The sequence below is a fragment of the Camellia sinensis genome, chromosome 11 (assembly GCF_055761805.1).
Source record: "Camellia sinensis isolate YWXY chromosome 11, ASM5576180v1, whole genome shotgun sequence".
In the NCBI taxonomy this organism is placed as follows: domain Eukaryota; kingdom Viridiplantae; phylum Streptophyta; class Magnoliopsida; order Ericales; family Theaceae; genus Camellia; species Camellia sinensis.
This window is the reverse complement of record NC_138971.1, coordinates 105,480,777-105,552,865: the sequence shown is the minus strand read 5'-3', so window position 1 is coordinate 105,552,865 and position 72,089 is coordinate 105,480,777. Positions and strand designations below refer to the sequence as shown.

Here is a 72,089-nt window from a genome sequence, read left to right as displayed (position 1 = left end):
TCTAGATTTTTCGACATTGTTTTTGTATCTCTAACAGACTGATTCATTTTTATGTTAGTTTATGTGTATCTAGTCCTTCTATGTTTTAATGATTGGACTATAACAGACTCTTTATCTTTTCAAGTCAAATCTAACTCCACTAGAATCATCTTCATTGGAGGTCACACGCGCCTTCACGCGTCACCCAAAGTTTGGCCACGCGTTGTGCTGCTGCCGAACGCGCCCTACGTGCCTCTTACTCCCGTTTACGTCAGTAGTTGATACAAGCCCTCAGTCGCCTTATGTTATCTTGCGTCGCGTCCTCCTTTGCTATCATAAGCCATGTGTTTCTAACGTTATCACTGACGTCAGCCTTGGTCTCTAGTGTGCCACACCTTTTGCCTACTATCTTGCACCACATGCTCCTCTCCTAACGTGCACTGTACATTTTCTGACGTCATCTCTTGTTCCTGTGACGTCAGCCCTAGTCCCTAGTTGACTAGTTTAGTCCAACAACTTTAACCAGCCGATTCACTGCTTTTTCGATTAATTTTTGCCTAGTTTAGAATAATTCCTAATTATTTTCGGTCTCCTGAATTTGCTAGTGTGTTCTGTCTTGGCCAAATCAGATTCTGCAAAGCACTTCTTTTTGTTGCTTTCTTTGAGCATTATGGATCGTTCTGACAACATCCATTCAGTCTCCATTACACTTGATGGATCCAACTATGTTTTCTAGGCCCAAGCTCTCTCTGGATTCATCAAAGGGAAGCGACTTTGGCGTATTATCATTGGTGCTCTTTCTAAACCTGTTCAAGAAGAAAAAGAGATTGTCTCTACTTTCGATGAGCATCTTGATGAATGAGAAGGGAAGAACTACTAGATTATCACATGGTTCCGAGCTATTTCTGTTCCTTCCATTAGCTTTTAGTTTGGTCGTTTTCAGGATGATACCATTGCCTCTCCTGCCAAGGTAATTTGGGATTTTTTTTGAAGGAACGTTATCAGACTACTGGACATGCTCACAAATATCTACTCCTACAACTCTTTATCACATGCACTAAGAACATGGTTAGTCCATCAATACTTTCTTATTCCAGATGTCAACTATCTGGGACTAGTTGGCTCTCTTTGAACCTACTTGGGCACATTTTGAGAATGCATAGTTATTTATTGTTCATAGGAATCAACAACAGCTATTGTAGTTCATTATGGCTCTTCATAGCACCTTTGAGCTTGTGCGTGCTTCCTTGCTCCATCGTTTGCCCTTACTGACTTTAGAGCAAGCCATTACAGAACTATTGTCAGAAGAAACTCATTTTGAGATGCTCAAAACTCAAAACTTAGATTCTGTTCTTGCTACACGATTATCACGGGGTTCTTCATCTTTACAGCCTCTTAGCTTATTGTAACGCCACACTCCCGGGTTGTTAAATACACTAAAATAACCTCAAAAAAATATACAAGTTTTGCTCCCAAAAATAATAACTACAAAATCGTCTCCAAATTGTACCGTATTCTCCAAAATATTATACAGTACATTTTTCTCCGAAATAAACAATATTACAACTATCTCTATATTTAATAATTACAGCAGTGGGTCCTAAATCTCTGTATTAATAAATCTTTCTAACCTCAATTTCGACCTCTACTAAAATCTGCTCCGCACCTGAAAAATAAATTAATTCGGAAAGTATACAATACGACAGGAATACAAGGCTCGGATACAGAACAAATTAACAAGAATCCAATAATTTATGACATTAAATTAATGATACGATAATCAAGCAATTTACCAGTTTGCACAACAAATAAACCATAATTTATTTAGGACCAAATACCCGGTCCAACTCAGTACATGACCAATGAATAAATTCGTTTATTCACCCACCTCACCCAAGCTCTGCTTATCCGGGCATATTGGTGTAAACAATTAATAAGATTTACTCGATCCATGTACGGAGTATTTCCATGTCATTCAGTCAGACAAATCACCATTTTAACACATAAATATTTGTAGAGAATTTTACCAAATGATCAGAATATCAACGATTCGACAACAAATGATTTTACAAAATCTATTAATAACCACAATAATCAAATGGATTACAAATTGAGGATAATTAAAAATAGAGAACTTTTTGCAAAGAGATTTAAATAGAGCATATTGTATACCACCCGAATTTACCTCAAAATAATTAATTCCATCACCATAAATCTGAAATTGATCAATGGATCTCCAAAAATAGCTTTGATCAAAATTCTAAAACATAAAGTACGTATAATTTAATAAAATCTACAACTCTCAATTTATTTATTTATTTTATAAAATACTCATTTTCACTCTAAACACTCCCATATCAAAACTTAATATTTCTACCCTACACAATTTATGAGAGGAGAAAGCAGATGTAGAGAATGAATGAAGAAGAAAGGAATGTGAGGAGCTCCCTTACTCTACTCGTTTATATAGGAAATGAACAAGAGAAAGAAGACTAAAAAAATTTAAAAATAAATGAAAGGATGAAATGATGGGTTTGGTAGGTAAAGAAACCTGTGGGTTGTTGCCCACAGTTTTGTTATTTTGTTGTTATTGTTTTTTTTTTTTTTCATCATCCACGTGATGGGGTGGGAAATGGTAAGAAAATGATTTATTATTAAATGAGAATAAATAACAATATGATTGATATAAAAGAGATGAGATAAACGCAAATAAATAATTTAAAATTAGATTCTTATCTAAAAATCTCACCACTAAATTAAAACAATAAACCACCAATACCACTCACTAAATATTAATACCTCAAAATACGGGGTGTTACACTTATGCATTTACTGTCGCAACTGTGGCCTATCTGCCAATCATTCTTTGGTTCAGTGTTAGGTTTATGAATTCTTGACAGGTTATCTCCAAAGCAATTGTCCTCGAGCTACCCCTGGTCTTTCATCCAGGAAAGGGTCTTCACGTCTGGGTATCATTCCAAATTTGCCCATGGTTCTCGTTTTGTTGCTGTTGCATCTGAGGGTTCCTCCACTCACCACTCTATTGATTCTACTACTCCATCATTTTTTATGGATGATGTTGAGTCTATTATCTAGCAGATGCTTGCCAAATTCGATACTCTTCATTCTCCTGCTCTTTTAGTAACCTCAAGTAATTCTTCGTGGTATTTTGATTGCGCCTGTTGTAATCATATGATCTCTGATTCTACTATATTTTCTTCTATATCATCATCCTCTTCTGTTCCCACTATACATACTGCTAATGGTTCTCATATGTCTATTAGTCACACTGGTCAAATTTTTACTTCCACTGTGTCTCTTTCTAATGTTTATCACATTCCCGCTCTTAAATTAAACTTTATCTCTATTGGTCAATTGTGTGAACTTGGTCTCACCGTTACCTTTTCTACTAATGGTTGTTTGGTGCAAAGAAGAAACAAATCCATGGAATAGGCCGTAGGCATGGATGTCTGTTCGAGCTTCTTCATTTTCGCATTCCACACATCATCTACTGCTGCTTCTGTTGCTTCTTCCGCTACCTCTACTTCTGTCATGTATTCTTTTCACCTTTGGCGTTGTCTCTTAGGCCATGTCTCTTTTAGAAGTTTAAAAACTTTTGGTTTTCTAGTGGTAGGTTAGGTTGCGTTAGTCTTGAAGATATCGATTGTTTACATTATCAAATTACTAAACAGCCTGCATTACCTTTTAATAAAAGTAATTCTATTTCTATTGCCCCATTTGATCTTGTGCATTCAGATATTTGGGGACCTTTACCCACATTGACCATTAGGGAAGGGGTGTAGACACCCCATTTTTGACCGACCTTAAGGCTCAGACGTCACCGATTGAGCGCTTGGTGATGTTGCATATTGTGCTCGTTCGGAAGTCGCGGAGTCTTGGCTGCGAGCCTTGCCTTCAGACTTTCGGACTCTTTCACGCCTTACCTCGGTTTGCGAACCAGGCTCAGTTTTCTTCTGTTTCTCTTCCCGAAGGAAGGGAGAGGTCTCGTAGATCATCTCTCAGTGGCCGTAGGCTACGTTTCGTGGTCATGGGCCATTTTGCCCGTTTGGAGTCCGGTTTTCGATTTTTCGGAGCCGTTGGCCGTGTGCCTCGGTTCGGGACCGCTTAACCACCTCCGTTTGCTCCAGTTTTTGGTATGCATCTTATTTACTCCCTTTTAAGGGACACTGTGGTCCGAGAGACCGACTTCGTGGTCGAGCACCACTCTCGGTGCCTAACAATCAGTTTTCGGTGCCTCGAGCTGCGCGTTTCGGCCTCCGAATCTTCATTTTGCATCGGTTTTGGTTCGTTTTTGGCAGGGACCTCTGTTTCATTGGTAAGAAGGTCATAGAAGGGTGGGAGGCCAACAATTGTTCAGACAACCAGTTTTATTCCTCCATCGACCTCCGTCGCCCGTTTTTCCTCACTTCAAAGCCAATGTTGACTACCCTTGGGCCATTTTCTTGCACCCTAAACCCCATTTTTGTGATGTACACATCTGGGAGGCCACCAATATTTGGTGGCCGGCCAGTAATTGCTCTTGAACCTTTTGAACCCCTTTGAAAATTGGGTTGTTCTCTCTCCTGGTTCATTGTCTCCAGTTTTTAACTACATGGTTGTGTTGTGCACACATCAGAGGCTATCTTTTTGGGGTGGCCGGCCACTAATGCTTCTTGACCCTTTTGACCCCTAGCCGACCGGCCATGGGAGGTGGCCGGCCGGCCACCTAAACCCTAGATAACTGGCCGGCCAGAATCCTTGCATCAAGTACAGTGCAGATACACCCTCATTTTCCCCTCAAATTCTATACCCGGGGGGGCCAACTTTTGGCGGGAAACTTGGCTTCATTTCCCTCCATTTTTCCCCTCTTTTTCCCCATTCTCTTGCCTATATGACCAGCCTCCCAGCTCTGTAATAAGGGTTAGAAATTTTTCCCTTTGGGCTCCCTTGTTGTATCTCTCTCCCTCTATACTTCCAAGCTCTAAACCTCTCAAGTCCTACACTCATTTCTTCATCAACCCATAGCCCCACCCTTCCACCCTCCATTCCAGTAGCTTGAGGTTGTTCTCCAGAGCCTAGAAGTGCTGCATTTTGGTCCAAAAGGCTGCTAAAGTTTGGTCTTCAAGGGTGAGCACCATTTTCTCTCTTTTAAGCTTGTTTTTGTATCCTTTCTAAGCCATACTTGCTTGCTGTTTTGGGCTCCGACCTTAACTGGGAATAGCATTATTTTGAGGTGTTTTTCATGTTTTTTTAAGGGCCTCTCACTGTTTGAGGCCTCCTTGTTGCACTTGCTTCATTAGCTCCCTTGTATGCCATTTTCTTGTGTAGTATTTTTGGCCTATGTATAAACTATTTTGAGCTCTGTCATGAACTGAAAAGTGACTTATTTTGATCCCTTATTCAACATTGTTGAAGGGCTCATCACTTTTTGAGGCTTTCATTTGCCACTTGCCTTTGTATCTCTCTTTTGGCTCCATTTTTGCATGATTTGTTAGCCTCTTATGCTTCTGTTTTTAGGCTCTGGTCCGAACTAAAAATGACCTTATTTTTACCCCCTCTTCATGTTTCATTAAGGGTCTTTCACTGGTTGAGGCATCCTTTTTATACTTTGTGTTATAGCTCTCTTTTTGGCCTTATTTTGCATAGCATTTTGAGCATGCTTGTACACTGTTTTGGGTCTGTCCATCAACTGGAAAATATCATAATTTGGGCCCCTATTCAACTTTTTTGAAGGGCCCTCCCGTGTTTGAGGCCAGAAACCCTCACTTGCTTCTTTATCCCCTTTTTGGCCCATTTCTTGTACAATAGTTTAGCCATACTTGTGTTTGTTTTCGTGGCCTGTTGTAAACTGTAAAGTGCTTCATTTTGAGCCCCTATTCAACTTTGTTGAAGGGCTCTTGGACATTTAGGGCCTGCAGCTGTGACTTGCTTCTTTATCTCATATTTAGGGCCATTTTTGCATATTGGTTTAGCCCTATTTGTATTCATTGTTTGGTCTTGCTTGAAACTATAAACATGTTATTTTGGGACTGCATTGAATCTTTCTTCATGCTTCATGATCAAAAAATGCATGCTTTGTATAGCTATAGGTCATTGCGCATGCCTAGTTTTGCATTTTGGGTCCCATTCCATGCATCGGGTGCCATGTTTCCATGATTCGGGGCTGTTTTGGGTCATATTTTAGTGCTGAAATTTTCATGTTTTCATATCATATTTCATGCCTTGCCATGTCTTGTTAGAGTGGCATTTGATGCCTTAGGGTCGGTTCTCGGTTTGCGTGCATGCGTGCACGCATCTCGAGTGTCTCATTTTCATCTCATGGCCTCTTATGTGAGTGTGGCTGAGGTCCACTTGTGTTAGTGTAAGTCCATTATCGCATTGTGTATGCCATTTCATTCCATAGCGTTGTGTATGCTAGGTTGTATGTTAGCGCATTGCGTATGCCATGTTATCTCGTCCATCATGTATGCCATTTCATAGCATATTGCATGTTAGGTTGTATATTAGTTGCATTCATGCATATCATGCATATTGCATTGTGCTTGGGATAGGAGTTAGCCCGAACACGGGAAATGAGAGACGTTTCGTACTTCGAGTGACGGAACGTGTCTCAATTCCCAGTCATCGACACTCTGGATTATCCATGATGGAGTTAGGTTTTAGTTGAGTTTTCATGTGCATCCATTCTATATTGAGTAGTGCAATTCGACTCCTCGGCCATCATGCATCGAGATGCGTGATTGGTGGCATGAGGATCGAGGCATGCATACATTTGTGAAAATACATTGCCATGCCCTTTTCCTGCTCTCTATTGCAGCAAATCAAGAATCAGCAGTCTTCCGGGGCTTGGCGCGCTTTCCAAAAATTATTGCAAAACAGAGGCTAATTGGGGCATCGCCGTGGATTTTCGCGCAAGGCAGCCCAGACGTGCATCATCCATCATCTGAAGAAGAGTCAAGGCAATCCCTGGCTTGCATGCCAGTTTATTATCTTTCTTAGTTAATTTGTAAATTAATTAGGAATCTGTATTATTTGGACTGTATTATTTGGACTGTACTATTTATTCGGACCCTCCGAGTGAGGGCACAACTGTAATAAGTGTGCGTGTGTGTGATGTATGTCTTCCAACCCCACGTCTTTCTCCCTTTTATTTACCAGCTTATAATGGTTAGATTAGGGCATGTTTCAATTAGCATACAGTATGACAGCATGTTTGCATCATTCATCTGTTTTGCATGCACCGGGCTCGGCGCATCATACTAACTGCATTGTATTTTCAATTCCAAGTTGAATACATGTTAGTTGTAGCATTTCATATGCCATGTGTAGAATAGCCGAGCCTGCTATAGTTGCATTTTTGGCATGTGTTGCATTAGGCATCTTTGTATAGTTAGGACCATGCATAGATTTCTAACTTAGCTTCTGTTTTGGCTTGGAGTACTCGGTGAGTTTTATGCTTTAGCATCCTTGCATGCGTGTGAGTGACTGCCATGAATAGCATGCTTACCATGAGGCTATATGCTTATGTGATATAACTACCTGAATGCTTGTGGGTGAAGGTTGGGTTATTTGAATTGGAACAATTCATCAAATGTGTGTTTTAAGCCCACTAGATAGTGGCAAAATCATGTTTTCTAAGCCCACCCGAGGGTGGCAAATCCATGTCTTAGCCTACTTTCGGGTAGCACCATCAAACCATTTTCAAACAAACAAACAAACATGAAATGTTTTGTTCCAATTCAGGCGATCCAGTCTATACTTGTATGCTGTGCGCATCACATAGTAAATCTAGGCTAATAACCGGAATAAGAACACACAATGTTTTCAAAACTTGATATCATGGTTAGTAGAGGCCGATCTTTGATCGGCGAGCGGGGGTGCTCACGAAGTGACCTTCCCCAATCGTACCCAAGTTCCCGAGCCGAGGCAACTTTGGTGATGACGGACACGTGGCCTTAGGCAAACGAGTCAGGGTTTCCTAAATTTCCCAAAATAAAATATTTAGGTGGCGACTCTGTATCTGGTAAAGCAATCCATGTTTGGCACTTCTTTCAAAATCTGTTTTCTCAAAACAATTTGCCGGATTTGGACTCTTTGGTTCAGACTTAGAATCGTGACACAAATCGAGTCCAAGCTGTAGCGAGGTCCCCCGCGGACTTGTTACAGTTTCTGGCGACTCTGCTGGGGAGTTAGAGAATTTGACTCGAACTCATGATATCTTGTTTTGATTACACTTATGTGTTTTTTTGCATTGCATTTGCATTGGTGCGCCTAGGACACCGTGTTTGCCATCTGCTATTCCTGAACGGTTTGCCGGAGGCTTGTCTTGTCAAGGCATGACCATAAGGCTGATCGGTTGTGGGCTCTGCCAGTATGGGAACACAAACCCCGATTTTACCGGGGCACCCTTTTTGACCATTCGACCTAGTGCATATTCGGATCCATAGTGACCATTCCAAACTAGGACAGGTTGCTTACCCGATATAGGTTGTTTGGAACCGCTGTGTGCGTAGTGAAACCCTAGCTCCTGACAAAATAGGACAGGGAAACCCTACCCCAACATAGGGGTGTTTTGGTTCTCACTTACTTGCTATGTACTTTGGGGTGCGTCTCCATACGAATGCATGTATCAGTTTACAGGGTCTAGGCATCAGGCCTGTGGGTGTCAGTTTAGTATTGTGGGTATCAGGCCTGCGGGCATCAATCAGTATTTGAGAATCAGTTATCTGCGGGTATCAGATTCAGTCTTTGGGGACAGTGATTCAGGGATAATGATTAGTGTTGGAGGACAGTGTGTATTTAGCTATATCGACCATGTGTTGTTATGCCCGGCTGTGTGTCATGCATTTACTTTAAGCTGTTATGCTGTCCGTTTATCTGTTTATTTATTTCCTTATTGCTTTATTTATCTTTTCACTAGGGCAGTTCTAGCACAATTGCTTCTGACCCCGTAGATATTCCCCAAGCACTTTGGACAAGAGGTCGTCGGCTCAATCGATCCGAGGATCTGGTTGACGGACAGCCAGTGTTCCATTCTCTACCTCCAGTTGTCAGAAGAAGGCCAAGAAAGCACAGTGTGTTAGAACAGAGGTTGCCAGAATAGTGGGTTACTCCATCAGAGGACAATAGGACTGAGGTTTCGATTATTGCTATAGAAATAGACATACCAGTTAGTCGGATGGATCAGCAAAATACATCAGGGATGGAAGCCCTGATGCGCCAAATGCAGGAGAGCATGAGACAAATGCAGGAGGATGCCGCCCGTCAAGCGAAGTTCTCCAAACAGCAGGCCGCGATCATGGCCCAGCAGGCCGAGCTAATCACTAGACTGCAACAGCAGAATGCGGCATCTGCTTCACATCAAGTTCCTCCTCCGCCAGGGGCCCCATTACCCGAGCAGGCACCTACTGTCCAAAATGCTCTGCCAAACACCCAAAACACTGTGCCAAATCTCCAGAACATACAAGAGGACACGAACCTTCCAACGGGGCCAGCTCCGCCCCCGCTTCTGCCTCAACTGTCCAAGACCCATACACCCAACCACCCGGACTCCCCCTTCGAGTTCGAAATAGACCATACAGCTCTGAAACTGAGCAAGCTCGAGAAGCTTTTCAAGAAATCACAAGGGGTAAAGGCTATTCCGGATATCGAGGATGGATATACCGACGTAGCCGTGACATTGCCCGATAGGTTCAAGATGCCGCAAATTGACCGCTTCGACGGGTCCGGGGACCCCATGGTACATCTTCGGCTATTCTTAGACATCCTGCGGCCAATGGGCCTAACTCGACCACAAAAGCTTTCGTTGTTCGGCCGAACCCTATCGGGTGTGGCCGCCATCTGGTACGCGAAGTTAGAAGATGAGGTAAAAAGAAGTTGGGATGAAATGGCCGAGGCCTTTGTCGCGCAGTACTCGTACAACACCCAGATCGAGATTACAACTCGTGATCTCGAAACGACAAGGCAGGAGCCCAAAGAAACTTTCTTAGATTTCGTAACTCGATGGAGGGCGAAGGCATCGATGATGACTTTGAGGCCCACTGATAAGGACCAAATCAGGATGATTGTGCGCAATCTCCAACCAAAATTGATGCAGAAAATGATTGTACTCCCCTTTTCCACTTTCTCGGATCTACATGAGATGGGGGTACAAATTGAAGACGCGATGAAGCAAGGTCTGATTGACCAGGACAGGGAGCAACCCCAGAGAACATTTAACCGTAACAACAATGCAGGCTCGAGTGGCGCTGCAACCGTAAGAGCTTCGGAGGTCAGCATGGTCACCACCATTCCCCCTCCCCTTCCAAGGCCCATGACAGCCACACCCTTCTCCGGTGCATCTGGAAGTAATACTCAAACCTCTAAATACCAGCCTAGAGGCCAAAGAACCTTCACCCCACTATACATGCCTTTGTCTAAGGCTCTGGGGGTCTTAATCAGAAAGGGGCATCTAAAACCCCTAGAGCCAAGGCCATTGCCAAATCCACTCCCTCCCTCTCACAACCCAGCCAAGTACTGTGCATATCACCAGCAGCACGGTCATGATACTACCAATGTTTCAGGCTGCGTCACGAGATTCAAGACCTCGTCGACAAAAATGTGATTTTACTGCCAGAAAAACCCAACGTCACAACCAACCCCCTCCCTACACATAACCAAACTCTACCTCCCAAAAGAGTCAATCTTATCCAAACTGGGGTCGTGTCTTACGATCCTAGCATCTATATTACCCCCACCCATCTACCTAAGCCGGAGGTGCTCCTTCCCGACTCTACTGACTTCTTGTGCATGTTGGACATCTCCACAACCCAACCGGAGCCGACGGTGGTGACCATTGAAGATGGGGCAGGGCAGACTTCAGGAAAGAATGGGATTGATGAGTCTGGGACTGAACAGAGTTTTGCTGGGGAAGTCTATGATCCGAGTGAGTACATCTTGTCAACAGACCAGATTGGGCTGGGAATAGAATTGCCAGAGACAGGAGAGTTGTGTGTGATCCGGGGGGATGGATTTGAGCAAGGGGCAAATGATCTGACAGCTGTGGAGGAGGACTTTGCCAACCTACAGTTTTTCGATGACCAAGAATCAGGGGGCGCGGCAGTCAACTGGTTTGACTATGAGGAATCGGCAGAGGCCACTAGATGGCTGGATGATCAACCAGATGTGGTGGAAGAATCCCAACCAGGACAGGGCCCGGCAGGGGCGAGAGTATCAGCTGTGGCCGGAAGGGCCGGAAGTCAGGTTACATTGCCGGAGAGCGCCGGTACAAAGAATTTTGCTCAGGACAGAAGCATTGTAAATGTAGGGAAAGTTGAACAACAAACTGGACTGATGCAGGTAGAACAACAGGGTTCTGAGAGAACCTGGAAAGCCAAAATCCATGAGGGGATCGGAAGTGCTGAGGGCACAAGAATAGAGGATGCTGTGAGCATGCAAACTGAAAGTGCTGTGAGTACAAACATGTCCGGACCAGATAGGTGCCTTCTGAATGCCAGTGGAATGTGGTGGGAAGACAATGACTTATGTCTTGCCCACACAGACGAAGACTGGGGAGACAATCAGCCAGACGGCACCTGGTACCTCGATGAGGTTGATCACATGACAAGAAGTGGGCGGTACTTTAAGCCCCCGCACCTAGACTAACCCGAGGCATCTGGGAAGGATAAAGAAGCGGAGAAACAGAAGGAGAAGCAGATCGAAGAGGAAGCTGTACTGAAACAACTGAAGAAGATACAAGCAGACATCTCCATCTGGGGACTGCTTATGGCGTTGCGAGTACATAGACAAGCTGTCTTATCTGCTATGGACAAGTCCAAACTCTCTATAGATACTACACCAGAACAGCTGGTTGGGCTGGTTTTTCCGGGAGGAGGTTCCCCGGCATTAACCTTTTTAGACAAAGAACTACCGCCTGAGGGCACAAATCACAACAAACCCCTCTACATTTCCATGGAATGTAGAGACAAGTGGATACCGGTGGTACATGTTGATACCGGGTCCGCCATCAATGTCTGCCCAGCCAGAACAGCATATGCAATCGGGTTGAAGCCTGCGGACTTCGTGCCAACTACTCAGGTGATCAGAGCATATGATAATACTAGCAGGGAAGTGATGGGGACTGTCAAAGTTCAGACCCAGGTTGGTCTCGGACAAGACAACATTGAATTCCATGTCTTGGACGTTCCCGCGACCTTCAACCTACTTTTGGGGCGACCGTGGTTGCACCAAGTCAAGGCAGTCTCTTCCACTTTACACCAGATGTTGAAGTACCCTCACGGGAAGGGGGTGGCTATTGTCTTCGGGAATTCATCAATCCATCCGCCGCCGGAAGTGTCCACACCAGTCTTGGAAATCGAGCATGGCACTGAGGATGTGTTCTTATCAGGGTTCACTTTGGCTGAGGCTCGAGTGGTGCAGAATATTATGGCTGTGAATGAGGAGGTGTACGTCAGTGTTCAATCCGTCTACCTCATGAACAAGTTACAACACATCCCCGGAATGGGATTGGGAAGGAGCGGCCGGAAGGGCGTCGCAGCATTGGCCGAAGTGCCACACAACCCTCACACCTTTGGCTTAGGTTATCTGCCCACTAAAGAGGACTGGGTGAGGAAGGGTAAAGAGATAGCTGGAAGAGCCAGAGCAAAGAAGGCTGGGAAGCCTTTTGAATTAATGCATCGGCCCATTCGGGGTACCCTAAACGGATGCTTCGTTCAGGAGGGGGAAGACTTTCCATTTTGTGGCTTCCTAGAGCCATGGCTAAACGCGGAGAAGAAGCGCGTGCCAGGTTTCAAAATCTTCTTCGACTTGCAACTACCCGGGGATGACGTTGCCGAAGAGCAGATAGACCCATCAGCTGAGGTTGGGCAGTGTAAGGCAGTAGATTCCGAGAGCACCGAGCTTGAGATGGGGGTAGCACTGGCATGTCTACTTTCAGATCCTTCGATCGACCAAAGGTGCTTGGGGGATAACTCCTCGGTTTCCATGATTAGGGATGAAACGGCTGCGAGCCTTCCAGCGATGATTTTGGATGCATCTATCGCACCCTCTCTCACTTGACAGTACGATGAGAGATTTTTGTCCAGCAGCACCGGGTTAGGTAGTGAGCCGGAATCTGATTCCACCGAATCTTGTGAGTCGGAATCAGGTTCCAGCTTGACTGAGTCTGAGTCTGGTAATCTTGGGGATGATAACCCGGATGCCACAGTTATGTCCAGGTCGTCTTTTTCTTTCTCATTTGAGTCTATTGTAACCGAGAACTCGGACGATTTGGATGTGCTTAATGAGAATCAAGTAATTGTGGTTTCTGAGTACTTTTCTGTGCCCTTAATTTATTGCATAAACTCAGACTTTCAAAATTTTGATGAAAACGACAAGGACGAAATTCCTCCGGTTTTGCAACGTTTAATTGAGCAGGAGCATGAGAGATTTGTCAAACCCTTAACGGATGAAATCATTATCGTGAATATTGGTACTGAGGAGGACCCGCGGCTGGTCTAGATCGGGTCCATGTTGTCTTCGGAGGAACGCGAGCGCTTAGTCGCTTTACTAAAAGATTTCAAAGATGTTTTCGCGTGGTCCTACGAAGACATGCCTGGGATCGATCCTGAGATTGTACAGCACCGGATCCCCCTTGACCCCAAGGCCCGACCTGTCAAGCAGAAACTCAGAAGGATCTGCCCGGACTGGGCTCTCAAGATCAAAGAAGAGGTCACCAAGCAAATCGATGCAGGCTTCCTGCTGGTATCCGAATACCCGACTTGGTTGGCCAACATCGTTCTAGTACCGAAGAAAGATGGCAGGATCCGGGTGTGCGTGGATTTCAGGGATTTAAACAGAGCTAGTCCGAAGGACGACTTTCCCTTACCGCACATCGATGAGTTGGTGGATTTCACAGCAGGGCATGCTTTGCTCTCATTCATGGATGGCTTCTCAGGGTACAATTAGATAGTAATGGCACCAGAAGACCGAGAAAAGACTGCTTTCACCACCCCGTGGGGGACATACTGCTACAGGGTAATGCCGTTCGGGTTGAAGAATGCCGGAGCTACTTATCAACGGGCCGCGACCACAATATTACACGACATGATCCACAAAGAGGTTGAGGTGTACGTGGACGACATGATTGTCAAGTCCAAAGAAAGAGAAGGCCACTACACCGCCTTGCAAAAGTTCTTTCAAAGGATCAGAGAATTTCGGTTGCGACTAAATCCTCAGAAGTGTATGTTCGGTGTTACAGCGAGAAAAATGCTGGGATTTCTGATTACACAAAGGGGCATCGAGGTCGACCCTTCAAAAATCAAGGCCATCTTAGAAATGCCACCACCAAGGACTGAAAAGGAGGTGCGAGGCTTTCTAGGTAAAGTGCAATTCATAAGACGGTTTATCTCGAAATTAACCTTGACTTGTGAACCACTTTTTGGTCTCCTGAAGAAAGGCAAGAAATTCCAATGGGACGGCCGATGCCAAGCTGCTTTTGAACAGATCAAGAAATATTTACAGAACCCGCCCGTGTTGTTGCCTCCAGAGCCGGGGAAACCGTTGATATTGTACCTTTCAGTGACTGAGACTACAATGGGCTGCGTGCTCGCACAAGAATCGGAGGATAAGGTGGAGAGGGCCATCTACTATCTGAGCAAGAAGATGTTGGATTACGAGGCCCGCTACACTCCGCTCGAGAAGGCCTGCTTAGCTTTGGTATGGGCTACCAGGAAGCTGCGACACTACTTGTTAGCTCACTCCGTAATGTTGGTTTCATGACTGGATCCCATCAAATATCTTTTCGAGAAACCGGCACTTACGGGTAGGCTAGCTCGTTGGCTGCTGTTGCTCTCCGAATTCGATCTGAAATATGTGACACGCAAGTCAGTCAAAGGAAGAGCAGTGGCAGAATTCTTAGCCGATCATCCGGTCGAAGGAGGTGAAGCAGTTGAGTACTTATTCCCAGATGAAGCCATTTTGCACATCGACGACGAATATTGGACGATGTACTTTGACGGAGCGTCAAATCAGTACGGGTATGGGATAGGAGTGTTGCTGATAGCACCCGACAATTCCCGTATCCCTCTAGCCTTCAAACTCCGCTTCAAAGTCTCGAACAACAAAGCAAAATATGAGGCATGCATTGCCGATCTAGAAGTAGCCCTGGAACTAGGGGCAAACCTTGTTGTATCTCAGGCAAACGGAAACTGGAAAATCAAAGAAGAAAAGATGATGATGTACCACCAAACCTTGGACTTGTTAATTCCTCGGTTTGAAAAGCTAAACTTTGCTCATCTTCCAAGAGAGAACAACAGGTTCGCAGATTCTTTAGCAACTCTATCTTCCATGATAGACATCCCGTTTGGAATCCGAATGCGTCCAGTCGTCATTGACCAGAAATTTGCACTTGCCTATGAGTCGATCGCTGCTATAGATGAGGTTCAGGACGAAAACCCCTGGTATTATGACATTTGGAACTTCTTGGAGAAAGAAGCATACCCGCCAGGGGTAAATGCCAAGGATAAAAGGGCAATCAGAAGAATGGCCGTCTAGTTCATCATCTGTGGGGGTAAGCTGTATAAGAGAGGTCATCTGGGAATGCACAAACTGTGTGTTGAAGCCGAGGAATCGAAGCGCCTGATGGAGGCCATCCATGGAGGAGAATGCGGTGCACATATGAACGGAGTAATGCTAGCACGGAAGATCCTCAGACAGGGTTACTACTGGTCCACCATGGAGGAGTATTGTATTAGTTTTGTTTGGCGATGCCACAAGTGTCAGATTCATGCAAACTGCATGAACATCCCGCCGTCAAAGCTATACAACATGACTTCGCCATGGCCATTTTCAGTTTGGGGAATCGATGTGATCGGGGCTGTCACTCCAAAGGGGTCGAATGGGCATGAGTTCATCCTGGTTGTGATAGATTATTTCACGAAGTGGGTCGAGGCCCAATCGTATGCGGTGTTGAAGGCGTCACACGTTGCAAAATTTATCAGAAACAACATCATTTGCCGCTATGGGATCCCGAACGAGGTCGTTTCAGATAATGGTTCCCACTTTAAGAAGGAAATGATTGACTTGTTGGAGAAATACAACGCGGCTTTCCATAAGTCATCTACATACCGGCCGCAAACCAACGGAGTGGTCGAGGCCGCCAACAAGAATATCAAACACATACTGCAGAAGATGGTGGAAACCTACCGGGATTGGCCAGATAAGCTGCCATTTGCTCTGTGGGGCTACAGGACTTCAATCAGAACTTCTACCGGAGCGACTTCGTATTCATTGGTTTATGGGATGGAGGCCGTTCTACCTATCGAGATTGGGGTTCCGTCATTACGAGTATTGGCTGAGTGTCAAATAGCCAAAGCAGACTGGCAGCAGAGCAGATTTGAGGAACTCATGCTTTTTGATGAGAGAAGACTGAAAGCACTGTACCATGTTCAAGGCTATCAGCGCAGAATTGCCCGGGCTTTCAACAAGAAAGTTAAGTCCAGGAATCTAAAGGAAGGAGATTTGCTGCTTAAGGACAACCGAGCTCCCATCCACGACCCAAGGGGCAAGTTCAAACCCAATTGGACTGGTCCTTACATCATCAAAGCTATCTGGTCAGGTGGAGCTATGGTTCTGATGGATCTAGATGGCCTAGAGTTCTCCCAACCGATCAACATGGACAAGTTGAAGAAATATTACCCCTGAGAGGCTCGCTAAGCCGAAAACCCGAAAGGGCGACCTAGGCAAAAGTTAGAGCACAAAAAATTAGAAAATATAAAAACTAAGCTCGCAAGGTTGAAAACCCGCAAAGGGCGACCTTGGCAAAAGTTAGAGCGTAAAAGGAGAGTGAAAATACCCGAGTGAACCTGAGCCTGAACTACGTAAGGCTTGATTCCCATCTTTGGGATACGTAGGCAACTTCACCCTGAAGTTCAACTATAAAACTTTTCCCCGATCAACTTTGTCCATTTTGACCATCTTGGTCATCTTTATCCATCAGCATTTATCGCGATCTCCGGTGCAGTGCTATTCAGACTAGGGGCAACTTTCCGTTGCCATACAGTGTCGCGGTACTCTTCAAACTAGGGGCAACCTTCCAGTTGCAGGGATCTGGGGTTGTGCATCTCAGTGACAGATCTTAGGCGTGTCCAGTTCTGATCCATATCGAAAATGGTTTTGAAAAATTTTAATAAAAGTTGACCTTGTTCAAATTAATCTCTTTACAACTAAGACCATTTTTGGACCAAAGCGGAAAATTTTCAGTACCACAACCTTCAATTTCATTGATTTCAAAACAGAGTTCTCCCGCTCTTGCATACAATCGAAGTTGCCTTTTATTACATTCATAAAGAAAACTTGAAAGTACTAATAAAGCAATAAATCCGGGGCATAGTCAAGTCAAGTATTCCTGCGCCCCCTCCCAGAGCTAGTCGAAGCCTCTAACGCCAAGCTAGCCCCAACCTGTGCCTCCTCGTTGAGCCAGTCCAAGCACTCGTCAGACAAAGTGCAACTGAAAGTGGGAGCAGGGGCTAGGAGCTCTCTAGTCCTCCATGATGTGACATATCGGGTAAGCTGTGCACCTCGGACCGGAAAAGCAGCCGGGTACTCAATCCCCTCTGGCAGGCAAATCTGATCATGACCGAACTGGCGCAGGAATCGGAACGGAAAGTAGAACACACAGCGGGTCAGACCAATCAACTGGATCCCGATCAGCCGGGACATGCTATAGCTCATTGTCGGGAGATTGAGCCAAGGACAACGCCAAACAATGCGATCTGCGGACAAATTGCACATCCAGTCAAACCACCACCTTTCATCAGGGGCATCGACTAGGCGCTGTCGAAAGAAGTAGCCTCGAGCTGAGTAGGCTGGGTAGGAGTCCACAACCTGCAATTTGTCCATCAGCCATACCTGGGGGAGGGATGAAAAATGAGAGAATAAAGAATAGAGAGATGTACGATGAGGGAAAAGCGAGAAAAGGGTTTTTGTGAGAAAAAACCGAGCCTGAGGGCCGAGTGAGGTGAGCAAATACATATGTAAGATTGGGTGGGAAACATTACCTGCAGCAGCAGTGGACTCCCAGCAAATCTAGTCGTCTCCCGGCGATAGATAGAATCCAAGTCCATCAGCGTCTCGGCCAAGGTCATGGCGATGCAGCTCTTTCCTTCTTTCAAGCCTTGAGCAACTTCAATCAGACGAATGCTAAATCCGCCAAAGCCCGGGGAAAGCAGAAAGTGAGACAGCAAGCACAAGCAAAGGGCGTGTTGCCGGAAACCTTGCCAATAATGGTTGCTGCGGTCACCAGCGTCAGAAAAGCGGTGAATCAAACCAAGGATATCCAGCTCCCCATTACAGATCAGAGACCGAGCATCATGCGCGGTGAGTCCACACATCCGCCCTAAAGCTTGGGTATGGCCAAAACGGAACTGGGGCAAGATCTCTTCATGACATTCAGATTCCATCAAAACTTGAAAATCTTCAAAAGTTGGACATACCTCTTGCCCGTCGAAGCTAAAGACATGCGTCACCGGGTTCCAAAACCTCGCCGCGGCATGAAGGAAAGGAAAATGTAGCGGAGTGCGGCTCAGTGTGAATAGTGCATTCAAGCCGAAACCCCGGAAGTTCAACTTTTCCGAACCATCTAGAGAAGCAATCCAAGCTGTGAGATTTTGAACAAGAAACGCCTCCATTTTTGGTGCAAAACTGAGATGAATTGAATGAACCACGGAGCTAAGGCTTTTAAAGAGGAAAATACACTATTCGGGGGACAAGTGTCAAAAATTTGATGGTTGCTAAACAGAGTGGCCGGCCGGCCACCTTTTCTGGCAGGCTGGCCATTTCTTTTTTTCAAAAATTGGCCGGTGGCCTCCCCTCTGCAATAAATCTGGCCGGCCGGCTCCCAAAAGTGGCCGGTCATGCTCCAATGTGTGTTTTCAGCACTGTTTTGCATTCCGAGGGAAAGTTTCAAGCATTTCCATGCAACGGGTGTGTCGAAGACCTCTATTTCCCTCTGTTTCGGATGCGTTCTGTTGCCCAGATCGTCTGAGGTACACTTCGTTTTGATAAGTTTTGTTTATCGAGTTGTTGTTTTGATTATCGAGTTGTCGTTTTGCTTATCGAGTTGTTTGTCGAGCTGTCGTGTTTCGTGTTTTTGAGTTGTTACTCTTTGTTTAAGATTTTTGTTTGAGTCTTGTTTATTGAGTTGTCAACACTATTGTGTTTTGCTTATCGAGTTGTAAAATTGCTAAGGTTTTGTTATATCTTAGAAAGTTAAGTTGTTGCGTCGGTTTACTACCTGACTGGGCAAAATGCACAATGCACATTTCCATTCAATCTCATTATGATGCGATATGATGCTAAGATGTTTAAAATACAACACACTTTTTTTTTTTTTTCAAAAACTGTTTCATCCCATCATGCCTCGCTTGTTACAACATTTTACAGACTAAGGCACAAGTTTTACAGAAAATAAAACTGCCCGATAATGTACAATGTGCTACAACTACTAGCAAAAAGATAAATAAAACAGGAAGCAGCCGCATCTGTGCTCTCAAGAGCAGTAATAAGTGGCCCTCTTCGTCCTCTTTTGCGGAATAGACTCTCCGCCACCATCGCCATCGCCATCATCTGAATCGGAGTCGTCATCCTCGGGATCCCCCTCAACCTCGCCTCTACTCCCGGAACCAAGACCGGAGCCGTCCTCTCTATCAGCAGATGTCTCCGACTGACGATCTGCAACCTCCTCCTCCTCATCCTCACCAGGCTCCTCCTCCACAATATGTGCTCTGCGTCTACGAGACGACCCCTCCCCTAAAAAAGGCCTGGATGGCCCAGCTTCGTGAAAAGGCCTGGATGGCCCAACTCCGTGAAAAGGTCTGGATGGCCCAGCTCCGTGAAAAGGCCCAGATGGCCCAGCTCCCCGAGAAGGCCCAGGTGGCCCGGCCTGCGGCTGAGCATATACCAGAGGCATCTAAGAACAAAGAGTTCAATTTAAATACATCAGTCCAAATATGTACATCAGATGCAGATACAAGCAAAAACTACATGAAATGGGTGCATGTAAACACAGTGTACAAGTGGAGTGTGTGTCAGATGTGCTCTACACAAGTAGCCTATCAATGCAGTAGAAATCAGCATGTCATCAGAAGTATGATAAATGCCAAAAACTAAAGGGTACCTGGAAGCCCATGATAGACAACTGTGCCTCCTTCCGCAGGACTATCCCCTCAAGTGAGGCTACCATCTCGAGCACCTGATCCATATACTCAACAGGGGGCTGCAAATGCAAAGGCAAGGGTGTCAGTAAAGGGATGAACGTCCAAATATCTGAGTGATGAATCAAAGCTGTAAAACATACCGGTGGCGAGTCGGGGTCTCTGACATATCGATGATCGGGCATCGGAGGCTCTATCGGGATCGGAATCGGAGAGGTAGTCCCATACTGCCACCTCATCAGCTCAGTCGGCATGCCCGGCCACCCAGGATGAGGAAAAGTCGAAAGAATCGGGGGAACTGATCCACCCCCACCTCTGGATGTACCAGCCCTGCTGGTGGAAGGGGCGTCTGTAGCCCGAGCCCGGGCCTGGCTCGAAGATGGCATACCAGCAGACCTCATCGTCGGAATACGGACTCCCGTCAACGGAGGCCTCAGGTATGTGTGGCGGTAAGTAGCGTAATCCCCCTCCTCAAGATGTAGCAAAGCATCAGTACCCAGCATAGCATTAACAACATCCCGAGAAATGAGCACATCAGCAATCCGCATATCGACTGGGGGTGCTGAGGGAGGGTCTTGAGAAGTGTACCCCTAGACCTGACGCAAGAAATGCTCCCCCAAGAAAAAGGCCCTACCAACCGGCCCTTCGAACAGGAGCCTGTACCGGGAGGCACCCCACCCTCCGGCAAACTGGAATCGGAGACCCTCACCTAAGGGCGCCCAGGGCTGCCATGTAATCTGCAGATAACAGGTGCATAAACCAAGCAGAAATCGAAGATGTACAGGACAAATCAAAGATGAAAACAGAAAGAACTAAGAGTTCTGAAGTACCTCCGATGAGCGCACTGTGTCGAAATACTGTCGCAGGTAAAGCAGAGACTCCCGAGGTCTTGGCCAGTGCTGGCCTTCAAACACAAGTGAGTACGGGGGCACGAGAGGTCCCGCTACCATCAACTCCGGGGCCAATGTCGGGAAATATACATAGACCCACAACTGTAGAAAACAAAGCAGAATATGAAATGCTGAGGGCAAAATGCACGATACAGAGTATAAAGTGCGCCGTGTGTGCAATGTGCAGGTAATGAGGAGTAGAAATGTAAATCAAAAGGGCAGAAAGTACCTCCCAGGCTCTCCAATAGGCGCCAAGTAAGTCCTCCCGTCCGCGTGAGGTCGCGCTCATGTAGCAATAAAGGGTGGCCAAGCCGGCACCACCCCAGTCATACCGCCTAACCTGTGACAGGTCCACCAAGGCACTCAACAGATAAAGCCCAACAGTGTTCCCTCTATCAGCAAACAGAGTGGTCCCGAAGAGGAACATCAAAAAGCCACGGGCATACTGTGCTGCCTCCTCAGGAGTCCCGGGCTCCATCTCCACCCGCCGGAAATGGGAAGAGAACCAGGTGTATCGGACTCTCCCCGAAGCTTTGTCAACAGGTGGGCGAGCCCCCAGCAGATATATCCAAGTGGCCTCCCACTGGCCCATGTCCTCATTATATGGGATCGCCCAGCCTCCCACATCAAGGCCGGTCAATACAGCGAAGTCAAAAGGGGTCATAGTCATGTCCCCAGTGGCAGAGAAATGGAAAGAGTTGGTGGTGTCCCACCATCTCCACCAGGGCGGCCATCAGCGTCCTCCTGGCAGGACAACGAGATAGCCCAGTGCAGAAGGGCCCGAACCCCGCAAAGTCAACCAAATCCCGAACGGCCTTCGCGAGCTCAGCATACCAGTCTCTCGCCGCGGTAGAGCCATACCCCCGCACGGTGCGAGAAGTCACCTGCATTCAGAATGAACACATGTTTCAGCATGAAATGAATAAGCTGCGTGCAAATGAAAAGAATAGGCTGCATGCAAAGTAAAGTAAGTGGGCTGTGTGTTCAACTCTCAATCAATCTGGACTGTGTGTTCAGAAAATTAGTGTTTAGGCTGCGTGTTCAACTCTCAATCAATCTGGGCTGTGTGTTCAGAAAATTAGTGTTTGGGCTACGTGTTCAACTCTCAATCAATCTGGGCTGTGTGTTTATAAAATTAGTGTTTGGGCTGCGTGTTCAACTCTCAATCAATTTGGGCTGTGTGTTCAGAAAATTAGTGTTTGGGCTGCGTGCTCAACTCTCAATCAGTGTGTACTGCATGTTCACCATCAATTTGGGCTGTGTGTTCAAAAAATCAGTGTTTGGGCTGTGTGTTCAACTCTCAATCAGTTTGAGCTGCGTGTTCAGAATATCAGTGTTATGGGCTGTGTGTTCAGATAATCAATGTGTTGGGCTGTGTGTTCAACTCTCAATCAGTGTGTGCTGTGTGTTCACCTTCAATTTGGGCTGTGTGCTCAGAATATCAGTACTTTGGGCTGTGTGTTCAGATAATCAATGTTTTGAGCTGTGTGTTCAGAATATCAATGTTATAGGCTGTGTGTTCAGATAATCAATGTGTTGGGCTGTGTGTTCAACTCTCAATCAGTGTGTGCTGTGTGTTCACCTTCAATTTGGGCTGTGTGCTCAGAATATCAGTAATTTGGGCTGTGTGTTCAGATAATCAATGTTTTGAGCTGCGTGTTCAGAATATCAGTGTTATGGGCTGTGTGTTCAGATAATCAATGTGTTGGGCTGTGTGTTCAACTCTCAATCAGTGTGTGCTGTGTGTTCACCTTTAATTTGGGCTGTGTGCTCAGAATATCAGTAATTTGGGCTGTGTGCTCAGAAAATCAGTGTTTTGGGTTGTGTGTTTAGAAAATCAGTGTGTTGGGCTGTGTGTTCAACCCTCAACCGATGTGTGTCGTGTGTTCACAATCAATTTATGGGCTGAGTGTTCAGGAATTCAAGTGATTAAACCATGTGTTCAGAGTGCAAACAGAATGCATGAAAAATTCATAATATGTTACAGAAAAGGTAAGAACGAAGTAAATACCTCTCGTGCCTCGTAGGAGAGATGATACTCTGGTTCCCGCAGAAGGAGATCCCCGGGTGCTCGCTCGTCAAAGTCGGTGAAATGGTGGAAAACAGCCCGCGGGAGAACGTGTACTGGTGGGTCGTACCTCTCAGGGATAAAGGGGCGAACCCTCGGAGGCAGAGACATGATGTCAGGCTCGCCTCCGGCGCCTGGAGAACCTCCGCCGTGGGAAAATTGACCCGCCATTTCAAGAAATCTTCAAAAGGGGCAAAAATGAGCAAAAATGAGCCAAAATTGGAAAAAGTCAACAAAAGTCAACCCTCGGGAAATGAAAAAGTCAACAAAAGTCAACTCCCGAGAAAATCTTCCAAAAATTGAGACAAACTCACCTCAAGTGGCGAAAATGAGAAAAGAAGCCCCGAAACCAAAATTTAATCGGTTCAAAGTGCTTAAAACTGAAAGATTTCGCGAAAACAACTTGCGTGAGACGTTGAAAAACGCATATAGAGCACAGATCTGAGGGAGAAAATGGTTTGGGAAGCTAGAGAAGAGGATTTCGGAGCTACACTTATGAGCCCGAAGTGTTTGGATAGATGTATTTAAAGAAAAGAGGCCGAAAAGACAAAACTGCCCTCGGATTTGGCAAAGTGGCCGGCCAGCCACTTTTTCTAGCAGGCCGGCCATTTCCTTTTCAAAAAATGGTCGGTGGCCTCCCTCTCCCAATAAAACTGGCCGGTGGTGTTCCCCACATGCCCTCCAAGGTCCCTGCAAATTTTGGGGAGGATTTGAGTCCCCGAGACCTGAAAAAGTACAAGAGAAGTGCACTTTCTGTCGCGAAATCGCTCCGCCGGAACTTCAGCTTCAACTTCCGATGCATGCCTCATCGTTTGCTCATTGAAAGTGAGGTATATCCTTCTGAACATATTGTAACCTCTCCCGGAGGTGGACCGGAGGCCGCGATCGAGTCGCCCTCGCCGAAACGCGCGTTTCTTCCCGCATTGCGATGCACTTTTCTATCAACACCGTGATTGTCTGCATTCGATATCACATTGAACATATGCTGTTAGATATGTTGTGCTTGTTGAGTTTCTTTTGCAGGCACGATATTGTATGTACGGTTCATTTGAGGCTAGTGTGACCAGACGAATCGCGCAGGTATTGTATCTTCTCCGTGTGAGACGCGACGAGAATTGAATAATTCTCTGCATTCTTAACTGCATGAAATGTAGTGGTTGCTTTGCATTCTTGCCTAAAACTGTTGCATCTATTGTGAATATGTGCTTCATTACAGCTTGCTGCATCTGTACGATCATTGAGTTACCTTTGGCTTCTTGCATTATCAGTTGCATTTTGCCCCTGCCTGCGGGCATGCCTGCGGGCACATCTCTGTTTATCACGCCTGTGTGTCTAAGTCTTCGGTCTTGTCAAAAATGAGTCGTCTCTGGGCTTTGACATTCACTCCCGTCACTTGTGACTTCCGAGTTCTGTCAAAGAGGGGCAACTGTAGACACCCCATTTTTGACCGACCTTAAGACTCAGACGTCACCGATTGAGCGCTTGGTGATGTTGCATATTGTGCTCGTTCGGAAGTCGCGGAGTCTTGGCTGCGAGCCTTGCCTTTGGACTTTCAGACTCTTTCACGCCTTATCTCGGTTTGCGAACCAGGCTCGGTTTTCTTCTGTTTCTCTTCCCGAAGGGAGGGAGAGGTCTCGTAGATCATCTCTCATGGTCATGGGCCATTTTTCCCGTTTGGAGTCCGATTTCCGATTTTTCGGAGCCGTTGGCCATGTGCCTCGGTTCGGGACCGCTTAACCACCTCCGTTTGCTCCATTTTTTGGCATGCATCTTATTTACTCCCTTTTGAGGGACACTGTGGTCCGAGAGACCGACTTCGTGGTTGAGCACCACTCCCGGTGCCTAACAATAAGTTTTCGGGGCCTTGAGCTGCGCGTTTCGGCCCCCAAACCTTCATTTTGCATCGGTTTTGGTTCGTTTTTGGCAGGGACCTCTGTTTCATTGGTAAGAAGGTAATAGAAGGGTGGGAGGCCAACAATTGTTCAAACAACCAGTTTTATTCCTCCATCGACCTCCGTCGCCCATTTTTCCTCACTTCAAAGCCAATGTTGACTACCCTTGGGCCATTTTCTTGCACCCTAAACCCCATTTTTGTGATGTACATATCTGGGAGGCCACCAATATTTGGTGGCCGGCCAGTAATTTCTCTTGAACCTTTTGAACCCCTTTGAAAATTGGGTTGTTCTCCCTCCTGGTTCATTGTCTCCAGTTTTTAACCACATGATTGTGTTGTGCACACATCAGAGGCTCTTTTTTTGGGGTGGCCGGCCACTAATGCTTCTTGACCCTTTTGACCCCTAGCCGACCGGCCATGGGAGGTGGCCGGCCGGCCACCTAAACCCTAGATAACTGGCCGGCCAGAATCCTTGCATCAAGTACAGTGCAGATACACCCTCCTTTTCCCCCCAAATTCTGTATCCGGGGGGGCCAACTTTTGGCGGGAAACTTGGCTTCATTTCCCTCCATTTTCCCCCCCTTTTTCCCCCTTCTCTTGCCTATATAACCAGCCTCCCAGCTCTGTAATAAGGGTTAGAAATTTTTCCCTTTGAGCTCCCTTGTTGTATCTCTCTCCCTCTATACTTCCAAGCTCTAAACCTCTCAAGTCCTACACTCATTTCTTCATCAACCCATAGCCCCACCCTTCCACCCTCTATTCCAGCAACTTGAGGTTGTTCTCCAGAGCCTAGAAGTGTTTCGTTTTGGTCCAAAAGGCTGCTAAAGTTTGGTCTTCAAGGGTGAGCACCATTTTCTCTCTTTTAAGCTTGTTTTTGTATCATTTCTAAGCCATACTTGCTTGCTGTTTTGGGGTCCGACCCTAATTGGGAATAGCATTATTTTGAGGTTTTTTTCATGTTTGTTTAAGGGCCTCTCACTGTTTGAGGCCTCCTTGTTGCACTTGCTTCATTAGCTCCCTTGTATGCCATTTTCTTGTGTAGTATTTTTGGCCTATGTATAAACTATTTTGAGCTCTGTCATGAATTGAAAAGTGGCTTATTTTGAGCCCTTCTTCAACATTTTTGAAGGGCTCATCACTGTTTGAGGCTTCCATTTGCCACTTGCCTTTGTATCTCTCTTTTGGCTCCATTTTTGCATGATTTGTTAGCCTCTTATGCTTCTGTTTTTAGGCTCTGGTCCGAACTACAAATAACATTATTTTGATCCCCTCTTCATGTTTCATTGAGGGTCTTTCACTTTTTGAGGCATCCTTTTTATACCTTGTGTTATAGCTCTCTTTTTGGCCTTATTTTGCATAGCATTTTGAGCATGCTTGTACACTGTTTTGGGTCTGTCTATCAACTGGAAAATATCATGATTTGGGCCCCTCTTCAACTTTGTTGAAGGGCCCTCCCGTGTTTGAGGCCATCAACCCTCACTTGCTTCTTTATCCCCTTTTTGGCCCATTTCTTGTACAATAGTTTAGCCATACTTGTGTTTGTTTTTGTGGCCTATTATAAATTTTAAAGTGCTTCATTTTGAGCCCCTCTTCAACTTTGTTGAAGGGCTCTTGGCCATTTAGGGCCTGTAACTGTGACTTGCTTCTTTATCTCACATTTAGGGCCATTTTTGCATATTGGTTTATTTGTGTTCATTGTTTGGTCTTGCTTGAAACTATAAACATGCCTATTTTGGGACTGCCTTGAATCTTTCTTCATGCTTCATGATCAAAAAATGCATGCTTTGTATAGCTATAGGTCATTGCGCATGCCTAGTTTTGCATTTCGGGTCCCATTCCATGCATCGGGTGCCATGTTTCCTTGATTCGGGGCTGTTTTGGGTCATATTTTAGCGCTGAAATTTGCATGTTTGCATATCATATTTCATGCCTTGCCATGTCTTGTTAGAGTGGCATTTGGTGCCTTAGGGTCGGTCCTCGGTTTGCGTGCATGCGTGCACGCATCTCGAGTGTCTCATTTTCATCTCATGGCCTCTTATGTGAGTGTGGCTGAGGTCCACTTGTGTTAGTGTAAGTCCATTATCGCATTGTGTATGCCATTTCATTCCATAGCGTTGTGTATGCTAGGTTGTATGTTAGCGCATTGCGTATGCCATGTTATCTCGTGCATCATGTATGCCATTTCATAGCATATTGCATGTTAGGTTGTATATTAGTTGCATTCATGCATATCATGCATATTGCATTGTGCTTGGGATAGGAGTTAGCCCGAGCACGGGAAACGAGGGACGTTTCGTACTTCGAGTGACGGAACGTGTCTCAATTCCCAATCACCGACACTCCAGATTATCCATGATGGAGTTAGGTTTTAGTTGAGTTTTCATGTGCATCCATTCTATATTGAGTAGTGCAATTCGACTCCTCAGCCATCATGCATCGAGATGCATGATTGGTGGCACGAGGATCGAGGCATGCATACATTTGTGAAAATACATTGCCATGTCCTTTTCCTGCTCTCTGTTGCAGCAAATCAAGAATCAGCAGTCTTCCGGGACTTGGCGCGCTTTCCAAAAATTATTGCAAAACAGAGGCTAATTGGGGCATCGCCGTGGATTTCCGCGCAAGGCAGCCCAGACATGCATCATCCATCATCTGAAGAAGAGTCAAGGCAATCCCTGGCTTGCATGCCAGTTTATTATCTTTCTTGTTAATTTGTAAATTAATTAGGAATCTGTATTATTTGGACTGTACTATTTATTCGGACCCTCCGAGTGAGGGCACAACTGTAATAAGTGTGCGTGTGTGTGATGTATGTCTTCCAACCCCACGTCTTTCTCCCTTTTATTTACCAGCTTATAATGGTTAGATTAGGGCATGTTTCAATTAGCATACAGTATGACAGCATGTTTGCATCATTCATCTGTTTTGCATGCACCGGGCTCGGCGCATCATACTAACTGCATTGTATTTTCAAATCTAAGTTGAATACATGTTAGCTGTAGCATTTCATATGCCATGTGTAGAATAGCCGAGCCTGCTATAGTTGCATTTTTTGCATGTGTTGCATTAGGCATCTCTGTATAGTTAGGACCATGCATAGATTTTTAACTTAGCTTCTGTTTTGGCTTGGAGTACTCGGTGAGTTTTATGCTTTAGCATCCTTGCATGCGTGTGAGTGACTGTCATGAATAGCATGCTTACCATGAGGCTATATGCTTATGTGATATAACTACCTGAATGCCTGTAGGTGAAGGTTGGGTTATTTGAATTGGAACAATTCATCAAATGTGTGTTTTAAGCCCACTAGATAGTGACAAAATCATGTTTTCTAAGCCCACCTGAGGGTGGCAAATCCACGTCTTAGCCTACTTGCGGGTAGCACCATCAAACCATTTTCAAACAAACAAACAAACATGAAATGTTTTGTTCCAATTCAGGCGATCCAGTCTATACTTGTATGTTGTGCGCATCACATAGTAAATCTAGGCTAATAACCGGAATAAGAACACACAATGTTTTCAAAACTTGATATCATGGTTAGTAGAGGCCGATCTTTGATCGGGCGAGCGGGGGTGCTCACGAAGTGACCTTCCCCTTTCGTACCCAAGTTCCCGAGCCGAGGCAACTTTGGTGATGACGGACACGTGGCCTTAGGCAAACGAGTCAGGGTTTCCTAAATTTCCCAAAATAAAATATGTAGGTGGCGACTCTGTATCTAGCAAAGCAGTCCATGTTTGGCACTTCTTTCAAAATCTGTTTTCTCAAAACGATTTGCCGGATTTGGACTCTTTGGTTCAAACTTAGAACCGTGACACAAATCGAGTCCGAGCTGTAGCGAGGTCCCTCGCGGACTTGTTACAAGGGGGAGTCTAGATATTTTGTGATTTTTGTTGATAATTTTTCTAGTTATGCTTGGATATTTCTTCTCAAAAATCGGTCTGAACTTAAATAGATTTATTATGATTTCTCTGCCATGGTCCACACTCAGTTTTCTCATACTATTAAATAAACTCTTTCATTCTGATAATGCTATAGACTACTTGGATTCTGATTTTCTTTCCTTTCTTCGCACACATGGTGCCTAATCTCATCGTTCTTGTGCAGGCACGTCCTAACAAAATGGTCGTGTTAAAGGAAAGTATCATTATATTTTAGATACTATCTGGGCCCTTCTTATCTCCTCTTTCTGTCCAGAAAAGTTTTGGGGGGAAGCTGCTGTCATTGCTGTCTACACCATAAATCATGTGCCTGCTTATCTCATAACCAATCTCTCTCTTCTTATGAGCATTTGTATGGTTCTCCTCCTACATATATCACTCCTAAATTTTTTGGTTCTGCTTGTTATGTTCTTCTTGAACCTCATCAACACACTAAACTAGAGCCTCTTTCTCGTCTTTGTTGTTTTCTAGGGTATGGTATAGAACATAAAGGGTATCGCTGTTGGGATCTTATCTCCAAGCGTCTTGATATTTCTCGTCATGTGGTTTTTTAGGAACACAAAATGTTCTTTACTTTTTCTAAGTTTCACCTACCACAGGGTATTCCCTAATTTTTACTGATCTTTCTATAGACATTGGATGTGAAAAGTACCTTTCTGAATGGGTACTTGAAAGAAGAGGCGTATGTTGAGCAACCAAAAGGGTTTGAGGACCCAAAATGTCCACAGCATGTCTACAAGTTAGACAAGGCATTATATGGGTTGAAACAAGCCCCTTGAGCTTGATATGATAGACTTATTACCTTTCTGCTTGATAATGATTTTCAAAGGGGTAGTGTGGACAAGACCTTATTTGTGAAACGTACTAAGTCTCATATACTTGTTGCTCAAATTTATGTTGATAATATTGTGTTTGGATCCACTGCTGATTTTCTTGTGAAATATTTCTTGGATTGCATGACACATGAGTTTGAAATGAGCATGATGGGGGAGTTGTCTTACTTGTTGGGTCTTCAAATTAAACAGTCTCCTTCCGGTATGTTTGTTTCTCAGACTAAGTATACCAAAAACCTTGCGTTAAAGTTCGATATAGAGTCTTCCATACATGCTCGTACTCCCATGAGCACCAGTCTTCACCTTTCTAAAGATTCATCTGGTATTGATGTTGATCTTACCCTTTATAGGAGTATGATAGGGAGTCTTCTTTACTTCACAGTCAGTTGACTTGATATTGCATTTTGTGTAGGTGTCTATGCCTGTTACCAAGCCAGCCTTAAAGAGTCTCATCTTCTTGCGGTCAAACGCATCATTAAGTATGTTAATGGGACACTGGGGTTTGGGGTTTGGTTTTCTACTGACACTACAACCGAAATAACTGGTTTTTTTGATGCCGACTAGGCAGGGTGTGTTGATGATAGGAAGAGTACATCCAGGGGGTGTTTTTACCTTAGGAATAATCTGGTTGCATGGCATAGCAAAAAGAAAAATGCTATTTCTCTCTCGACCGCTGAGGCCGAGTACATTGTTGCAAAGAGTTGTTGTGCACAAATGTTGTGAATGAAGCAAATGCTTCGTGATTATGGTATAGACCAGGACACTCTCACCCTTTTTTGTGATAACATAAGTGCCATTAACATTCCTAAAAATCCTGTCCAACACTCTCGCACCAAACACATTGACATTAGTTATCATTTCATTTGAGAGATAGTGGAAGAGGGCCTTGTTGTTCTTGAACATGTACCCACTGAGCATCTAAAGTCAGATATTTTTACAAAACCCCTTGATCTTCTTAGGTTTCAGTTTCTTAGAAAGACCTTGGGTGTTGTGCTAAGTCACTAGGGTGCGACTTGTTACTTGAATGGGTAAGAGTGATTGGCTTTATGTGTACTTGGATGCTATAATCTCATTGTCATTGATTCTTGTCATCTCTGCATTTAGACTCATATGAACACCTCTTATGCTGCTTGCAAGATTTCATTCTTCTTTGTTCATAGCTCATTCTGAATGCTCATGCTCATTGACTTCATTATCTCATTCTATACACATCCTTGAGATAAACTGTTGTAGGGGTTTCCACACAAGTGATCAAAGTTCTCTATGGGCCACTAACAGTGTCTCTTTTACATTTTTAGAGGAATTGACCTATACTGGCATATCATGAGTGATGTTGAGTCTCTTAAGCATCTACCATCTTTTTTTTACTTCCAGGGTTCCTCCCCCAGTTCATTGAAGTCCAGGCATTAGGAAAAGGCTACCTCAGAGGCGCTAACTTGGCCATCCTTGTTGATTTCATGCTTATTTGGTTTGGTCTCCATACTCTTGAGCATGCATGCCACCAGTGAGTGCCCACAAGCAAGAATAGTCAAAAATTAAATAAAAAAAGGACTTATTAATTGAGGGGAAGCTTCTGCTTTTACTCAACAAATACCCATTGATTTCTAGTGGTTTGACTTTTCTCAGTAATGTTCAATAACTCTTACCGGAGGTCCAGCCATTCGATCACTACAAGGATTAACTCTAACTCTGTGGCCTCTCAAGGATTGCACACACATTCATTATGTGAGCTCTTATGGTTGTCTTTGAGTTGTGTATTCTCATTTCGCTTATGCTCATTGATTGATGTTTACCTGATTTGCTCATGAATATTGTGCTTCATATTGTCAAAATTGCGAGTTTGTGGGCTTCATGGTTTGTGGATTATCTTATCTTAGTATCACATTCTTGCTATTTTGCTAACCTCCTTTTGTTCCATGTTCCACTTGACAGTGTGAGTGTCTTTATTTTGCACAGAAGGGTGTTTTTTTTTTGGGAGCCTTATTTTTTCTTATTTGCTCGAGTTTTCGCTCGAGTGACAAATTCTTCAATCCAGTTCTTTTACAAGTTTCCCAGATTCTGAGAGTTTGCTTTTCTGGCTCGAGCGACAATGTTCTGGCTCGAGTGTGTTCATGTGCATAAGTGTCTTAGCTCGAGCGACTCACTTCCCGCTCGAACGACTCACTTCTCGCTCGAGCGACCTGTTGTGGTTTAAATACTCCCACTCCGTCCCTTCAATCCATTTTTCCCCATTTTGCTCATTTAATTTCTCTTTCCTAGGGCATTTTCTTCCCCAATGCTACTCGTCCCTCGGTGATCCTTGGATCTGAAGGTTCCTTTCATCCATCAAGTTTCTCCTTTTCCATTTTCTGGTGAGATTCTTCTTCTATTTTTGTTTTGTTTTGTTTTGTTTTTTTTTTTTGTGGTTTCCCCTGTTCTCTCTCTCTTCCTTGAATGCTAATTTTTGGGTTCTTCACTCCAACATTAGAGTTTTGTTTGTTTTATTTTGTCTTTATTATTTTACGTCTGTCTGTCCGTGTCTGTTTTTTTTTTCTTTTTTCGTTTGCATCCTCATATTTCTAGGGTCTTATAATATTGTCCTATATGTTTGCCTGGGTTCGTTTATGACCTTATGGTTTTGCTATATCTCTTTATTTAATTTTGTTTAGAGGTTTGATTCATTATTGCCAGGGTTCATGCATAATGTTAGGGTTTTGTTTTTAGGGCTTTAATTTTTGACTTACCCTTGTTTTTCCATGAGTTTCAATTGCTGCTTTATGATTTTTTTAGTGCATTGTGTTGTTGTTGGTTTCCTTATTCTAATGTCTTCATATCTCTCATCTTGCCGCAACACTTATTTTCTACTGCTGCGTTTATTTGGTTTTGGGACTTGACCTAGAACTATATCTATGTTTTCCCTGATCTTACAGTATTTGATACAATGCTTTGGTTTTGTCAATTTTGGTTTTTCTAACCCTATTGCACTAATGGTTTGTGCTTTGCTCTTATATTTGCTTCTGGGGTTGCTATTGGGCATTGGGTGTTCCTTGGTTCTGTCTTGGTGGGTAGGGGTGTTGTGGTGGTCTTTCCTTATTGTCGGTCAGTCATGGCTGAGTCCTCTAAACGTTGTAAAACTACTGTGTCTCACATCACTTTTAATACCGAAAAATTCCAATCCAAGGAAAAATCCAACCTTTATCGGGATTTTTATGTTTCTCGAAAAGTTCACTTAGAACGTAATGCCCATCCAAGTGCCTTTGAGTCTATTCTGATCCGGTCTCTGTTTGATTCTTTAGGGGGTAACCAGGTCCTTTTTTTCTCTGGTGCACAAAATCTTAGCTAGGTCCGAGAATTTTATTGCAATATACACGCCATTCTCAAGGAGATAGCCTCTTCTTTTCACACTTGGGTTCGTAACAAAGCCCTGGTCATTGATGACAAAGTCATTTGACGGTTTTTTAATCTTCCAGAAGTTCGAGATTGTCAATATCTGTTTCTTACCCATAGCTTTTTTGATTTTGATATAGTCACCACTGAACTTTGTGGCACTCTCCGGACTTGGGTCACTGGGCTCTCATTCAACAAAATGAGCTTCTTTCCCGTTTCCGTCTCCTAAATATCATAGTTTCTGCCAACATCCATGTTACTTCTCATTCTTCTCACATTACCTAAGATCAGGGTTATGTGTTGTATTGCATTGACCACCGCCTTTCCATCCACCTGTCTAAAATGATCGTATCCAAAATGATTAGTGTGTTTGAGGGTCGCAAGTCTTTGGGTCTCCCTTATGGGTATTTCCTCAATCGATTTCTTACATCCTTTGGTGTCCCTACCTTTGATGATGACAAGTTTGCCTCTCCTATTAAACCTGTCACCAAACTAACCATCTCATATAGTCAAGCCCATGTCAAGGGGGGTTTGTCGGGAGTCGGGGTATCTGATGCGGGTGATGATCCACTTGCTAAGGAGGTCAAGTTTGATGTAGCTACTGCTGGTGCACCCGAGATACGTCCTCGCTCCTTTCATGGTTAGCTGTAGTAGTTTGAGCAGTCCATCATACGTCACCTTGATCAGCTGGATGCTTGGCTCGATACACTTGATGGCCGCCTCGATCAGTAGGCCGCGATGCTTGCTCAGATCCTTTCTCTGTTATAGATGCAGCCGCAGCCTCCACTAGACTCGTAGCGATTTTTTTTTTCTTGTGTTTTTTGGAAAATTTTTATTATGTTTGGGCTGTATGTTCTTTTCTTTTATCTCTCTTGGACAAAAAAAGGGAGTATATCTGTTTGCATGATGGTTGGGGTACATCATTTATCGAGTTGGTTGGGGTATATAGCCTTGGGGGATACCGTTTTGATATTGGGATATTGGATTTTGATAATGGACTAATCAATTTTTGGGATTTTAATTTAGTTTGGATTCATTATGTCTTGATATAATTTGTTTTTGATTAATCACTCTATCTATGGTTTTTGATTTTGATTAATTACTTTATCTATTCCCATGGTTTTGTTTATATATTTTTGTAGGATATTTCGTCAAGGCTATTGTTTTAGATGAGTTGTTTTTTGGTTGATTGTTTAGTTAGTGCGTGTTTTTGCTAGGAAACTGTTTTAGTATGTTTTGTCCGGGAATTGACAAAGGGGGAGATTGTTAGGTCCCTTAATTTTGTCAATCCTACAAACAAACATTGTTTATCGAGTTGTAAGTTTCCTGGTTGTTTTGCCTTGTTCACTCGAGCGAAGTAGTCCTAGCTTAAGCGAAGATGTTGTGCTCCTAGAAGTTTTCTTTGTCTACAAATATACTGGGAATGAAGATTGCGCTCTCGAGTGAAGGAAGCTTGGCTTGAGCGACGCCATTTAAGGAATACACGCGTAATTGGTTCATTGCTCGAGCGAGAGAGTCTTCGCTCAAGCGACCTTCGCGGCCCCTATTTTTTATAAATATTTGTTTCAGCCTGTTTAGGGGATAAGGCTTCCAGATCTATTTTGAGGGCTCTAAGATTTTCTTCTGGGGAAACTTTACTAGTTTTGCTTTGATGTTTGCTTGAGTATTGAACTCACATGGTTTGACAATTCACATCAAAGGGTTGTTTGAGTGATCATCTTCAAGAGTGTTCTTCTTCGGTGGAAACTGAAGATTCAAGCGTGGAGTGTTCGAAGGTGTTTGAAGCTGTGTGTAGTCGTTGAGTCAGCATGGATGTTGTGGAATCAACATCAATCTAATCAATTCTGAGACGAAGGTTGTGGTGGAAGAAATACAAATCGTTGAAGACAAATTAACAGAATTTGGGTAATTTGTTTAGTTGTTTTTTATTCTTTCTTTCCTTCATAGTGGATTGATTTGTGGAATTTCACCCGTGGTTTTTTAATCACAATTGGAAGTGCTCAAATTGTAATTTTCCCACGTAAAAATTATTTGTGTCGATTTATTATTTTTGAAAGAATAATCTAAATCACTTTTTTATGTGCTTGTTGAGTTAGATTGTTAGTTTTAATTGTTTGGGAACTGGTACAATTAATCTTGAGTTGAATCACGAATCACTTAGGTTTTTCAGACAGTAATTAATGAAGGAGATGGAGTAGATGGAGGTTGCAGAAAGGAAAACGGAGTAGTGACAATAGTTAGAGAGGGGAGATGAATGAGGATGGCGGTTGTAGAAATGAGGGAAGTTAGCTGATTAGGGTTAGGATTTCTAAGGTTTTGAGGTGGAAAATGAAGCTAGAATGGCTAATGGGGTCATTAATGTCTTTTTGTCAAATCATTTTTAGATTGAAATGAGAAAATGGAACAGTTGTGCAGTTACCACATGTAATACACTTTTCATCTATTTATATAGAAAGTTGACAGTTGCAAATCAATTCATTTGCCTATATTTGAACCACAAAAAGTAAAGTGCTCTAACTTTAAATAATACTCCATTTATCTCAAAATAAGTCTTTTTTTGAGAAATTTAATTTTTTTTAGTAGTACAATTATTACACTTTTAAAAATTTTAGTTTTCCAAAATTACCCTTGGATAATACATTTATTTGGGAATATCAATTGTCATAATTGTACTTTTTATATCGTTAATAGATTTAAAAGAAGGGCAAAATAGAAAATTCATATTATTTTAATCATTAATTTTTGAAAAATGACTAATATTTTAGAACAATGAAAAATGAAATAAGGAACTAATATTTTAGGACCAAGAAAATAAAAAAATAAAGTGACTTTTACCAATTATGATATCTATCATATACATGATTATAATTTAAAGTGATCTTAATTATAAATTAAAATAGTATTGGTTATGATTTGAAATAATGCTAGGGTCAACTTATGGTCAAATCAAATCGTAGTCATCCTTAATTATGAGGGGTTACTTTGTCTCAAAAACTCTCTTATCTCAATCCATTTCATCATTTGATCATATTTTAAGATTTTTGTATATTGAGATTCTTGCATAATTTATCGATTGTGAATGAATTAAGATAAGGACAAGGTTTTTAGGATCAGCAGTGCTGGGGACCCCTAGTGGGGGGTGATCCCCAGCACCCCCACCTCCACGTGGGGGGCTCTCGCAGCAAGACTTAAAAAAAAAAGAAATTTTTTTTTTAAACCAATCAAAATACAGTGGGGGTGGTGGGGGTCACCCCCACTGGGGGTCCAAGGCATTTTTCTTTTAGGATAGACTATCCCTAGACATTATGAGGCCAGGTGGTTTTGAATTATGAGGCAAAGTTGTATTGATTATAAGAAAAGTTACGATCTTGGTTAAGATTTAAAATGGTGTTGGTTATAAACCAAAAATGGCTACGATCAACTGTTCAAATTAGTTTTTTAGATTCTAACGATTAGAAGTTTAGATGTGTAGATGTATATGGTACATGTGGGGATATATTTTCTGAATACCAACACGTGGCCAAGGTGACGCCGACGTGTCAACCGAGGTGCCACGTGTTCTGGTCATGATGCCGAGGTTATCTCGGCTAAGCCGAGGTTATCTCCAAAGATATTGGAATCCGGGATAATCGGATAAGGGACAAGAGTCCTAGAATGAGGAAAGACTTCAGCCCGGATAAGGATAAAACTCATAGGAAGTTTATCTTTATCTATTGAAGAGTCCATGATAAGCACTGAGATAAAAGTCCATTGAAGCAAGGCTTCCATTGGGACTAGGATTGAGTTAACTATAAAAGAGAGGCACCCTCATGGGTTTAAGGTACGCAATTTATATTCTGAACAGTGAGTTAAGCACTATTGAATATCTTTGAGAGATACTTTACTGACTTGATCATCGGAGTGCCCCCGGGTGGACGAACCACCGCCGGAATCTTCTCTTTTTGTTGCAGGTTATTCAGGCGCCATCTATTCTGCCAGTGCTCTCCAGCTGAATACTGAGTTGGTAGTGTGGTCGGAAATTGACACACACAATTTGGCACCGTCTGTGGGAAAGAAAGGAGAATAGATGGCCAGTGACGGACAGAAGGATAAGGTTGGGAACGAAACCCCTGCTGGGAACAGTAAGCATATTGATCCTAATATGGAGGAAGATGGTCGCAACGAGGAGACTCAGAACCAGAATCACGGCAAGAAAGACGTGGGCCAGGATGGCGACGAGCCCAAGAAACCAGATCGAAGCGGGTACTAAAACGAGGATGACCTCCAGGTATGGAAGGATAGATGCCTGTGGAGGGACGAAGAGGTGAAAGAGATGTCGAATAAATTGGCAGACCTGCAATCGGTCGTCAATTTTATGATGCAAAATAACGTCATGTAGCCACCATTCCCGCTGCACGACACGCTAATACCAGCGGCCAATGCCCAGAAGGGAGGGCAGAAAACACTCCCTATAGCCCCCCAGCACACCAGGAGTGAAAGACACTCTCATCGGCCTTCAAGGGAGGTCGGGCGAGGAGAGTCGCGGAGGGAAGAGTCTCGAAGGACACATCACACCAAGGAGGCAGACCTTAAAGAACATCGACATATTCAAAGGCAGGCACTGTGCTTTGACACGACTAATGGAGAAAAGTCGAAAAGGGCTCACAACGAAGAAGAAAGTAGTGCACCAAAAAGATTGAAATTCAGAGATAGCCGAGCTCCTAGACGGGCCAAAGAAGACTTGAGAGATTACCTCAAGAGGAAACAACAAAATGCAGATGCTGAGGTAACCTCCCTTGATAAGTCGAGAACACCATTCTCAGTGGAGTTAGACAAATTTGAGGCTCCAAAGAGATTCAGTATGCCGAGGTTCCAAATATACGATGGTAAGTCAGACCCCAACTTTCACATTGGATTATACCTGAACTCAATGGCGTTGTATAGTGGGAACGAGCCGCTGCTCTGCAAGGTATTCCTCTTATCCTTTGGAGAGATTGCATCGGATTGGTTTCACAAACTGCCAAAGGGAAGTGTGAAGACCTGGGAAGGCCTGGTCGAGATGTTTGTGGCCAGGTTCGTGACAAACAAGCTACAACCATTAAGGGTGGACGCATTGATGGCTTTGAGAATTAGTAAGGATGAAGGCCTTAAGGCCTACACAAAAAGGTACTATGAGGTGTTCAACCGAATACCTGAGTGCAATCAAGAAGTGGCTGTCGTATCTGTCAAGAATGGCCTAAAAGACGATTGTCCACTACGAAAGTCTTTGGCAAAAACATTACCAAAAAGCATGGAAGCGCTTATGGCCAGAATTAAGAAGTATGCCAGAGCCGAGGAAGACACGTTAGGAGCTAAGGAGACAAAGGAAGAGAAAGGTAACGGCTCGCCGAAGCGAGGCCAAGGTAACAACGGGTCCAACAAGCAAGAGGTAGGACTGAAGGCTGCACAGGCAGTCACAACTGTGTTCCGGATCCCAATCCACAAAGTCTTAGACAAAATCTGATCCCAGCCCTATTTCAGAGCACCAGCTAGGGTGCCAGGAGAATTTATAGGAAGAAGCCTTGGTAAGTATTGTGCTTACCATAACGAACATGGGCATATAACTCAGGGTTGCAGAGCCTTGAAAGCACACCTAGAAGACCTGGTAAGGCAAGGCCATTTGAGGGACCTTGTAGATGAGGCCAGGACAAAGGAAGAACAGGCAAGATTGCCTCAGGCACCAGCAGCTCCACCTCCTCCAGCACAGCAACCTCAAGCAGGAGGACCTTAGGTAATTAATGTAATCCACTCGAAGGTCAACGAAAACAAAATTAGGGGGGAGACTCAGAAGGTAAAGCACTTGCAGCATGTGTACCAAGTCGGGGAGAAGAGACATCGGACAGAGGAGTGCCAAGGACCAGTAGTATCCTTTATTGAAGCCGACCTTGAGATGGTGCAGCACCCGTACAATGGTGCCTTGGTAGTATCCCTCCAGGTTGGGGAGTGCCAAGTGAAGCGCATCTTAATTGACCAAGGTAGCTCTTGTGACATCATGTACGTCAGGTGTTACAGGGAGCTTGCCCTTCACCCAGACGATATGGAGCAATCCAATGGCCCAATGATCAGGTTCAATGGAATGCCGACGTGGCCACTAGGAACAACGAGCTTGGAGGTGCAGGTAGGCACCAGGAAGAAAAAGACAGAGTTCATCGTAATCGACACACCCTCCCCATATAATTCAATCCTGGGAAGACCATGGCCGTACGCAATGAGGGCTGTTCCCTCAACATTGCATCAACTACTGTGGTTCCCAACAGAGCATGGGATAAAAGAAGTCAGAGGAAATCAACTGCAGGCAAAGAATTGCTCCATGGTAGCAATGAAATCTATCTGCAGCATATGAGAACCAGAGAGGGCAGAGATCGAAGACGAAGACGTGGAAGTCTTAAAGGACGTCGGCAAGGAGCCAGCTGAGAAAAGTGAAGAAGCACTAAAGAAAATCCTCGTCCAGGAGGGGGATGAAGAACGCTTCTTTCTTCTCGGCTTGAGCTTAGACGAAGAAGAGGAAAAAGAATTGGAGGCTTTCCTGAGAGCATGCATTGAAGTATTTGCCTGGACGCCTTACGAAATGCCTGGCATTGACCCCGAGGTCACTTGCCATAAACTAAACATTGACAGGTCGACCAAACCTGTAATCTAACTAGCAAGAAGACTGACATTGATGCACGTCGAAGTAGTGGAGGAAGAAGTAGACAGACTTCCGGAGGCCAGGGCCATTCGAGAGGTAAACTACTCGACATGGCTATCGAACACAGTAGTGGTGAAGAAAAAGAATGGTAAATGGAGGGTCTGCGTGGACTTTACTAGCCTAAACAAGGCCTGTCCCAAAGATAGTTTTCCTCTACCCAAGATTGATCAGTTGGTGGATGCCATTTCAGGGCATGGAAGGATGAGCTTCCTTGATGCCTACATGGGGTATCACCAGGTAGCCATGTACCCCCCAGATGAAGAGAAGACTGCGTTTATCACCCTAAAAGGGCTGTATTGCTACAAAATGATGCCTTTTGGGTTGAAAAACGCAGAAGCGACTTACCAAAGATTGGTAACCAAGATGTTCAGACACCTGATTGGCCGAACGGTGGAAGTTTACATCGACGACATGGTCGTGAAGACCAAGGAACCTAAGTGTCATCTAGCCAACCTAAAAACAGTATTTGAAATCCTTAAAACGTATCGGCTTCGACTCAATGCATCAAAGTGTGCATTTGGAGTTGGATCTAGTAAGTTCTTGGGATACCTGGTGACCAGAAGGGGCATTGAGGCCAGCCTAGATCAGATCAAGGCCATACTCGAGTTGAAGAGCCCGACGTCGGCAAAACAATTGCAAATGCTGATTGGAAGGGCTGCAGCCCTGAATAGGTTCATAACCAGAAGCTCAGACAAATGTAAGCCTTTCTTCAACTTAGTGAAGAAAGCCACAGACTTCTTATGGACCGAGGAGTGCGAAGCTGCCCTGGCTGACTTGAAGAAGTATCTGACCACAACTCCAGTTCTTTCAAATCCAGAACCTAGGGGGCAGTTGTGGGGATATATTTTTTGAATACCAACACGTGGCCAAGGTGACGCCGACGTGTTAGTTGAGGTGCCACGTGTCTTGGTCATGACACCGAGGTTATCTCGGCTAGGCTGAGGTTATCTTCGAAGATATCAGAATCCGGAATAAGTGGATAAGGGATAAGAGTCCTAGAATGAGGAAGGACTTCAGCCTGGATAAGGATAAAACACATAGGAAGTTTATCTTTATCTATTGAAGAGTCCATGATAAGCACTGAGATAAAAAGTCCATTGAAGCAAGGCTTCCATTTGGACTAGGATTGAGTTAACTATAAAAGAGAGGCACCCCCATAGGTCTAAGGTACGCAATTTATATTCTGAACAGTGAGTTAAGCACTATTGATTATCTTTGAGAGATACTTTACTGACTTGATCGTCGGAGTGCCCCCGGGTGGATGAACCACCGCCGGAATCTTCTCTTTCTGTTGTAGGTCATTCAGGCGCCATTCATTCTGCTAGTGCTCTCCAGCTAAATACTGAGTTGGTAGTGTGGTCGAAAATTGACACACACAATTTCAGAACATGCGGTAAGTGCAGTGGTAATCTGAGAAGAAAAAGGGGAACAAAAGGCTGTTTGCTATGTAAGAAAAACCCTGGCTGATCCAGAGACTAGGTATTTACCCCTAGAGAAGTTGGCGCTGGCCTTAGTAACGGCTTCAAAGAAGCTAAACCATTACTTTCGAGCCCATAAAATTGTGGTGCGCACTGAACATCCATTGAAGTCCCTGTTGTAGTAGGGAGACCTGACAGGGAGAATAGCCAGATGGGCAGTGGCCTTGGGCCAGTATGACCTGGAGTTCAGACCCAGAACAACAATCAAATGCCAAGTTTTGGTCGACTTAGTGGTCGAGCTCACACCAGAATCCATCATACATTGGGCTCCTCTGAGCCGAGGTGAACGATGTCATAGCAAGCAAGGAGGAGCCCAGCCAAAGGCGACAGAACAAAGAAAAGAAGAAAAACTCAGACCCTGCAGCATCTATATCGGTGACTCTTTCTGACTGTTTGTCGATGGGAGTTCAAACCGACAAGGAGCGGGGGCAGGAGTAGTATTGGTATCTCCAGATGGACAGATATTGGAACAATTCATTCATTTGGGGTTCAAGGCCTCAAACAATGAAGCAGAGTATGAAGCATTGATTGCAGGATTGAAACTGGCAGTAGCATCAGAAGTAGATGAGGTAATAGTCTTTTACGACTCCCAGCTCATAGTCAACCAGACGACAGGCGAGTTTGCAGCCAGAGATGAAATGATGTCAGCCTATGCAAAAGAAGTCAGCAGGTTAGTGGCCCTGTTTCAGAATTGCCGACTACATCAGGTTAGCTGAGATGATAACAGTCACGCTGATGCACTGGCCAACCTGGCTAGTGCAATACAACCTAGAAAAGCAAGGATGATAATGGTCGACTATTTGTCGGGCCCAAGCATTGAACCACTGATCATGGAACGAGAAGCAATGTGTGTGGACATGGGACTAAGATGGATGGATGTAATAGTAGCATTCATGAAAGAAGGAAAACAACCAGATGATCACAAAGAGGCACACAAGATTAGATTGAAGTTGGCAAGATTCAGTCTGACAGCGGAAGGACATCTCTACAGAAGATCCTTCACTGGACCCTTTTTGAGATGTGTACATCCTTCACAAGTTGAAGATTTTTTATATGAAATACACAAAGGAATTTGTGGAAGCCACGCAGGGGGCAGATCACTAGCTCATAGGGCCATCACCCAGGGGTATTGGTGGCCCTATATGCAGAAGGATGCAGAGGCCTATATCAAGAAGTGTGAAAAATGTCAAAGGTTTACACCTCTGATACAACAACCAGCAGCAGACCTAAACCCAGTATCTAGTCCTTGGCCGTTTGCCCAATGGGGCATGGATCTCGTTGGGAAACTGCCCCAAGCAACTGGACAAAGGAAGTACCTGCTGGTAGTAACAGATTACTTCACAAAGTGGATAGAAGCTGAACCCCTTGCCAAGATCCAAGATGTGGACGTGAAGAACTTCATATGGAGAAACATCATCACTAGATTTGGGATTCCAAGAGCAATAGTTGCCGACAATGGAACACAATTTGACAGTAAGCTAATCAAGAGCTTTTGTGCAAAATTCAAGATCAAGAATTATTTTTCAACCCCAAGCTTTCCTCAAAGCAATGGACAAGCAGAAGCATCCAACAAAGTCATCTTGGATGGGATTAAGAAGAGGCTGCAAACAGCAAAGGGGAAGTGGGTAGATGAACTACCAAATGTACTCTGGGCATATCGAACTACGCCGAGAAGATCAACTAGGGAATCCCCATTTGCCATGGCCTACGGCACAGAAGCAGTCATTTCTCTGGAAGTCAGCATCCCAGGGATCAGAACTCAGGGAGTAGAGAATTGGACTAATGATATATTATTAGCCCGAGATCTGGATCTACTAGAAAAAAGAAGGGAGAGAGCTGCAATTCAACTGGCAGCTTACCAGGGCCTATAACAAGAAGGTTAACCCAAGGGAGTTCCAAGTTGGCGACCTGGTCTTGAGAAAAGTCATCGGCAGCAAGAAGGATCCCAGGGAGGGCAAGCTTGGCCCAAATTGGGAGGGACCTTATAGAATCATCTCGGTATTGGGCAATGGGGCATATCGACTTGAAGATAATGAAGGCAAAGAGTTGCCAAGACCCTGGAATACTTACAATTTGAAATTTTTCTATCATTAGACTTTCCTGTTGTTTGTTATTTGCCGGAATAAATAAATAAAGTTTTAGCTTGACTTCCTACACTTATGACTAATACGATACTTGCCAATGTTTCTGGAATACATGCATAATGAGAACCCAAGTGAGACTTAAATTCACATTAGTGGGCAAAGAGTTGGAAAATGGCCCCTAGAAAGATAAAATATACAAGCTAAAATTAGCTTAACACTTGTTGAAATTTGTGAAAAATTTACAAGTTGAAGTTAAACTGAGGTTATGTCTAACACTTGTTGAAATTTTGTGAAAAATTTACAAGTTGAAGTTAGGCCGAGGTTATGTTTAACGCTTGTTGAAATTTGTGAAAAATTTACAAGTTGAAGTTAAACCAAGATCATGTTTAACACTTGTTGAAACTTGAGAAAATTTTACAAGTTGAAGTTAAACCGAGATCATGTTTAACACTTGTTGAAACTTGTGAAAAGTTTACAAGTTGAAGTTAAACTGAAATCATGTTTAACACTTGTTGAAATTTGTGAAAAATTTACAAGTTGAAGTTAACCTGAGGTTATGTCTAACACTTGTTGAAATTTTGTGAAAAATTTACAAGTTGAAGTTAGGCCGAGATCATGTTTAACACTTGTTGAAATTTTTGAAAAATTTACAAGTTGAAGTTAAACTGAGGTTATGTCTAACACTTGTTGAAATTTTGTGAAAAATTTACAAGTTGAAGTTAGGCCGATGTTATGTCTAACACTTGTTGAAATTTTGTGAAAAATTTACAAGTTGAAGTTAGGCCGAGATCATGTTTAACATTTGTTGAAATTTGTGAAAAATTTACAAGTTGAAGTTAAACCGAGATCATGTTTAACACTTGTTGAAACTTGTGAAAAGTTTACAAGTTGAAGTTAAACCGAGATCATGTTTGATACTTGTTGAAATTTGTGAAAAATTTACAAGTTGGAGTTAAACTAAGGTTATGTCCAACACTTGTTGAAATTTGTGAAAAATTTACAAGATAAAACCAAGGTAGTATTAAACTGAGTACTTATGTACTTGCCGATGTAAACCATTTGTGGGAAAAGTCGAAGTGTTTGACCCCGAGAAAATTACATAGATAAAGTGTGTATTGAAGATATGCAAAATATTCTAAGTATGGAATCATACAAGAGCATTAAAGGGAAGACAAATATGCAAGCAAAACAAAGAAGTTGTATTTATAAGAAGGCACATTGGCCATGTGAAGAGCTTACATTGTTTCAAAAGAAAACCAAAGTGCAAAGTACAGAAGCAAGAGAAAAACATCCAAACTAAGACTCTTCTGCGTCTTGAGGAGGTTGGGTTTGGAATTCAGATGACCGCTGAGAAGACATCTCGGCGACCTTTTCAGCCGCGAGCTCGGCATCTATCTCATGAAGGGCTTGATCGAGGCTCTTGTCGGCAAGAGGAACGTCCAATGATGCCTTCTCAAGAGTAGCATCCTTGGGAACCTCCTCACCCTCCTCATCTTGAGTCAAGTCCAGGATTTGCTCAATTGGAGCAGAGGACGTGGCCCCAGCAGCTTCCTTTGACTTCCTCACCAAAGCCTCCTCCTCAGACTCAGAATCGTCCTCAGATTGGCTTGGAGTTGGGGGGAATGGCAGAGGAAGGACGTCGGTGTTCTTGAGGGGGGAGTCATCGGGGATTTCAAGCTTTTTTAGCACGGTCATCCAACTAAGGGTGAAACCCTTGTTGCATGCCTGCTTTACCTGTCTCTCATAATCCGCCGTGACATCGGCCACCCCCTTATTGTATCCCTTCTGATCAGCGGCCTTGAGCTCAACATCCTTCGTGGCCAAGGCATATTGCAGCTCTTTCTGGGCCTCGGCCGTCTTTTCCTCGGCATCTTTTCTCTGGGCCTCAAGAACCTTCTTTATGGCATTAACAACCTCTGCCTTTTCCTCGGCCACGTCTTTGGCTTGGACAGCAGCCTCGGCCTGATCTGCCAAAGTCTTCATTTTTGATTGCAAGTTTTTGTTGGTCTTTTGCAGACTAGTGGCCTCCTTAGTCTTGCTGGCGAGCGCCTTCCTTGTCTCAAAAGATTGCATCAAGAAGGAGTGGGCATGCTGGATTGCTTGAAGAAAATAGACAAAACAAAAGTTGTTAGAAAAATTTTCTAAGTATAAAGGAAAAAAGAAAAGACACCAAGTGTAAAGACTTACTTGAACAGAGCGTTGGAGCATCAGAACAAAGTTTTCATACTCGCTCATCTCGGCGTTTCAGTCGAGATCTCCAGGGAGGCACATAGCGGTACTAAGGGTAACGCCGACATTAACATCATCGGCATTATCGCCAGCTTTGACTGGCCTGTCCTCCAGTGTAATTTTGGAGGCCCAAGGGGAACCAGACTTCATGAAGCCTGAAGCTGTTGCAGATTCGGACCTTGGCCTCTTTGATCGAGTGGATTCGGACGGTTGGACCTCGGCTGGCCTCTTCTCGGCAGCAGATGAGGTCTTCTCACTCTCAGCTAATTTCGAAATTGGCAAAGTGTCCTCAGTATCAACCTGAGTCATTGTTGCCTTGGCTGAGCCTTCTTTATTCTTTTTGGCTTTGACTTTTGTGGAGGCTGGGACTACGCTGGTTGGGCGTCTACGGTAGAGGGAATGTTGGCTAAAAGATCTTTAGCAACTGCTTTCTGGCGGCCCACCTCAACAGCAAAAACAGTTCATCCCCGGCGTTGGTGCTGGGATATTGGGATCAGATATGGAGCCAAAGTTGACGGCTGCTCTGCTGGATCAGAAGTCGATCCTTGATCTGGCCGAGATGTGGAGGCAACTTGAGGAGTTGTGGCTAAAGGAGGAGACAAACTCTTCTTCTTCTTCCTCTTTGGGATGTCGGGAAGAGCGGACTTATAGGTTGGAATAAAATTGAGTAGCAAAGGGGCCTTCCGTTTGTGGACAGGCAAGTCAAGTAGCCTTTTCAAATCCTTATTAGCGAAGAAAGACTTGCAGAAACCCTTTGGTGGCTGTGGAAGAACTGCAAAAAGAAAGAACACAGACATTAGAACAAAGTATTGAGAACTTTAGAAAAAGAGAGTAAAAAATGACATTTGGCCCTTACCATCTCCTTCCCCGAAAACTGTTCGGCTTAGGGGATAAAGGTGGAGGTCATCGTTGGGCTGAAACTCCCAATTGCCCGAGATGATGAAGTAATCGTCTCCAGTACCCTTGTTTGAGTCTGAGAGGTTGGCAATGAGCTTGTACTCGGTGGACCTTGGCTTGAGGTAGTGGATATGGCCTTTTTCTAATTTCAGGCGACATATGGTATAACAATACTGAATATCGGCAAGGGTGACCCTAGCGTTTTCATTTTTGGCTAAGGTAATTATGCCATTGATAACTCGGTAAGAGTTAATGGCAAGTTGCATTGGGTTCAATTTTTAGTAGTGAAGGACTTCTCAGAAAAGGGGATCAAGTGGAAACCTAAGCCCACATTCGACAAAAGCCACTACTGGGAAAGGCATAAGGTTTACGTCAGGCATAATAGAGTCTTCCTCCCCTGCCAACCTAAGGTGGACGTCGGCAGGAATAGAAAACTCTCGCATAAAGTACTCTAGTTTGGTCGGGGTATCTACTCTATGCTTCCACATACCCATGATGTCGGCTTAACTGGAGGAGTTAGGTTTCAGAATGGGGTGTTTTTTAGGGTTTTAGGGACCTCAGCTAAAGCTAAAAAATACACAGAATCTGTGGAATCGTTTTAGTTTTTCCTAGGGATTTGTGGGTTCTACAAACAAATCCCAAACCTAGATCTATGGGAACGAAGATTGAAGGCACGAATCTGGAGAAAATGCAGAAAACACAAACAAAAGTGGTAATTCAAAGTCAAGAACAGTGATGGATCATCAAGAAACACAAGACAAAAGTTCGCGCAGGTATGCAAGACCAAGAACAGAGGCAAAATGAACAAAGTATGAGGATATTTTGTGTGTTAAAGAACAGTTTGGGTAAAAAGCAAAATCATGAGAAAAATATGCTCAGAATACATGGTTGGACTCAATAAGACAAATGAGAATAACAAGGCGATTACAGTATACAGATAAAACAGTTTAAAAAGGAGTAAAAAGTCGAAACTAGGAAAACAGTGACTTACAATGGAAAAATTAGAGTCGCCGAGATCAGACGGTGGCATCAACTAGAGAGGTGCAGCAAAAACCCTCGCCAGAAGGGAGTGAACGGAAGTAGTTGCAGAAAGCTTCGCGGGAGCAACAATGGCGCATTTTGAAGAAGGAAGCTAGGGGGAGAGAGAGTTGAAAGCTTGAGAATGAAAATACAAAAGTAAAGAGATGAAGAGAGAGAAATCGATTTTGATCAGAAACCAAAAACGACGGCGAAGAGGCCATTAATGTGCCTAAAAGAACGTATGCGTCAGACGGCGCACGCGAGAAAAATTCGACTTACAGACGCGTAACAGGTACGATCTAGTAAGGGGTAGGCGCGTGTCCTAAACGGTTGAGTTACTGTGCATAACAACTCATACGCGAGAAGGAGCTCTTAGAATTCATGTTCCATGGAAGACATGTCGGCCTGGAGAATGATCTCGGCTAAGAAATTTGAACAACCTTGGTTAATGATTCTAAAACATAGATAAAAAGCAGGCTAAAGGTCTTGGACAAATTGAGTCAATGAGTTCTTACTTCGGCAATGAATGTTAGAGCAAGATAGCCAACATGCTATCCGGTGTGACGATATAGGTTCCATTACCTCAGGATACCGAGGTAATAGAATCTAGGGGGCAGTTGTGGGGATATATTTTCTGAATACCAACACGTGGCCAAGGTGACGCCGACGTGTTAGCCGATGTGCCACGTGTCCTGGTCATGATGCCGAGGTTATCTCGGCTAGGGCGAGGTTATCTCCAAAGATATCGGAATCCGGGATAAACGGATAAGGGACAAGAGTCCGAGAATGAGGAAGGACTTCAGCCTGGATAAGGATAAAACTCATAGGAAGTTTATCTTTATTTATTGAAGAGTCCATGATTAGCATTGAGATAAAAGTCCATTGAAGCAAGGCTTCCATTGGGACTAGGATTGAGTTAACAATAAAAGAGAGGCACCCCTATGGGTTTAAGGTACGCAATTTATATTCTGAACAGTGAGTTAATCACTATTGATTATCTTTGAGAGATATTTTACTGAATTGATCGTCGGAGTGCCCCCGGGTGGACGAACCACCGCCGGAATTTTTTTTTTCTGTTGCAGGTCATTCAGGCGCCATCTATTCCGCCAGTGCTCTCCAACTGAATACTGAGTTGACAGTGTGGTCGGAAATTGACATACACAGTAAACAACAGGAGGGGAGTGTGCAATCTTTCCCAAATAAGCTAGTTGTTCATATTTACTGTTCATCAATCTCATTGTTTGGTTTATTATAATGAAAGTTGAAATAAATTAGTCATTTTGTCAAAATATGCATTCATATATTTGCTTCGATAAAAAATAAAGGAATTTACATTCCAAATGAAATTTGCATTCATCAATTTAGGAGAGTGGTCATTCATTTTCAAAATCATTCAAATGAATCAAATACTACTCCCTCCGTCCCAAAATAATGGTCCCTTTTGGGGAATTCAACTTTTTTTAGTAGTACAATTATTGTACTTTTAAAAAGTTGGTATTCCAAAATTACCCTTTGATAGTACACTTTTTTGAGAATATCAATGTCATAATTGTACTTTTTATATTATTTATGAATTTAAAAGAAGGGCAAAATGGAAAATTTATATTATTTTTGTACTTGATTTTTGAAGAGGGACTAATATTTTGGGACAATGAAAAATGAAATAAGGGACTAATATTATGGGACGGAGGGAGTATCTAAAAGTGGTAAATGTGTAGAATCGCTCAAATAAACCAAACACTCCCGAAAAGTCGTAAGAGGAGGTGGAAGGGGATTAAGCATACATATCCCATGAACTCTTTAATGAAGTGATTTTTTTTATTGTGTTGTATAGACAATAATCATAATCACATCAAGGTCAAGTTTGGCATGTTGCAAAAAAGTTAAAAAGTTAAAAAGTTATTTAAAAAGTTAAAAAGTTAATACTATTCACCAAAAGTCAACAATTACGGCTGCAAACTCCCAATTCTAATTTTTCCCTACAAATCAATTTTTACAATTTTTTATTACACATTTTTTTATAAAAATTCAAAAAGTTAATCCAAACGTCCATATTTTCTTCCTCAATTTTTTAGTCCAAAAAGACAAAAAGTACACTTATTTAAGACATCCCAAACAACCCACATTTGAGTTAGCATGTACAGTATCAACATTGTACTGACTTTTGAATAAGGGCGAATTACATTAATCGTCTTTATAATTTGGGATTTGTGTTATTTTGGTTATTGACTTTTCAATTATAATATATTTGATCCTAAATTTTGAATCTTGTTCCAAATAAAGATAATTGAAAATACTATTTCTCAATTTCAAGAGCAAAATCGTTAATTTGGTAAAATATAAACTAATTTGACAAAAATAGATGTCAAAAAAATATTTTTAAATTTTCAAAAATTATTTCTACCTACCAAAGATAAAATTATGTAAAATTGATAAATCTTTTGCACATTTATTTATTTATTTATTTACCAAATTAATTTTTATTATATGTTTGGATAATGATCATATAATGGGTGATTGTTTTTATTTTCATTAAATTAGTCTATTTTTTCAAAAGTCAAATATGGCGGCAACTTTGATATCATTATTAAACCAATCTATTAAATTAAAAAATTCAAAACTAAAAACATTCAATATATTAAATATATCGATAATACATTAAAAACTCAACAATCACCCATTACATGATTATTATCCAAAAACATAATAAAAATTAATTTGGTAAAATAAATAAATAAATATATAAAATGTTTATCAATTTTATATAATTTTATCTTTGATTGGTAGAAATAATTTTTAAAAATTTAAAAATAATTTTTTGACATTTATTTTTGTCAAATTAATTTATATTTTATCAAATTGACGACTTTGTTCTTGAAATTGAGTAATGGTATCTTTAATTATCCTTATTTGGAACAAGATTAAAAATTCAGGGTCAAATGTGTTCCAACTAAAAAATCAAAAACTAAAGTGACACGAGTCCCAAACTATAGGGACTATTAGTGTAATTCGGCCTTTGAATAAAATATATATATATATATATATGAGTGGATTCAAAGAATGCAAATATGATATATGAGATAGCAAAATAAGTATATATATTTATAAATGTCATCATTATTGTAGCATTGCTCATAATATTAAGCTTTTCCATTGCCATATGCCAATGTTTAAAAGAATATACTTGGAGCCAAGTATTTCAACACGGTAAGTGAAATGGACCAAACAAAACTACCATTATCCATGACTACTATTATATTGGGTTCTTTGTCTTCCAACATTTGTATCTTTAACAAAATTAATTACAGTCCTCACATATATATAAGACTTTCCCAAAATAGATAAAATTCCAAAGGTTGTTATACTTATTGACCTCAAAAACACAAACCATACAAGTGGTGTTCCATTCTTCCCGCCTCCTGTTTCTTCAGGTGCCGTCCTCACCTACGGTATATAAGTCTTTGATCCATTTTTTTTTCTTGTGTTGGTGTGCTTTGAGCCTCCTATTCGGCTCTTGTATATATATACAAACCAATCCTCTCTTTTTGTCTTCCCCAGTAAGCCAAGCGAATCACTGTTCTCCAGTGATTCGCTTGTAATATCACGGAAGAGAGATTAAAAAAAAAGAAAAAAAGAAAAAAAGAAAAACAAAGAAATGGCAATAATGAATGGTAATTTAGGTCTTTTTTTCTTCTTATCCTTCGCTGCAATGATCCCGGCTTTGCATGCCAACATTGGAGAATTCGATGAATATTGGAAGGAGAAGGAAACAGAAGCAAGAAAAGTTGCCTTCGACTCATTTGATCCTCACCCCGAGAAAGTCACTGAGACTATCAACGAGGAAGTCGGCGAGTGAGTGATAATATTGATTTTCACGTCAAATCTTTGTTTTTCTTCTTCTTTCTTTCTTGGGCAAATTATATCGGTGGTTCTTATATTTTAGTTCTTGTGTTATCTTAGCCTCTACAGTTTCAATTAGCTCAAATTTGATCCTTAATTTTAGATTTTGTATTAATTTAGTGCAATTGATAATATCTTTAGTATTTTTTAAAGAAAATTATCACTAAATTAGTTAAGATTAATCCACTAATATCAATAAGTTTATAATTTTACTTTTAAAACATGATACACGGTGCGTATTTTCCATAAAGAAATATTAAGAATTGTAATCAATTAGAACAAATTGAGATAAAATAATAAATTTATGGTCAAAATCAAGCCAAATGAAATTCCATGAACTAAAATAACATAATGATCAAAGTATAAGACTGTAATTTGCCTCTCTTTCTTTTTGCATAAAGGGTGGTTTGCCTGCCCCATCGGTAAAGGCTTGCTATTAGGATTCTGGTGAAGCAAATTCGAATAATAGAAATAAATTTTTTTTTTTTTTTTAAAATGGGAGTAAGGTTGCAATATTGTATACCGCATATGTCTTGTTCTTTTAGATGCTGCTTTAACGAGAGCTTTGTGAACTGGGTCTCCCTTTAATTTCTCTATCTCCTTCGTCTTTTTCTTCTTCTTCTTCTTCTTCTTCTTCTTCTTCTTCTTCTTATTTATACGGATTGTTTTCTTTCATATAGGATTCTGACGGGTACCAATGGCACAAGGAGGAACTTGCGAAAATATAAAGGCCCTTGTTTGGCAACAAACCCCATAGACCGATGTTGGAGGTGTCGTCCTGATTGGGAGCAAAACAGAAAGAAACTAGCAGACTGTGTTCTTGGCTTTGGCCATAAGACCAGCGGTGGTAAGAAGGGGAAAATCTATGTTGTAACTGATCCTTCAGACAGCGATTTGGTGAATCCCAAGCCCGGAACTCTTCGCCATGCTGTGATCCAAGAGGAGCCATTGTGGATCATCTTTGCACGACCTATGATAATTAGGCTCAGTCAGGAGCTCATGATGAGTAGTCACAAGACCATTGATTGTAGAGGAGCCAATGTCCATATTGCCTATGGTGCTGGCATAACTATGCAATTCGTCAAGAATATCATCATCCATGGCCTCCACATTCATGACATTGTTTCAGGCAATGGTGGCATGATTAGAGATTCGGTCAATCACTATGGTTATAGAACAAGAAGTGATGGAGATGGGATTTCCATATTTGGATCATCTAACATTTGGATCGACCATGTTTCAATGTCCAAATGCACAGATGGGATCATTGATATTATCATGGGATCAACTGGCATCACTATCTCCAACGGCCATTTCACTAACCATAATGAGGTAGCATAACCCGACATGTAAATCAAAACTTATAGCTAAAGAAAGGTGACACTACAATAAAATTGAAATTTGGATTTGGATTTGAATTAGGCTGGACTAACAAGGTAGCTAGGTGATAAGATTTAAGTCTGTATTAGTAAGTTCATTTAGTTACTTGGAAGGACAACTTGGGTTTAGAAATTAAATGTATGAAGAAAAAGAAATATCAAAACTAAATATAAAATGCACGCAATTATTAGTACAATATTTCATTTTGAAGACCGATTTTATTTAAAAAATAGTGGGTGTTTTCATATATAAGTTGAGATAATATTTTGGAATTAATGATGCAGGTGATGTTGTTTGGCGCAAATGATGCCCACACTATTGATGAGATAATGCAAGTTACTGTTGCATTTAACCACTTTGGGCAAGGGTTGGTCCAGAGGATGCCAAGGGCTCGATATGGCTTCATCCATGTCATTAATAATGACTACACTCATTGGCTTATGTATGCCATTGGTGGCAGCAGTCATCCCACTATCATCAGTCAGGGTAACCGATTCATCGCTCCTCCTAACCCAAATGCCAAGCAGGTAATTAAGCACATAGACATACACGCCAATTACGTGCACTGGTAGTAAGTATACGAATACATAAAGATTTTTTAGAATATGTCACAGAATGCAGTGCTAGTTGCCGCCCTATCCACTTTTGTGACATTTTATGTGAACAATTTCTGCGTGTTGGATTTTCTGTCAAATTTATTATTATTTTTTTTAATAATTACAAACTGGTCATCATTGTTGTTGGTGCAGGTGACGAAGAGGGAAACGACTCAAGATGTGTGGAGTAAATGGCAATGGAGGTCCGAGGGAGATCTGATGATGAATGGAGCGTTCTTTCTTGAATCAGGGAAACCATTGGATGAAAAGCCATTCACAAGGCAACAAATGATCAAAGCAAAGCCAGGGAGTTATGTGACTAGACTCACCCGATTCGCTGGTCCACTTGGCTGCAAGCCAAACAAACCATGTTAATGAATTTTCCCATCTTTACTTTGTTTCATTTTCTTTTCCTTTGTCTTATAGTCATGAAAGCCAAACAATGTCATCACAGCTGTGAATAGATGGCAGAAGGAAAGAATAGTGGGTGAAACAAATTGCCATTCTGTTGTTTTTCTTTCTTTTTTTTTACAATCTTGTGGTTGGCCTGTGAGGGAAGAGCTAGAGATTGAATGAGAAATATTGATGGAAGGGACATAGAACCAAAGGGGGAAAAAAAAAAATCATTTTTTCCGTGAGTTAAGTTCCTATTTCATCAAGCTATTTAGGTCTTGTTTGGTGATCATCTTTCGTTTGAATTGCAGGCTGAAAATTTCTACTGCATTTCAACAGAAAATTCATCACCTTAATCAGAGCCACTACAATAAAATATATGACATTTCAACATATCTCATGACCTTTAATAATATTTAATTTCTTTGCTGTTTGTTCTTCTCTTCTTTTTTTTGTGGGGTGGAGACTTCCGTATTTTATGTTTTTTGAATGACGGAGCATATAAAAATTGCGCATATTAGTCTCCATTAATTTGGCTATATAGTTGATGTACTGTGCTTGTTTAATTTTGTATCTAAACAATTACTTATATTTATTTAATTCTAGTTATGTTTTGCGTTGTGTTTTGTTAATTAGAGTTAATGTATGTGGAGGAAATTTGTCCAGATGTTTTATTGGTACTTGTGTTGATATAATTTCATATAAAAAGCTTGTAAGGGAAGCTAAAAAGGCAATAGAAAAATCTACAAAAGGGGCTGTTAACAGTGATGTCACGACCCAATCTCGGCAAGACAAACCCCCACTTCAAACGCTATAACATCTGTACACAATAATCACCTGTATAATTCTTATATCACATCACCAATAGTGCATAAGACCCTTCGATTGGCCAACATATATGAGATGATCCATTCAAAGACAAAAATATCATCATGCTAGTAAGATAGTTCCCATGCACCACTACCCCAAAAATAAAACATAATATTCATGAATCCATCAATACATACAATTTCACAAAGCAAATATTTACAATCAACCTCCTTCATAAAACAAAGGATAAAACTACATCCTAGAATGACCCTAAGAAAAACCTGAACTACCCGATGCTCACATTTGATCCTCCAGAAACTCTAATCTTTCAAGTTGAGGCGAGCTCCACAAAAGTCTTGGAATCTGGAAAAAAAAAATTAATTAAAAAAGAATGAGGTAGAGCTCAATGAGTATACCAATCCCATGGAGTTATAAATCTTGCTCCTTCCAATGGGGTTCAAAATAAAGATAATAAATACAAGAGCTTAATTGAACTGAAATTTATACAAATTGAATTTTTTTTTGCATAAACCGTTATCAAGATTTTTCCAAAGAATCTCATAATGTAGGAAAATACATTTGAATAAGGAAAGTAAACAAAAATATGACTTTTCAATACATTAAGATTTCATGTCCATCATACGAACCACTACATAGCCGTAGGGTCGCGTTATCTTGCGACTTAGGTGGTGACAGTACCGTTATCCAAAACATAACCATAAGAACATAACTCATGTCATCATAGCACTTCAATTCTCATTTCAATGCTTCGGTCCCCAAGACCTCTTATGTACAATGACCCTTATGGTTCTTAAAACATTTCGATCTCCAGGACCCCAAAGCATTTTGGCCCTTGTGGCCCCAAAGGCTATATTCGGTTATATGATTAATAAAATAAATAGTCTCGCATAGCGTTTCATTGTCATTTAATCATCATCATCATAAAATTTGAAGGACTTAACTTAAATAAGTTCTCATAAAAATTAATGCTTCATTATAGAAATGAAATCATATATTTATTTAAAACTTAACCTTTGACCTCAATAAATTTATAGATTTTCTTTTTATACATATATCATGATGAAATGTGTTACTTCCTTTAATTCAAAAATATTTCAAACTTTGTATTAAAGATAAAGATAAGGTAAATTTTCATGGTAAATATACTCACTTCCAAAATAGCAATAGTGTAGATTTGAAACCCTACGAGTTAATTCCCAATAGGTGTAGAGACGCCTTCCTCCAATCCTAACAATTAGTAAATAAGATCTAAAATTAGGGGAAAACTTCCAATGAAAATTACAATATCTTTAAAATTGATCCTAAATAAAACATGCTATGGAATGAGAGTTAAAACCAAGTTAAAGAACTCCTCCAATTTCAAATCATCCTAACAAACAACTTATACAGCACCCAAACTTTGTACATTTTTGAGCTATTAGCTTTTTAAAATATCCAACCAATTTATATGCACAACACCACCATCAATTAAACCACAAAAGTCAAAAATCAACATTTTCATAAACTCAACAACTTAGGTAACACCACTTCAATCATTAATAAAATTCCTCCAAAATCGTTTATAGAACATAGAGATACCCAGTCTACCATTTATCAAATCAATTTCAACATATAAATTTCCTAACACCAAAATCCCCAATTTTTACATCACATTCAAACCTAGATTAACCCAAATCTCAATCTCCAAAACAACCACCAAATTGATCATTTTTCTACATGTAAAACATTCATAGACACTAATTGAGAGTATAAAACTCAACAATCAAACCCCAAATCATAATAGATCTAAAATAGAAAAAAAATTCATCATCTCTAACTCAAAATATATAAAACCTTAAACTAAAATTTTTAGGGAAAGATTCTTACCAATTAAAAGCCTCCAATCCATCAAGAAAATAAACCTCAAGCTTTGATTCTTCAAAAGATTAAGAAAAAACGAGAGTTGGTACTTCTATTGTGCTATTTTCGGATAGAGTGATGGAGTGGCCGACCGGACCCTTTTTTCGGCAAGATAAGATGGCCGACAGTGGTGGAGATGGTGGGTTAAGGTGGTGGTGTAAGGGTGGAGCAAAGGTAGGGTGTTGGCCACCAAGAAAGTAAAAGAAAATGAGAGAAAATGTAGAGAGAAGTTAGAGAGAGAAGAATGAAAGCAATGAAGTAAAAAAAAATCTGCATTTTTTTTATATAGTTGAAATGGGGTGTTTGGTCACACCTACTATCAAGTTTAGAGTTGGGTTTTGATATCCTAAATGGAGTTTAACTTAGGAGTGTCTTTGGCTCTAGATGAATGTTAGGAATATTATAATTCTACCCCCTAAAGGAAATTTCGTCCATGAAATTTATTTATTCATTCATTTAGCCTAGTTCATATTGAATTTTCATATCATCCTCCCGCTCCCAAGTAGCTTCCTTCAAAGCATGATTTTTCCACAATATCTTTACTAGTGGTATAGTCTTAGAACTTGATCCTTCCTGTCCACAATCTCTATGGCTTCCTCTTCATAAGACAAATTATCCTTGAGTTGGATTGGTTGGAAATCTAGCACATGTAATGGGTCAGGCATGTACTTCTTCAGCGTGGATACATGAAACACATTGTGAATGCGAGATAGACCAGGTGATAAGGCCAAACGATAAGCAGTCTTGCCAATGCGCTCTAGTATCTCAAATGACCCAATATACCTTGGACTTAGTTTTCCTTTCTTACCAAATCGCATCACTCCCTTCCATGGCGAGATTCGTAAAAATACATGATCTCCAACTTGAAATTCCAAATCCCTCCTCCGATTATCTGCATAGCTTTTTTGTCTACTTTGAGCCGCCTTCAACCTTTCTCAAATGATATGCTCTTTATCTGTAGTAATTTGAATAATCTCTGGCCCTAACAATTTTCTCTCTCCAATCTCATCCTAACACATTGGAGTTCCACATCTTCGCCCATACAAAGCTTCATAGGGAACCATTCCAATACTTGATTGATAACTATTATTATATACAAATTCTATTAAGGTCAAGTGTTCATCCCAACTACCTCGAAAATCTGGGACACAAGCTCTCAACATGTCTTTTAAAGTTTGAATTGTCCTCTTGGATTGCCCGTCGGTTTGGGGTTGAAAAGCTATACTGAATCTCAATTTAGTACCTAAGGCATTTTGAAGACTAGGCCAAAAGTGGGATGTGAAGCGTGAGTCTCTGTCTGAAACAATAGTTACCGGCATACCATGCAATCTCATAATTTTATCCACATAAATTTTTGCTAATCGATCTAGTGAAAAGTTTTTCTTAATAGCCAAAAAATGTGCAGATTTGGTCAACCTATTTATAACAACCCAAATAGAGTCATGCCCCTTTTGTGCCCGAAACAAAATCCATGGTGATATGCTCTCATTTCCATTCGAGTATAGGAAGAGGTTGAAGTAAACCGGTTGAGCGTTGATAATTTGTTTAATCTGCTAACATACCAAACACATTGACACAAATTCTGCTATCTCTCTCTTCATATTTGACCACCAATAACTTTCTCTTAAATTTCGATACATCTCTGTACTCCCTGGATGCATTACATAAGGTGAATTATGGGCCTCATCTAATATCTCCCTTTTTGTATCAGGCTCATTTGGAACACATAACCGATTTTTAAACATCAACACACTATCTTCTTTAATAATAAAGTTTGACAAAGTACCATCTTTCACTCGAGCTTAGGTCTTCTCCAAAACTAAGTCTTTCCCTTGGGCTTCTCGAATGTGGTCCACCAACAAAGGTCTTACTTTAATTGTAGCTAACAAGGATCCTGACTTCCCAACTGCTAGATCAACTCCAATAGATTTTATTTCATGTAAGAGACCAAATTGAATGCCTTGAATGTGAGTTAATCTCCCTGTAGATTTCCAACTAAGAGCATCAGCCACCAAATTAGCTTTTCTTGGATGATAATTAATGGTGTAGTCATAATCCTTAATCAGTTCAATCCATCTCATTTGCCTCAAATTTAAATCCCTTTGGGTGAATGTAGTCACCCCATTTTTTACGGTCCTTACGACTTGGACGTCTTCGCATGCACACCCGATGATGAATGTATTTGCTCGCCAAGTGCTCGAAGTTCTCAGTAGAATGCCACAACTTTGAGCCTTTCAAACCCTGTACCTTTGTTGTCCCAGTTTTGAACCAAGCCTAGGTTTTCCAGTCTGCAACCTTTAGTGGCCTGCCGGCCACCCCTTTTGGGCTGTCGGCCATTACTTTTTAGTTGCCAGCCACTGATGTGGCTTACCGGCCACCAGTGATGGCCGGTTGACCACCAGTATATTTTGCAAATATTTTATGCCAACTATGCCAGCTGTTTGCACAGATGCACCCCCATCTATCCCCACGTGTAGGGTTAGATCTCCTTGAGAGAATTTCATGTTTTCTATATATAGGAGCCCCCTCTCTCATGTTTTAAGGTTAGAAAATTTTGAGATAAAAAATTTCTCTCTCTCTCTCTCTCTCTCTCTATAATTCTCTCTCTCTAACAAATCTCTACACTTTTGCCTACAAATCTTCAACCTTTGCCTATACCCCTTAACCAAATCTTCTCATCTTTGAGCTGAGGTATTCTTGAGCTTGGTTTGAGCTCTTGAGGGTGTTATTTGCTTGGTTTTGTTGCTTGAATTGTTTCTTCTCTTCAAGAAGTATAAAGTTTTACCTATTTGCTTGGTTTCTCTACTATTTTCCCTATTGTTTTTCCATTGTTTTGGGATGTCAAAACTCTCTGTTTTTTGGGCAGAAGATTGGGTTTAAGGCCATTAAAGGTTGAGGGGTTGATAGCCCTTCTTTATACCTTGTCTTGGAGGCCTTTGCTCTTGTGTTTCCCACCCTTTTACTATATTTTTTAAGATTTTAAACACTGATTTTCAGAGCTTTTTCAATGGCCAAAATCATGTTTTGAAGTCCAAAATTGGAGAGGTTAGCCTCCCCTCTTTGTATCTTGCTTACTAGCCTAGTTTGTGCCATGTTTTAGCATGTTAATCTAGTAATTGTTAGCTCAATTCCAACATGTTTTAGGACTTATTTTAGACTATTTTAGTACTATTTTTGACTGTTAATTACATTTGAGCTTTGTTTTGTATGCTTATAGTGTAATAGTCTTCATGAGTTTGGTATTCTAGACCTTAGACACCATCCTGTTTGAGTTGATAGCATTTATTTATGCTTTACTCACTCATTTTCAACACTTAATCCTCTCTGCAACCTCTCTCCTTTCTTGGCTTTTTATTTTTCTTTGAAAGTGGTTCAAACTATTTGTTTGTTTAAAGCATGAGATTAAGATGTCATGCTTAATGGTTTAATCCCTTAGGGGGTTCATTACCAACGGTATGATGTCTCTTTCATGCCTACAACAACTTTTGGTTTGAGTCATCTTTCTATTAGAGGACTTAAACTCACCCTTTGGACTCAATTGATTGACGGATGAAAATGTAATTAAAATGGAGTAACTAAAACTTGGAATTAAAAGTGAGCAAGATAATAATTTGGTTGTGTTCAATCGGATGTTAATTGAACACATGGAAACTTGAACCATTTCATACTCATTAGTGATGAAATGATTCAAGGTTCCAAGGTCACCACTTCCCTTGATCATTCATGAAATGAAGGAGATTTGTGACTTGTTTTGCATTTATTGAACTTGCACACTTTGTTTCACCAGCCATCATGCAATGAAATTGCATCCATTGATGGTTTGTGAATCGAACTTGCTACTTCTTTGATTTGTAGAGGAAAATGAGGGGTGAGTTGTGCAAACAAACCTTTGAAATACCCTGTATATGCTTTGTTTGTTCTCGATTGCAATAAGATGAACCTGTGTAGCAGTGGTCGGCAGATGGCCGACTGACCATCACTGGTGGCTGGTAACCTTCATCACTGGCCGGCCGGCCACTGATGCAAAATTGGGTAGTGTGTTGGTGTGGTGGAGCAGAGTTGTTCTAGAAGTGGGCAACAGTATTGGTGTTCAACTGTGCAAACAGAGGCATTCAAAAACAAAACAGTGGCTTTTCAAGTGGAAATTGAGCATGAGCATGAGCATTATTCGCATATTGAGGCTGTTTAGCTTAAATATTTAGCTTAGATATTGTTGTACTTAATTAGTTGTAGTTAGTTAATTTTGTCAATTGTTGTAGTTGATTAGTTAGTTAACTAGTTATTCAATTTCGTTTTGTAATTAGTTAGTTAACTAGTTAGTTAGTTAATTCATTTGTTGTAATAATTAGTTAAACAGTTTAGCTATTTATTCATTTGTGTTGTGATAATTAGCTTAGCTTTAATTAGTTTGTTAATTAGCTAGTTTATTCATTCAGACTCTCCTTCGTGAGAGCGCAATGATGCAATAATTTGTATGTCTTCTAACCCCACGTCTTTCTCCCTTTTATTTAACTGCTTATGATGGTTAGTTTAGGGACATCACGTTTTGTGTAGCATACTTCATGTTTGCATCCACTTGTATTGCATGTACCGTGGCTCGTTTCATCATGCTAACTGCATTGTTAGTTTCAATATTTCTTTGAATGCGCGCTTAGACCGCATGCTATCACATTGATTCATATGCCATATTAGTAGCCGAGCCTATTAGTTGCATATCGCATTTGTTGCATTAGTCATATCGCATAGTTAAGATCATGCATTTTTTGAACTTACGTTTATTTTTGGCTTGGAGTACTAGGTGAGCCTTTACTCGTTTTAGCATATCACATGAGTGTTGATGTTGCCATGCTTAGCATGCTTGCCATGAGGCTAATTGTTTAAGTGCTATAACTGCTTGAATGCCTGTGGATGAAGGCTAATTGCTTGAATTGGAATGATTTAAGTAATGTTTACATGCACGCACTTTTTTGAGTGGTACATATTTTGAAACGATTTTAAAAATAAACATGGCTCGAGATGTTCCAATTCTTGCAGGTTAGTTTATACTTGTGTGTGTGTGTGCATCACATAGTAATGCTAGCCTAATAAACTGGAGCAAGAGCATATAATGTACATAAAATTCATATCATGATTAGTAGAGGCCGATCTTTGATCGGGTGAGCAGAGGTGCTCAAATGCATTCATGACCTTCCCCTCTCGTACCTAAGTTCCCGAGCTGAGACAATCTTGGTGATGACAGACACGTGGCCTTTGGCACGGGTCATGGGTTTCCTAAATTTCTCCAAAACAAAATATTTAGGTGGCGACTCTGTATCTGGCAAACCAGTCCATTTTTGGCATTTTTGATTCAAAATTGATTTTCTAAAAGATTTGTTGGTTTGGACTCTTTGGTGATTATCTATTTCGCATTCCACTTATGGAATCAAATTTAGAACCGCAGGAGTTCGATACTGTAGGGCTTATTTCAAACTTCTGAAAGGGAGCGCAAAAAAGTCGGGCTACAGTTTCTGGCGACTCTGCTAGGGGTTTAGAGAATTTGACTCGAACTCATGATATGAAATTTTATCCACACTTATATGTTTCTTTGCATTGCATTTGCATTGGTGCATTTAAGTCACTGTGTTTGCCATTTACTATTCCTAGGCGGTTTACCGGAGGCTTGCCTAAAAACTTGCCAAAAGGCTGACCGGTCACAGGCTCTGCCATAATGGGAACACAACCCTTGGATCTGGACTATCGCTGTACCGTTTGATCCTCCTTTCACTTCTCAGTGTTAGGTGGAGAGGAGTCTTGTCGAGGTACCCTTTTGACCATTTGGCCTAGTTGCATATCAAAAGCCATAAAGACTAGTCCAAACTAGGACAGGATGATCACCCGAGTATAGGATTGTGTGAAACCGCTTTGTTTGAATAATGAACCATAGTTCTTAACGAAACTAGGACAGGGTAACCCTACCCCCTCATAGGGGTGTTTTGGATCTCACTTAACTGGTATGTGCTTTACAGTGAAACTGTACAGGAATGTGCATATCAGTTGCAAGTTGGGTATCAATTTTGGAGGTAGAATTCAGTGTTAAGTGCCGTCTTACAGCTTTGATTACATCTGTGTGTTGTTAACATCTGAGCTGCGGTGCTCTGCGGTTTCTGATTACTGCTTTCTTTATGCTTTATTTCTTTTCGTTAGGTAGTATAACATCATAGCTTCGAACAGTTCGGATATCCCCCAAGCGCTCTAGACTCATGTCAGGAGGCTTTACAGATCTAGAGATCTTGTTAGGGATAGCCTGTGTTTGCTTCGCTCCCACCAGTTACTAGACGGAGAAGAGTTAGGCACAATTCACCAGTCCAACAATCACTCGTATTTAGTCAAGCTCAATTTTCTACATCCAGCCCAGTACAAGGTCATTCGCCCAGTCCAATGGCACAATATCCCCCAGTCAGCATGGAGGACCTGATCCACCACCTTCCGCAAATAGTTGAAACCATGCAGCAAGACACTACTCGTCAAGCCGAGGCCACAACACGTCAGGCTGAGGTCATAAACATGCTGCAACAACAACAAACATAGCCAACAACGGCTTTTGCATCTCATGCACCTCCTACGGGTATCCCAGCACCTGAAGCCACAGTCTATACTGCTAATGCCCAGGCTGAAAATCAGGGTAACCCAGTAGAGCCGATCCCACCATAAGCCTCCAAAGCGCCTGTGTATCAAACCAAAGTTCCATTTGAGTTTGAGGTTGACCCGACTATGCTTAAGGTCAACAAGTTGGAGAAGCTCTTCAAGAGAGCGCAGGGTGTGAACTCTATTCCCGAAATAGAAGATGGGTATACTGACTCTGTGGTGACATTTCCAAACTGGTTCAAAATGCTATACATCGATCGGTTCGATGGCTCTAGAGACCCCATGGTCCATCTTCGGCTGTTTTTAGACATCCTGCGGCCGATAGGCCTGACCAGATTACAGAAGCTTTCTCTATTTGGCCAGACCATGTCGGGAATATTAGCTATATAATATGCGAAGTTGGAGGATTCTGTGAAGCAGAGTTGAGAGGAAATGACTGAGGCCTTTGTTGCTCAGTGCTCATACAACACACAAATCGAGGTCACAACTCGTGATCTCGAGGCAATGCGCCAAGAGCCGAATGAGGGCTTCTCAGAATTTGTGATGAGGTAGAGGGCTAAGGCTTCAGTGATGACAACATGACCTTTAGAGAAAGATCAGATAAGGATGGTAGTCCGCAATTTGAACGGAAAATTATTGCAGAAAATGATTGTCCTACCTTTGTTCACATTCACCGAGCTCTGTGAGATGGGGGTTCAGATTGAAGACGCCATGAAGCAAGGGTTGATCATTGATGAGAAAGAGCAGGCCAAAAGGCCTTTTGTGCGTAGTTCCAATGCAACCACTAGTGGTAGCACAGCTGCATGACTGTCAGATGTGAGTGTTGTCACCACCACAACCAAGACCACCAATCCCTTTGCCAACATAGCTCCACAAACTTCAGCCGACCTTGCCTGATCCCAGAGGACCTTTACCCAACTATATATGCCCTTATCTCAAACCATGAAAGTGTTAATTAAAAGGGGCACCTCAAACCATTAGAGCCACGCCCATTACCTGAACCTCTTCCACCGAAACACAACCCATCAAAGTACTGTGCATTTCACCAGCAAGAAGGTCACGACACCGACCAATGCTTCAGGCTGCGTCATGAGATTCAAGATCTCATTGACAATAAGGTGATTGCACCACCCCAAAAAGCAAATGTAACCACAAACACTCTCTCGGCCTACAACCAAGTTCCCCTACCTCAGCATTTAAACCTAATCCATACACTTGCCATCTCCTACAACCCCAGCATAAAAATTACCCCTTTCCACCTACCCAGACCGACGGTGTTCATCCCTGAAAGCACAGACTTGTGCATGATGGACACGTCTGTACTTTAACCTAAACTTGTGGTGGTGACAGTTGTAGTAAAAGAGAGGCCAACCTTAAAGGAGAGTACGAGTTCATTGCCTGAGTGCTCTGAGGACTTGTTTGAGGAGGAGTATGATCCGTGCTGATACATTGTGACAATTAATCAAGACAAGCCAGAAGTGGTATTACCAACTATAGCGGAGGTTAATATGGTTAGGGAGGATGGCCCGAGCCAAGGTTTGGATGATCTGGCAGAGCTTGAGGAGGACTTAGACAACCTGTAGTTCTTTGATGAACAAGATCAAGGGATGTGCAGATTGACTGGTTCGATTTTGCACTGGTTCGATTTGAATGGGTCGACGGACAACTCTGGGTGGTTGAGTGATGAACCCGACAGGGAGGAAGGAACTGAAACAAAACCAGAGGGAAAGGAAGCAAGAATTGTTACAGTGGCCGAAATGGCTGATGAAAAGGGAAAACTGTCGGAGAACATTGGCGTGAATGATTCAGCTTAGGAATTGGGCACTGTGAGTACTGTGGACACAGAACAGGAAGCTAAGTTGAAGCAGTTTGAACAAGAGAGGATAGAAGACAACCAAAAAGCTGGAATGGCCCAACACCCTGCGGGGGATACTCATGATGTGAGAATGATCAGAACGAAGTTGAACAATTGTTTCTTGGTTATCGGAGGTGTATGGTGGGAGGATGATGATCTACTTTTAGCTCACACCGATGAGGACTGGGATGAGTCCTTCCCAGACAATATGTGGTACACAGAAGAGATAGATCACATGATGAAGAGTGGGCAGTATTTCAAGCCACCGCACTTAGACCAAGTTGAGGCCTCTAGGAAAGATAGAGAGGTTGAGAAATAGAAAGAGAAGTAGCTAGAAGAAGAGGTAGTGTTGAAGCAACTGAAAAAGATCCAAGCCGACATCTCAATTTGGGGTTTGCTCTTGGCCTCTCGGGTGCATTGACAGGCTGTACTATTAGCAATGGACAAAGCTAAGTTGTCCATTGACACTACCCCTGAACAGCTTGCAGGATTAGTTTTCCCAAGTGGTGCCAGCCCAACCTTAACCTTTTCCAAGAAGGATCTCCCGTCGGAAGGCTCAGCTCACAACAAACCCATATACATATTAGTTGAGTGTAGAGAAAAATGGGTGCCAGTGGTGTTGGTTGACACCGAGTCAGCTATCAATGTATGTCCTTTTCGTATAGCTTATGCCATAGGCCTGAAACCAGCAGACTTCGTGCCCATAGCCCAAGTGATTCGGGCAGATGATAATACCAGCAGGGAGGTGATGGACACAGTACAAATCTGAGTTCAGGTCGGCCTAGCTCAATAGGATGTTGAGTTCCATGTCCTGGATGTGCCAGCCACTTTTAACTTACTGCTAAGGAGGCCCTGCTGCACTTGGTGAAAGCAATCTCTTATACCCTCCACCAAATGTTGAAGTACCCTCGCGGGAAGTGAGTGACAATTGTGTTCAGGAATTCGTCCATACATCCTCCGCCAAAGGTAACTACACCAGTGCTAGAGATCGTTCATGGTGAAAACGATGTATTCCTTTTAGGGTTTACTTTGCCGAGGCCCGAGTGGTGCAAAATATCTTGGCAGCTGATGAGGCATGTATGTTAGTGCCCAGTCTGTCTATTTCACGAATAAGCTGTAACATGTGCCAGGAATGGGGCTTAGAAGAAGTGACCGGAAAGGTGTCACAACATTGGCCGATGTGCCACATAATCCACATGCCTTTGGTCTGGGATATGTACCCACCGAAGAGGACTTAGATAGGAAAAAAGAAAAGATGGTAGGCAGAGCTAGAGCCAAGCAGGCCGGGAAACACTATGAGCTTGTTCACAGGCCGATCCACAAAATACTGAATGGCCACTTTGTTCGGGAGGGTGAAGACTTCCCCTTTTATGACTTTCCTGAGCCCTGGATGAATTCTGTGAAGCAGCGTGTTCCTGGCTTCAAAATCTTCTTCGACTTGCAATTGCAAGATAGTGATGCTGAGGAAAGGGCTGAACCAAGTGCTGAAGCTGAAAAGAGCATGGAAAGTGACTTAGACAATAGCGAGCTTGGAGTAGGAGCAGCACTAGCATGTCTCCTTACAAATACTTCGTTGACTCAGAGAGCTTGGGGGATAACCTTACCATCTTCATGTTCGAGGGAGGAACCGGGTGTGAACCCATCCAGCAGCATTTTGGATGCATCTGAAGCACCATCTCTTGTCTGGCAGCTAGAGGAGGGCTACCTGCCTAGTTCTGAGTCGGGCAATGAGCTAGAATCTGATTCCACAGAGTCTGTGGAGTCGGAATCAGATTTTAGTTCTTCTGAGTCTGAGTTTGGTATTCCTAAGGGTGATAACTCGGATGCCAAAGTTTTGTCTAGGTCCTCTTTTTCTTTTGCTTTTGAGTCAGTTGTAATTGAAGAGCTGGATGAGCTGGACTTTATGAATGAGAACGCTGCTGATTCTAAGTATTTCTCTGTGCCGCTTGTTTATTGCATTTACCAAGATTTTCAGAATTTTAATGAAACAAAGCGGAAGGAATTCCTTTGGTTTTGAAAAACTTAATTAATTGAGAGGAGGAGAGGTTTGCAAAACCTCTTGCTGATGAAATCATTGCTATTAACATGGGTATTGAGAAGGATCCGCGTCTAGTTCAGATCGGGTCCACATGGTTTTCGGAGGAGTGCAAGCGCTTAGTCGTTTTATTAAAAGATTTCAAAGATGTTTTCATGTGGTCTTAAGAAGACATGCCTGGAAACGATCCTAAGGTTGTACAGCATCGGATCCCTCTCGACCCCGAGGCCTAACCCGTCAAGGAGAAATTGCGAAGAATCCGACCGGATTGGGCGTTGAAGATCAAAGAAGAGGTCACCAAGCAGATTAAAGTAGGTTTCTTGTTAGTATCTGAATATCTAACTTGGTTAGCCAACATCGTCCTAGTGCCGAAAAAGGACGGGAGAATCAGAGTCTGTGTGGACTTCAGGGATCTGAATAAGGCTAGTCCGAAGGACAACTTTCCCTTACCACATATTGATGAGTTGGTGGACTTCACTGCAGGACATGCATTGCTCTCATTCATGTATGGTTTTTCATGTATAACTAGATTTTGATGGCACCCGAGGACAGAGAGAAAACTGCATTTACTATGCTGTAGGGAACCTACTATTATCGGGTTATGCCGTTTGGGCTGAAGAATGCTGGGGTTACGTATCAAAGGGCTGCGACCACTATTCTGCATGACATGATCCACAAAGAGGTCGAGCTGTACGTGGATGACATGATTGTCAAGTCCAAAGAAAGAGAGGGCCACTACACCGCCTTGGAGTAATTCTTTCAATGGGTCAGAGGATATAGACTAAGGTTAATCCCGCAGATGTGTACTTTCGGTGTAACAGCAGGGAAAATGCTGGGCTTGTTGATCACACAGAGGGGCATCGAAGCAGATCCTTCCAAAATCAAGGCCATCCTAGAAATGCCACCACCAAGGACTGAAAAGGAGGTGCGAGGCTTTTTGGGTAAAGTGCAATTCATAAGATGGTTTATTTCGAAATTAACCTTGACTTGTGAACCACTTTTTGATCTCTTGAAGAAAGGAAAGAAATTCTGATGGGATGATCAATGTCAATTCGCTTTTGAGTAGATTAGGCAGTATTTTTAGAATTAGCCTGTGTTGTCACCGCCAAAGCCGGGAAAGCCTTTGATTTTGTATCTGTCAGTAACAGACACAACAATAGGATGCATGCTTGCTCAGGAATCCGAGGATATGGTGAAAAAAGCCATCTACTATTTGAGCAAGAAAACGCTGGATTATGAGACCCGCTACACTCCGCTAGAGAAAGCTTGCCTAGCCTTGGTATGGGCCACCAGGAAGTTAAGGCACTACTTGTTAGCTCACTCCGTAATTCTGGTTTCAAGATTAGATCCCATCGAATATCTCTTTGAGAAACCAGCGCTTACAGGTAGGCTAGCCCGTTGGTTGCTTCTTCTCTTCGGATTCAATCTTAACTATGTCACCCGAGAGTCGGTCAAGGGGAGAGCTGTAGCGGAATTCCTAGCAAATCACCTAGTAGAAAGGGATGAAGCGGTGGAATACTTGTTCCCAAATGAAGCCATTCTGCAAGTTGAGGAGGAGACTTGGACGATGTACTTTGACGAAGCGTCTAATCAATACGGTTATGGGATAGGTGTGTTGCTGATAGCACCCAACGACTCCCATATACCTTTAGCCTTCAAACTCCAGTTCAAGGTGTCCAATAACATAGCAGAGTATGAAGCGTATATCACTGGTTTAGAAGCTGCCCTAGAATTATGGGCAAAAAGGTTGGACGTCATTGGGGACTCGAACCTAGTTGTTTCTAAAGCAAATGGAGATTAGAAAGCTAAAGAAAAAGAGATGAAGATTTACCACCAGACCTTGGATGTTTTGATTCCTAGGTTTGAAAAACTGACTTTCATACATCTACTAAGAGAGAGCAACAGGTTTGCTGACGCCTTATCAACTTTATCTTCCATGATAGACATCCCGCTTAGAGTCCAGATATGTCCGATTATCATTGAACAAAAGTATATGCCGGCCTATAAGACCATTGCCGCAATAGATGAAGCGCAAGACAGAAACCCTTGGTTACTATATCTGGAACTTCTTGGAAAAGGAGATTTATCCACTAGGGGCAAATGCCAAGGACAAAAGGGGAATACAGAGAATAGTCGTCCAATTTATCATCTGTGGAGGTAAACTGTACAAAAGAGGTCATCTAGGAATGCACAAGTTGTGTATTGAAAAAGAGGAATCAAAGTGCCTGATGGAGGCCATCCATGGAGGGGAGTGTGGAGCGCACATGAACAGAGTAATGTTAGCTCGGAAGATTCTTAGGCAAGGTTACTACTGGTCCACCACGGAAGAGAATTGTATTGGTTTTGTTCGACGATGCCACAAATGCCAAATTCATGCTAATCGCATGAACATCCAGCTGTCAAAACTATACAACATGACTTCGCCATGGCCTTTCTTAGTCTAGGGAATCGACGTCATTGGCGCAGTCACACCAAAAGGGTAGAATATGCATGAATACATTCTAGTGGCAATTGCTTGCTTCACAAAGTGGGTGGAAGCTCAGTCCTATGAAGTGTTGAAAGCATCGCATGTGGCCAAGTTCATTAGAAACAATATCATTTACTGGTATGGAGTCCCAAACGAGATCATTTCAGATAATGGCTCCCACTTCAAGAAAGAGATGATAGACTTGTTGGAGAAATACAATGCGGCTTTTCACAAGTCATCTACTGTCACTACCCAAACTCGCCCCTGTAGGTTTAGCACCGTAACTGGCCAGTAATCCGTGGATTACTAAAGGCCTCTGAACAGATTTGCAAATAATAAGGAGCTGCGGAAGCAATAATATAAAATAGACAAGGTCCAATGAGCTGTGGTAACGTACATGAGACAGAACATTTCAAAACTTATTTATATATACATAAACATGCCAGTCCAGATACATAATATTTACAAGGTATTTACAGGAGGTACTTCCCAAGACCTGACTTTACAGAGCATACACAAAGACTAGCATAAATACAAAAAAAGCCATGGCATTAGACTTTGATCGGAACCTCCTCGGGAGGCACAACGGTTGGCTGACAAAAACAGAACAGAAGGCCGTCAACTCTGGCCCTGGTCACACGCCGGCTCACCTACATACATAATATAAACCGTGAGCGAAAGCCCAGTGAATAATAACAGAGTAAAGGGGTTTCAATGAATGAGTCCGTACAGATTCAAAAATCATAATTCAGTTTCGTATCAAATCTATAATTGGTCCAGATCATATACAAAAATAATAAGTCATGATTAAGTTTACGTGATACATCCATTAGCATTAACAGAACAGAACAGAACAGAACGTATACACGTGAGGTTACGAATAACTAGTTCCATAAGGAAACCTCCGGATTCGGGCAACAGAACAGAAGCTGAGCCTCCGTGACAGGGCCTCCGAAATGGGTAACAGAGTGCAGACAGAAATAAGTTCCATAAAGGAACCTCCGATACCAGGTAACAGCTAACAGATATCACATGATGCTAAGGATGTCACGAATACATATCAAAAATTGAACAATCATTCATTGTGCAGAACATATCACTTCGGAAAACAGATCTTGTTTTATCACACAGAAAGTAGATACAGTTTGAACATAACTTTACTAAGTTATTACTCACAGTTGGCCTTGAGACAAACAGAGAGAGCAGATTAGTCAGATAGAACGCGGCACGTGACCTACATAACACATAACAAATACACACTTGAAACACACGTTCTAATTGTACAAAACTTACGTCGATGGCTCTTAGTGTGTTTCTAACCTTTAATCCTTATTAAAGGGCCTTAAACATGGCCTAGGAATGCCTAGGATGGAATGAGGATGCAAACATGCCTTGAAAACCATATCTTAAATTTTGCTGAAGATAAGGTCTACGCTCGAACGTGGATTACCCCACTCGAGCGGACATGCAGATATTGAATCTCCACTCGAGTATGAACTTCCTCGCTCGAGCGGAATGTAAAATCGATAAAAGTACTGGATGCAAGATTTTCATGCTCGACCGGCACTCGACCCCCGCTCGAGCGTGAGACTCAGAGTCTCGCTCGAGCGTGGATTCCCCCGCTCGAGCGGACTGCAAAACACACAAACTTCTGGGTATATGCATTTCACGCTCGAGCGTAACTATAGACGCTCGAGCAGAAGTGCATGTACTCAGGATTCACGCTCGAGCGTGAAAGTACCCGCTCGAGCGTGGGTCAAATTTCTAGAAAATCCAGATTGACCTTCAAGCATGAAACTCAACCTTTAAGCCTTCAAAACTCATTTTTCTGGGCCAATATTTAAAGAAACATATAATAACTCATAAAACAACATGTATTAAAAGTCATTTCAAGAAATCATGGCCCAAGAGCAACCCAATTTGTGCAAAATCAACATGAACTCTAAGAACATGCCCTTAATACAGTATGCAAGAATCTCATTGAATCCAAACCCTCCAAAACATGATCAAACTTGATAATTTGATGGACAACAAGTTGAATGACCATAATGTGAGTGAAAATAACACATGCATGGAAGAAATCTTAGAATTCAAACTCAAAGCATGGAAATTTATGCATGCATGCATGGATGGACTCTCAAAACCACACTTAGAGCTAAATCTTGACTTTAAATACCAATTTCACCATGAACCTAGCAAGAACAAGTCACATTCATAATTAAAAGGATGAATTGTCTACCATTAGGTCTTCAATTCCAAGTATGGAGGCTCAATTATGCAATTCTTCTACGAGTCCTCCAATTTCTAAGCAAAATCTTGTTGAAACTAAGTTTTTCCCTATCACCTACTCTCTCCCACGGTTTGGTCTCTCAATGGATGATGAAAAGATGCAACAAATGTATGAATTAATCTCAAGGTTGCCTTAGGTAATGGGCCACTCAATGACAATTTGGTAATAAACTTAACTAATGTAATTTAATGTTATTTAATCTAATTTAATCAAACCAAATCAAATTTTAATTAAGCCTACCATAAAAT

General features: G+C 42.2%; 1 protein-coding gene across 1 annotated transcript; it reads left to right on the top strand.

Annotated features, from left to right (window-relative positions):
* Nucleotides 1–51,204: 51,204 nt before the first annotated feature.
* Nucleotides 51,205–54,086, top strand: LOC114298792 (putative pectate lyase P59). The gene is made up of 4 exons (XM_028243415.2): nucleotides 51,205–51,423; nucleotides 52,152–52,803; nucleotides 53,136–53,378; nucleotides 53,601–54,086. Exons 1-4 carry the CDS (start codon nucleotides 51,227–51,229, stop codon nucleotides 53,820–53,822), a joined length of 1,314 nt encoding a protein of 437 aa, XP_028099216.2. The 5' UTR covers nucleotides 51,205–51,226; the 3' UTR covers nucleotides 53,823–54,086.
* Nucleotides 54,087–72,089: the final 18,003 nt, after the last annotated feature.

Bases quoted from the DNA above. Each gene is read 5' to 3' on its own strand.
- LOC114298792 (XM_028243415.2), top strand. From the start codon at position 51,227: ATGGCAATAATGAATGGTAATTTAGGTCTTTTTTTCTTCTTATCCTTC. The intron at 51,424-52,151 runs GTGAGTGATAAT...TCTTTCATATAG, and splicing joins ATCAACGAGGAAGTCGGCGA to GATTCTGACGGGTACCAATG. The intron at 52,804-53,135 runs GTAGCATAACCC...TTAATGATGCAG, and splicing joins ATTTCACTAACCATAATGAG to GTGATGTTGTTTGGCGCAAA.